Source organism: Dromiciops gliroides, chromosome 5 (genome assembly GCF_019393635.1).
Source record: "Dromiciops gliroides isolate mDroGli1 chromosome 5, mDroGli1.pri, whole genome shotgun sequence".
NCBI lineage: Eukaryota > Metazoa > Chordata > Mammalia > Microbiotheria > Microbiotheriidae > Dromiciops > Dromiciops gliroides.
This window is the reverse complement of record NC_057865.1, coordinates 303,161,241-303,231,582: the sequence shown is the minus strand read 5'-3', so window position 1 is coordinate 303,231,582 and position 70,342 is coordinate 303,161,241. Positions and strand designations below refer to the sequence as shown.

Sequence of the window (70,342 nt, the reverse complement as noted above, 5' to 3'; positions counted from 1 at the left end):
CAGGCTGGGCGAGGGAAGAACCTGATTCTCCTTAATTCATACCACCTGGGACTTCTTAAGCTTGGGATACTGCAGCCTGGAAACAGTGCCCCACTTTAAGGAGCTAAAAGTCTAGTAAAAGAAAGGCAAGATGAGCCGACAGAGAAAGGTGAGGAACAAGTATCTCATCTTGTTCCATTATCAGATACAAATTACCATGCTCAATATACCACTAATAAACTCCAAAGAAGAACAAGAGTAAAGGAAGCCATCAAAGAATTGTAGGATGGAAAAAGAAGATGGACTATCCCATGGCAAATAGGAGGGATGATGGGTAGGCTGAACCAGAGTGTTCCACTGGTACCCTAGCAATGTCTAGAAAAGTCAAGGAAGGTCAGATGATGTCATGCCTCCCTCTCTCCGTCATGGGGAGCTGAAATAAAAAATGATTGACCACTGAGCCAGGAAGAGCCACCCACTCAGGGTAACTAGGCCATCTAATGGTTTCTTTCTAGTCTGTGTGTGGGTAATCTATGAGACTCTTGAAGTTCTCATGGGGAAAAATTGGAAGGTTTCCTTCCCTACCACTGAAACTATGTCAGCCTCATAGCATCAAGAACACGTGCATTGTAAAAAAAAAAATGATGAAGGGGATGGTTTTGAAAAACTTGAGAAGATTTATATGAATTGATGCAGTCAGGTGAGTGGAATCAAGAGAACAATTTATGCGATAATGACAAGATTGTAAAGACAAACAACTTTGAAAGACTTAGGAACCCTGATCAGTAACATAATGACTAACCACAATTCTAGAGTAATCATGATGAATATACTACCCACATCCTGATAGAGAAGTGATGAACTCAAAGTAGAGATTGAGGTTTCTTTGGACATGGCTAATGCCTAGAGGACCCTAAGTGGCACAGTAAATAGAGTGCTGGGACTGGAATAAGGAATACCTGTGTTTAAGTTCTCCTTCAGACACTTACTAATTCTGTAACCCTGGGCAAATAACCTTGTCTTGAGTTTCCTCCACTGTAACATGGAGATAATAATAGCACCTACCTTCCAGGGTAGTTGTGAGGATCAAGTAAAATAATATTTATAAAGCTCCTGGCACATAGTAGGTCCTTAATAAATGCTTGTTTCCTTCCTTCCAAATTCATGAATGTTTTGTTTGACTATGCATGTTTGTAATGGGTAATTTGTTTTCTTGTTTTATTTGTTCGGGGAGGGGAGGAAGAGATGGAGGAGAGGGAATTGAGATCTAAATAAAAATTAAAATTTTATTAAAAAAAGATAATTTGTATTTGGGTGCATACATGTGTGGGGAGGAGGGTAAAGTTACAGGTTAGTGATTGAGGTGCAAAGAAAAGGAAAAGAATATCAATGTCACATTTTAAAAGTATGCATAAAACAAAAAGTTGACAAGGAAACAAACAGGGAAACTGTTACTATTTATTGTGTTAAACTATACACACATATCCACAACCAATTGGATATAACAGGTGTTTGGTTTCATGAACCATCCTCTTTCTGTTCTTCAGCTAAGGAGCTGCTAATGCTTATAAATAAGTTTATAATAAAAATGAAAGTATAAATAAAAAAAAATTAGGGCCATGGGTCAGATGACATCTTTGATTCCTTACAGTTCTAAATCTTTGACTTAAATTCTATTTTGTATCTAAGAACTTAACTCTGCTTGGGTTTAATCATTTGCTTTAATGTCTATTTAGCAACTCATCTTTGTCCAGTATTTTTCCTTTCTCCTATTGCTTTCTACATTTCCTTCCCTTTTGTGTAAGAAGCAGAAAGTCTTGTTTTGCCACAATTCAATTTCCTGAAACTCTTGGGTTCCACAAGTAATTTGTCTCAATTTTAGAAGATGACGCTGTTTGTATTTCTTCACCTGGACTGCTTTGAATGACGTTTGTTGGAAACTCAACTGGTTTATCTAATAAGTCAAGCCTTTTAAAGCTTCATTGTTGGCTCTAGGAAAGGGGACTCTATAGTTAGGATACTTCTAAAGGAACATGAATAGGCTCATACTCAGCAGTTTTCAAAAGGATGGTTTGAAAGAATTTGTCTATTTTATGACTTCCTAGCATGTTGGAAGGAGATAAGCTTTTGACATGGAAAAATTTCCTAAAATGTATTTTAATTTTTGATGTCAAATATTCTGTACTTTCAGTGAGAGGAATGTATGCCCTTTAATGGAACTCAGAATACAGGACCTCATTTTTTGTTACTTAGCAGTTTTAGTTTATAGACAACTCTGGGGCTGACGTAACACAAATAATGGGAGATGGGAATGGCATCTCCAGGAAGGTGATATAATTTGTTATTTTTAATGACTTAAATGAATTCAAAAGGTTTCAGGGGCCACTGTACCAATTGTAGGAAGAACTTTCTGTTCCTTGAGAAGCAAAAAAGAACCCTTCCAGTTTTAGCTACCAGAACTTCTAAAACAATACAGGGAAAGAAAGAAGAATAAATTTTTTTAAATGGGCTCTCTCTTTGGCCTGGCCTATCAACAGATGGAATTTAAGTTCCTGAAGTGATGGTAAGTATTTATTTTTCTTTCAAAAGATAAAAAGTTATTTTTCTCCTAGTAGCTTCAGGTTGCCTGTTTCTTCTTCCCACCCCCCGCCCGCCCCATCCAAGCCCACCAAGATCTTTCATAGCATCTGTCAGAGGCACGTTTGTCGCTTTCTTAGTAGATCCTGGTCTCACATTGTACATGTTTCCTTTTCCAAGTTTTATTCATGTGATATGATGCAATCAATGCTTTGTTGAATATGAAATAAATTCATTTTCATTTTGAGAAGGAGCCTGAAGGCAGGAGGTCAGCAAAGTGCCTTTATTTTCCCTAAAGCCATGATAAGAGAGAAATTGAAAATGAAATATCTATCTATCTCAAGTATAGGTTGTGACTCTCTTGGTCCAATAGAAGACATGAGTGCTAAGGGTATTTTCATTTCTTTTAAATGTTGTTTTTAGGTTTTGGAAGGCAGGAGACCTTCTGGCTATACAACTTTCTAGCTGTGTGACCACCAGTGAATCCCTTCACCTCTCTATTCGGTCTAAACCAATCCAGATCAACAATCACTGTATGTATACCTATCTATTGCCTTCAAGTGCTGGGATAGATGTAGGAAATAAAGGGAAATTGAAAAACAGTTCTGGCTTTCACAGAGTTTGCATTCTGGTGATATGGTCTATGGACAATATGTCTTATCCTCCTTGCATATAAAATGAGTGTTTAAGCTAGATAATTTTCAAAGTTGCTCTCAGATCTGGCAGTCTAAAATTCTGATCTATACTTTTCTAAATTTCAAAACACTTTCCTTTTAAAACAAATTTAATGTATTTTATGTGCAAATCTAATCAATCTCTGTTACTGCCCTCCAAATGAACAACCAAAAGTCCCTCTATTCAATACTTGTAAAATCATTGTATCATATTTAGAAATGCCTTAATTTGCTTGCTATAATTTTTTTTTTTTGGTGAGGCAATTGGGGTTAAGTGATTTGCCCAGGGTCACACAGCTAGTAAGTGTTAAGTGTCTGAGGTCGGATTTGAACTCAGGTCCTCTTGAATCCAGGGCCAGTGCTCTATCCACTGCGCCACCTAGTTGCCCCCCCCTTAATTTGCTTGAATCAATTGTTTCTATAAAGCAAGAGTTATGTATTAAATGGGAGTAATTTCATGAAAAGAACAAAATACATTATTAGTCTTACAGCTTTCTTGGGTGTATTATCTTTTGAAATAGTGTGTTATATGTATAAATGAATTTTAGTCTAGGTCACAAGCTTGACACAGTATCATTTTCTTTGTTGTCAGGAGCCTTAACCTAAATTATGTCAGATTTCCCAACATCTTTAAATCAGAACTATCACTGGAAACGCACACACACACACACACACACACACATATGATATTTTTTATCACATATACACACATGCTACACACATTTTCCCCAGGGCTTTTTTGTTTGAGATCAATAATCCTCTTGTACTGATTACTGCTGACTGTTAAGGTCATGCAAACTAGCATGTGAAATGAATAGCATTTGCTTAAATGGCTAGATTTGGGGAGCATGGGGGATTGGCGAAATCCTGTGCCTCAGAAACTCTTGCCAGTTTCAAAGATCTGCTCACTGAGTCAGCATGGTTTAGGTTGATTCAGCTTCTTTATTGGAAAGGATGACAGATTGGCCCTCCTTAAACCTATAGTAAGGGGAGGTATGTATGTGCGCGAGGAACTCAACCATTGATAATTTCCGTTATTGCTCTTCAGAGGTTCAGAAGTGATAAAGAATTTTAGAGAAGTTATAATCCCTTCCCTCATGGAATTCACATTTTGGTAGATTCATAGCCTAAAATGTTTTAGACCTTAGTGATATCTAGTCCAATGACTTTTTTCAAAAGAAAAGGAAACTGAAGTACTTTGATCTTAAAGTTTGGTATAATCTTTTCTCTTTGTGTTATAGATATATGACATGACCTGTTTCAGTTGTGTCTGACTCTTCATAAATACCAATACTGTCCATGGGGTTTTCTTGGCAAAGGTACTGGAGTATTTTGCCATTTCCTTCTCCAGTAGATTAAGGCAAACAGAGAGGGTAAGTGACTTGCTCAGAGTCACACACCTAATAAGTGTCAGAGGCCAAATTTGACCTTGGGTCTTCTTGACTCCAAGCCCAGTGCTCTATCCACTGAGTCTTCTAGCTTCATTTTATATGACATAACAAATATCTCTCAATTCCTTGATGTCCATCAGACATAATAACAAAAGCAGACTTGTAATGAAAGCCACTAGTGGGCATGAGTTGAAGCATGTACATATCTTTGTATGGAAAAAGACTTTAAGAAAAGTATAAATAAAAGAAGTGACTTGTTTAAAAGATTCCAATAGAACGTACAGAGAATATCTCATTATTGTCTTCATATCTACAGCACCTACCATGGTGCCTGACAGATAAGAGGTAGTTAATATGGATTTGTTGGAATACAGTTGGAAATTTTTAACTAAATATAAAAAACATAAATTGCATGTCTTGAATTCTGATTTTTTTTTCATTTTAATGAAGAGAGTTTGTAGAAATTCATTTTGTTTTGGCTGAGCAACAATGCGATTTATTAGAAAGAATGCTGGGCTTTGCATCAAAAGACATGGATTTAAGTCTCAGTGATGCCATTTACTAGCTGTGTGCCCTCTGGCCATTCAGTTCACTTTTCTCTCAGGCTCCAATTGTAAAATAGGGATGATAAAGCCTTTGCTACTTCCAGTGCAAACTATAAAGAGCCACGTAGATTGGCCCAATTGTGAGTGAACGTATTCTGAAGTTCTCTCCAGTCATGTTGCTATAGCTAAACATGGTAAGGCAATTAACATCTTTCCCAATTATGGGAGTAACTTCTTTCCATGGGTGGCTAATGTATTTTTGAATTTGTGGGTTCTATTTTTGGTTGTGAAATCATGCAGGGGAAAGAGACCTCGACATTGGACAAGTCCTTACTGTTCCTTTGAAAGGGCCTATATTTCAGAGAGGATAACAAGATATACAGTTATACATTTGGAAAATATGCAAAGAAGATGATCTAAGTGCCTTAGCTTAACCACCTTCAATGTCTGCCATTATTCTCAGGTAGAATCTATTTCTACTCCTCCCACCCCTCCCCGACATTTGCCCCAGACATCTTCTTTATAATGATCCTTCATGTACTCCTAAAATAGTTAACATTTATCAAGTTCCTGCAATAGCTAGAAGATGCCTTTAACAGTTTGCAAGGAACAATCTTTTCCCTTGGGGAGCCATTATCCTAGAAATTTCACAACTGGAGAAACATAGCAAATGAGGCTCTAGTTGAGCCACTAGAGTCAATTAATATATTTAAGTAGTCAGAAGAACTCAAACTTTCTCAATATACTTAGGTCTTTCAGTGTAGTGGAAAGAGCTGGAGCTGGGGTCTGGAAAGACTTGGGTTGAAATGCTGCCTTGGTGAATCACTTAATCTCCTTCAGTCTCAGTATACTCACCTGTAAAATGGGAGTAATCATACCTACAGTATTTCTCAAGGTCATTGTAAGGATCAAATAGGGTACAGTATATGAAATGCTCCTTAAACCTCAAAATGTTATATAAATAACATCCCCCTTCACCCACATAGAAAGTAAAATCCTTGTAGTAAGGGGCAATTTTAATTTTTGTCATCATATTTTGGTAGTGTTTGTGGGAGAGCTGGGCTTTTCTACATCCTTTCATAATACCATCTTTTTTGGGGGGAGGCAATAGGGGTTAAGTGACTTGCCCGGGGTCACACAGCTAGTAACTGTCAAGGGTCTGAGGCCGGATTTGAACTCAGGTACTCCTGAATCCAGGGCCAGTGCTTTATCCACTGTGCCACCTAGCCGCCCCCACAATGCCATCTTAAATAGAAGGCCTCTCCTGTTTGTTGGTTGACTATATTGCAATAGTGTTTAATTAACGTTTCTTGAATTTTGTATATTAAGCAAAATGAAACCATTTATCAAGTTAAGCAGAAGTTTGTAGGACATCAAACTAAATGATTCAAAGAGAAGAAAAGGACTATTTAGAGCTTTTATTATTCAGTTTAGCTTTGTATGTTGGACATATTAATTGGATCATTACCTGGTATTTACTTTATGTTGTACAGAAAAAACTAGTGAATGGCCTGGTTAGTCTAAGTCTGCAAACCATATACCATATTGATTTATTCACTAAATACATAAATGTATCCGTAATAAAAGAAGCTGCAAGAATTTGAATTGATATTCTGGATTAAGACTATTATTATTATTCTAAATATCTTGGTGTTCATATTTTTTCAGTTTTATGCTATTTAGGGGCAACAGGGACATCAAATTAGCGATCATAGAATAATTTTGTATCTACATACACTCAGGCTTGTCCTGTTAAAATTCCAAGCAAAACTAAATGGGATGGGGAGGGGTGGATAAAATATCATGACATTTGTTTTGGTTTTGGTTTTGGTTTTGGTTTTTTGGTGAGGCAATCGGGGTTAAGTAATTTGCCCAGGGTCACACAGCTAGTAAGTGTCAAGTGTCAGAGGCCAGATTTGAACTCAAGTCCTCCTGAATCCAGGGCTGGTGCTCTATCCACTACACCACCTAGCTGCCCCAATATTGTGACATTTTAGAAGAAAATTAAATCCTACAGTCTTCACTAAATTTATAGACTCATCATTCACCATAGTTCAGGCCAACTGGTCTCACAACCCTGCTATTTTTATCCCTATTTTGTAGATGAGAGGTTAAGTGACTTGCTCAGAGCCACACAGCTAGAAAGTGTCTGGGGCTAGATTGGAGCTCAAGTCTTCCTGACTCCAGGTCCAGTGCTCTATCAATTTTAAGGTCTCTACAATTGAATGCCTCTGTTTGGGCCTATGGGAATTATAGATTTCAAGCTTAAAAGAATCTTAGACAGATCATCTAGTTCAAACTCACTTATTTTACAGATGAGAACATTAAGACATACAGGTGAAATGCCAGCTCAGTTACCCAAGTAGCAAATAGATCCCTTCTAACTACTGAACCTAGACCCCTTCTGCCGCACCTGCTCCTAACCAAGAATAATCATTCTCAAATGATAGTAGCCCACAATTTCAAAAATACAAGCACAATCAAAGATAAAAATGAACACCCAGATCTTAGATAACAATTCATTTACACAATTTTTGTACTACCTCTGATCCTGTCTGAAAGCATGGGTAGATGTGGACCCAACTGTGCAAAAACAGCAACCCCTTCTAGCACACTCCCATCATATCATAGATGCAGATGCAAATCTATGCTTGCCTTATGAAACTTGGGAAATTTCTATGTCATAAAAATAAATGCAATGGCTTTTTCCAGTACTTTTGTATGATTTCCGTGTTTTGCAATGAGATCTGAGGTTTTCTCTGCTGGCAATTTGTATTTGTCATTTTTTCATTATTTTATATTTATGTTTTTGTGTCATAATACTTGTATCTCATAGTTTTTTAAATTGTAAAAAAAAAAAGGAGAAATAAAATTCTGGACACTGAGTCATCCTTCCTCTTATGGAGTAAACATTTAAAGTCATTGACTTTGAGTTCAGCTCATTCTTATAAGGCTGAATTCTCAGTCCTGTAAGCATCTCTCTTGAAAAAGGTTGTCACTGGGACTTCATGGGCTTTTCTTATGAAAAATTATCCCCTCTCTCCATACAAAGAAATACGGGGAGCCTTTTTCAGTGGAAATGCACACACACACACACATGTGTGTATTCACACATATACATATATCTAAAATGACTGAATAACATATATATTTTTATCTGTATATATTGCTGTGAGACAGATGATAGACCCCATTTCTTTACTTTCAATTCATTTATTAGTGATACAAATGTCAAATTAAGGGAAGGTTGGGAAAACTCCTCATTTGGAAACTCCCTTCTACAAATGGAAATCTCTGCATCTTGGCTAAGGATCACAAATTTAAAGCCAGAGGAAACCTTTTAAATCATGTCCAGCTGGGGCAGCTAGGTGGCGCAGTGGATAGAGCACCAGCCCTGGAGTCAGGAGTACCTGAGTTCAAATCCGGCCTCAGACACTTAACACTTACTAGCTGTGTGACCCTGGGCAAGTCACTTAACCCCAATTGCCTCACTTAAAAAAAAAATTAAATCATGTCCAGCTCCCTTATTTTATAGATGAGGAAAATGAATACCAGAAAGGTAGAGTGATGTAATAATAATAGTAATAGCCAGCGCGCGCGCGCACACACACACACACACACACACACACACACATATTGCTTTAAGAATTGCAAAATACTTTAATTTATTATCTCAGTTTATCCTCACAACAACCCTTTGAGGTACATACTGTCATGCTTATTTTACAGATGAGAAAACTGAGACAGGTTAAGTGACTTGCAGAGATCACGAGCTAATAAGTATTTGAGGTAGGATTTGAATTTGGGTCTTCCTGACTCCAGGTCCAGTGATCTGTCTCCTGTACCACTTAAGAGCTTTGTTCAAGATCACATGAGTAACCAAGTGTAAGAGTCAGAATTTGAATCCGGGTCCTTGGACTCCAAATCTAAATTCCATCCCCCTTCACCATGATACCTTCCTAGTCGGGCATGATATTCTCTAACTGAAACCAGGTTTACTTTCTTTCACAGGAGGCACTTGAAGTATTCTGTAGGTCTTCATTGTGAATTCTACCAGGTTGCCTGGAAGTCAGACACAGAATCATGACAGGTTACATAAACTAGTGTAACGATTGGAATGACGCCACCTGCTGGAGACTTACTGTAGAAGAGTTCCGCCCATGAAGCGAAGGTCTTTGAGGGCAAGACCAGGAGTCTTTTCTTTGGAAAAGGAAGTGACCCGGGCTAGTGGGAGGAGGAAGGAAGAGACTGGCGCTTGGTCTCAGGCTCTTTCCTCTGGACTCTGGTGGAGAGCGGAGCTAGAAATGTGCTCCCCCTTTAATAGATAGGGATCTAGGCCTTTCTCTCTCTCTTTACCAAATTCTTATTCTCCTTAATAAATGCTTAAAAGTCTAACTCTTGCTCAAGCTTGTAATTTATTGGCGACCACTCATTGGATATTTTAGACAGACTAGCTAGAATTTTAGCCCTTAACACTAGTAAGTGTTATAGGCTGGATTGGAACCCAGATCTTCCTAACTCTAAGTCTACTACTCTGTCCACAAGGCCAGGCTGCTCATATTAGTGAAGTGGTGATTGTTTGAAATTGTCCATGGACTCTGGAAAATGATGCGGAATTCCCCCAACCCTTTTTTATGTGGAAAATGTTTATCACTTATAATTTCTTTTTCCATTCAAAATTATTTGGTATTTGGAGTAAAACTCTAGGACCAGTGGGAAGTTTGTTAAGAAATGATGGTATAGGGGCAGCTAGGTGGCGCAGGGGATAGAGCACGGGCCCTGGAGTCAGGAGTACCTGAGTTCAAATCCAGCCTTGGACACTTAAATACTTAACTAGCTGTGTGACCCTGGGCAAGTCACTTAACCCCAATTGCCTCACTAAAAAAAAAAAAAAAAAAAGGAAAAAAAAAAGAAATGATGGTATAAAGCCCTAACTTGTTCATGTGGTATTGAAAAAATATATGCCATTTAAGTGAACTTTCAGGCAACTGAACCTCATCCCAACAAGCAAGACACTAAACTGTTGAAATTAAATTCCAACACTGCCACTTACAAGCTTTGTAATCTTGAGCAAGACACTTCTCCTTTGTAGGCCTCACTCTTATCTTCTGAAAAATGGAGGCAAGAGTACCACTAGCATCTAGAAGTTGGAGACTCACAGCAGTACACATGCTATTATTTTGTTGTCTCCAAAGAGGTGAAAGCACTGGAGTTAAGGGCATGGGATAAAATAGAAGCTCATCTGGGCTTCTAACTACCTCAGTGAGCTTGGCTAAGCCACTCTCTTTTCTAGGGCTCAGCCTCCTCTATAAACTGAAGGGGTTGTACCAAATAATTTTATTAGGTCCTGGTTTCTTCTAAATGCTAGCTAACTAGTTTTTTGTATTCTTAAACAATGAATTAGGAACATAATTTAGCTTTTTTTTATTTAGAGTTTTATTTTTTTCAAATTACATGTAAAAACAATTTTTAACATCAATTTTTAAAGCTTTGTGTTCTAAATTCCCTTCTTCCCTCACTCCCCACCCCCTTTAGGAACTTAAGTAATTCCATATAAGTAATGCAAAACATTTCCACATTAGTCAGATTATGAAAGAAAACAGACAAAAAAAACTTTAGAAGGAACTAACAAAAAATCATGCTTCAATCTGTATTCAGATACCATCAGTTCTTTCTCTGTAGATGGACTGCATTTTTCATAAGTTCTTCAGAGTCATTTTGGATCATTGTGTTGCTGAAAATAACTAAGTCATTCACAGCAGATCATCTTACAATATTGCTGTTATTTTGTATACAGTACATTTCACGTTACATCAGCTCATGTAAGTCTTTCCAGGTTTTTCTGATAGCATCCAGCTCATCATTTCTTATAGCACTATCTCTCATCCCACAATTTGTTCATCTATTCCCCAGTTAATGGGCATCTCCCCAATTTTGAATTAAACTTTTAAAAATCTTTTTGTTTTTGGTTTTTGGTTTGTTTTTGTTGTTGTTGTTTTGTTTGTTTTTTGCGGGGCAAGGAGGGTTAAGTGATTTGTCTAGGGTCACACATCTGGTAAGTGTCAAGTGTCTGAGAACAGATTTGAACTCGGGTCCTCCTGAATCCAGGGCCCATGCTTTATCCACTGCACCACCTAGCTGCCCCCTAAAATCTCTTTTTGGATACCAATTTAGTATTGCTAGGTCAGAGTATGCATGGTTGGCCATAGTTCCAAATTGCTGTACAGAATGTTTTAATCAGTTTACAACTTTACCAAGAGTGTATTAATGTCTCATTTTCCCCATACCACCCAGAACATTTGTCATTTCCCTCTGCGGTCCTATTATCCAATCCAATGGGTATGAGGTGGTACCCAAAATTGTTTTGACTTGAATCTCTCCAATCAATAGTCAATTAGAATATTTGATAGCTTTGATTATTTCATCTGAAAACTTCATGTCTTTTGATCATCTAACAATTGGGGAATGGTTCTTATTTAATAAATTTGATTCAGTTCCATATCTGCTTGAGAACTGAGGCCTATCAAACAAACTTGCTTCAAATTTTCACAGTTACTATTTCTAACTGTACTTCCTTCCATTCTATTCCCTCCCCCATGACATTTACTCTATTTTCTATCTTCTTTCATCCTATCCCTCCTCCAAAGTGTTTTGCTTTTGACTACCCCCTCCTGCAGTCTGCCCTCCATTCTTTCTTTGAGCCCATTTTGATGAGAGTAAGACTCCCTCCCCCATATATCCCCCATCTTCCCCTCCACTCCATAAGCTTTTTCTTGCTTCTTTTATGTGAGATACAGTACCTCATTCCACCTCTCCCTTTCCCTTTCTTCCAGTGCATTCTTCTCATCCCTTAATTTAATTTTTTTTTTTGGTGAGGCAATTGGGGTTAAGTGACTTGCCCAGGGTCACACAGCTAGTAAGTGTTAAGTGTCTGAGGCCGGATTTGAACTCAGGTCCTCCTGACTCCAGGGCCAGTGCTCTATCCACTGCGCCATCTAGCCGCCCCCCTTAATTTAATTTTTTAAAGATATCATCCAGGGGCAGCTAGGTGGCGCAGCGGATAAAGCACTGGCCTTGGACACCTAACTAGCTGTGTGACCCTGGGCAAGTCACTTAACCCTCATTGCCCTGCAAAAAGTTTAAAAAAATTTTAAATTAAAAAAAATATATCATCACTTCATATTCAACTAACACCTGTGCTCTCTAACTATACTTCATTCAGCTACCCTAATAATGATAAAGTTCCTATGAGTTACAAGTATCATCTTCCCATGTAGAAATCTAAACAGTTTAACCTTTTAATACCCCTTATGATTTCTTTTTTCCTGTTTGCCTTTTTATACTTCTCTAGGTCCTTATATTTGAAAGCCAAATTTTCTATTCAGCTCAGGTCTTTTCATCAAGAATACCTGAAAGTCCTCTCTTTCATTCAATTCCCATTTAACCCCCTGAAGGATTATACTCAGTTTTGCTGGGTAGGTGATTCTTGGTTGTAATCCCAGTTCCTTTCCCTTCTGGAATATCACATTCCAAGCCCTCCAATCCTTTTATGTAGAAATTGCTAGGTCTTGTTAACAAGACTGTGGCTCCACAATACTTGAATTGTTTCTTTCTGGGTGCTTGCAATATTTTCTCATTGACCTAGGAGTTCTGGAATTTGACCACAATATTTCCTAGAGGTTTTCATTTTGGGATCTCTTTCAGGAGGTGATCAATGGATTCTTTCGATTTCTATTTTATTCTATTTTATTAGGGCAATTTTCCCTGACACTCTTTTGGAAGATGATGTCCAGGCTCTTTTTTTAATCATGGATTTCAGGTAGTCTAATAATTTTCAAATTATTTCAAATTATCTCTCCTGCATCTATTTTCCAGGTCAGTTGTTTTTCCAATTGTCCTCTTTTTTTCATTCTTTCGGTTTTGCTTTATTGCGTCTTGATTTCTCATAAAGTCATTAACTTCAATTTGTACAATCCTAATTCTTAAGCAATTATTTTCTTCAGAGAGCTTTTGTACCTCCTTTTCCATTTGGCCAATTTGGCTTTTCGAGCTGTTGACTTTTTTTTCATGACTTTCCTGCATCACTCTCATTTCTCTTTCCATTTTTCTTTCTAACTCTCTTACTTTACCTTCAAAGTCCTTTTTGAGTACTTCCATAGCCTGAGACTAATTCATATTTTTCTTATAAGCTTTGGATGTAGGAGCTTTGACTTTGTTTTCTTTTGAATGTATATTTCAATCTTCCTTGTCACCATAGAAGCATTCTAGGGTCAGCATTTTTTTTCCTGTTTGCTCATTTTACCAGCGTATTTCTTGACTTTTAACTTCTTCTTAAAGTGGGGCACTGCTTCCAGGGTGGACAGTTCACTATCCTTGCCTCTATTTTTAGTGGCCTCAGCCCCTTGTGCTACCCTGGTCCTATTCCTACTTTTTAATTTCTGTTGACTTTTCTTTCATGTTTATTTGTAACTTTTTTGCTTTTGGCATTATTCCTGCCTCTAATAGTTTTTCTTCTCCCAGGATCACCATCCCTACCCTGGTTGTTGATATAAATATGCTATGGTTTGAGAAACCTTGTTATCTTCTTCTGAGGGTGTCTTTTGATCTTCCTTGTCACCGAAAAAACTTTTTAGGATCAGTATTTTTTGTGTTGGCTCATTTTACTAGCCTATTTCTTGACTTTTAACTCCTTCTGATCTAGGTTATACATGTGCAATCCATATTAGTCATATTGTATAAAAAAGAGATATCTACAGAGTCTGGGCATCCACTGATGAGGTATGCTGTCAAGAGGATTCCTGTTTAGGGATGGTTTGGATCGGATTCCTTTGAGCTTCTGTGATTCTGTTTTTCTGCTCCACACTATTCTGACTACTATGTGACCATGGGCGAGTCACTGCCCTTCTCTGAACCCATTTCTTCCACTTTAAGGGGCTGTTTGAACTAGTATGCAAATTTCTTTTCAGTTTTCAGTGGATTACCCAAAGTATCATTAAATTGAAGAATTAAAATGGGGGAAAAGGATGTCTGAGGTCAGCTGGTCTGACTGCTACTTGAATAAGAATATACTTTACAGAAACTTGGACAAAACCTTCAACCTGTTTCAAAACTTCTGGTAGAAAGGAACTAAACAACCCCTGAGATCCCTCAAATCTATTTTTTTCCAAGACACTCATGCTAAAAAATTTCCCCTACTTCTGTACTAGTTTTACCCTTATTCAAGAACTGAGACCCAGAACAAGTCCTATGACTTTCATTATTAGTGATTCCCTCCCCCCATAAACCATCTGTATTAACATGTATTAGGGAAATTACACGTGTGCTGATAAAGGAAATTAATTTAAAATATTCATTATTTTCAAGTGGTCAAGAAGGCCATTTGTCACTGTTAAAATTCACATATAGCACAGAAGACAACTGGGTCTTGGTGAAAAAAAAAAACAACAACTACCCATGAATCATCCATTCATTCCCTTAGTATAGTATATTAAAAGCAGCCATAGTATCAGGGTGTGTGGAGCAAGAAACAGAAACCTGGTAACAATGGGCAAACCTTCTTCTGATGATTAGACTGCTTCTGGTTCCTTTTCTTCTTTCCTCTGCCCATTTATGAATTAAATAACTAAAGAGCTCATACATCAGTTGTCAGAACAGTGTTCAACAAAAGCTAGAAGAGGGATTTGAAGATCAGTTCATGTTCAGGAGAAAAATTGTAAAGGAACTAAAAGCCCAGTATAGAAAAGTAGAGAGGATGTTCTGTTGTCTCTCGTTCCTTTAAGAGACAAACTTTCATTAGCTCCCTGAGGTTGAGCAAAGAAGTAAAAGTAAAACACAGCCTACAGTTAGATATACAGTGAAAATTTTCTTTTTTTTCCCTTCCTAGAATTCACTGAACTCTGGAATGAACTTAAGAATCTTCCTACTTTATTTTTATCGTTTATATTTCTACATCATTTTACATCTTACAAAATGCTTTCTTCCCAAAAGCCCTGTTGTCATTCCCATTTAGTAAGATATCAGTTTAGTGGAAGAGGACATCTAGATATTGATAAAAAGCCCTCTGTTTGAAATCATGGTACCTAGGTTTGAATCTCAGTCCTGGTACCTATTTCCTGAGTCACCGTGTAAAAATTACTTTGGATTACAAGGTCTGCACTGTTAGAATGCAGAAGTCAGACTGTTTAATCACTTAAATTTCCTTCCAGCTCTAAACCTTTTGAGAATATAAGGAAACTGAACCTCACGAAAGTTCTGTGAAGGTCATAAGCTTAAGTCAGTGATCAAGTGAGAACATGAACACAGGTCTTTGGATTCTGAGTATTTAATCTTTCCATTATACCATTGTTGCCTCTCTTTTAACATATATGTGTCGAACATGTGATTTCTACTTTTTTGGTTTTCTTTTTTGAGGTTTTTCCCTTTTGCTCTGATTCTTCTTTAGCAGCAGGCAGCAGCAACAGCAATGCAGAAATATATTTAATGTTATATAACCTATATCAGATTGCTTGCTGTCTTAGGGAGAGGGAAGGGAGAGGAGGAAATCCTATAAAAACAAATGTTGAAAACTATCTCTACATGTAACTAGAAAATAATAATAAAAAAGGCATTGGTTTCATTCATTACAGCTAAGTAGCAACGTGAGCCCCTAAGTCCTTTTAGATACATCTTATCCCTGAATACTATTGTGCTGTAAGAAACGCTGAGCAGGCAGATTTCAGAGAAACATGGAAGGACTTGCATGAATTGATGCTGAGTGAGATGAGCAGAACCAGGAGAACATTGTACACAAATCTAGATAATCTAGATTTTATGCCATGTTTTGGCCTGTGATGCCATGTCTTTGTGTCCTGGCGTGTCTTCGTGTCTTGGTGTGCCTTGGTGAGTCTTGTGTCTTGGAATGTATCATGTCTTGGCATGTCTGTGTTTGGGCGTGTTTCATGTTTGGGCCAGTCTTTGTGTCTTGGCATGTCTCGTGCCTTGGCGTGTCTCATGTCTGGGCATGGTTTCATGTTTGGGAGTGTCTCCGTGATTTGGCATGTTTTGTGTGTCTGGATGTGTCTCTGTGTTTGGACATGTCCCTGTGATTGGGCGTGTCTCTGTGTTTGGCCTTGTTTCATGTTTGAGCATGTGGAAATTTATTTTGACTTGGGGACTGTACATTTGGGCTGAGATTAGAAAGCCTTAGGCCCTCAGGGTCTCTTCTATGTGGGAGGTGTTGGTGCCCCTCCCCCTCTGCTTCAGCCGAGCCAAAAAGCCTCATGGGCTGTACAAGACGCCAGGTCAGACAGCTGGGGGAGGGATCCCAAGCTCCCTCCACCCTGAGGGGAGCTATCCGGGAGATACTGGGCTCGTCCAGGCGTGGCTCTGGCATAGCCCATGCCGAGGTCCCAGGTGCACAGCAGGAGCACAGGCCCCTGGAGCCCTGGGTGTGGTATGCATGGGAGGCTCGAGCGTACCCCCACCCCTCCAGCCACAGCCATGGCTGGCAGATTAGCTTGGTGTGTATGGGGGCACAAAAAGCCCTGAGATTTGAGTGGGGAGAAGAAAGATGTATCTAGACCTGGGAGTTAGATGGGAAGAGAGGCTGGTGGACAAGATTAAGGGGGGCTGACGAGATTCAGAGAGCAGAAAGGCTGGAGCACTAAGAGACAGGGGAAGGAGAAAAAGCTAAGAGCAAGAAGGGACAGAGGCCAATACAGAGCAGGGGGGCTGATGAGACAAAAAGAACAGAGAAGGACAGTGGAGCACTAGGAGAATGGAAGGAGAGGTCGGTGAGAGAGAAACACAGGGGTTCAGCGGTGGCAGTAAGGAGAGCAAAGTTAGAAGCAGGGGGATACACAAAGTGAAAGGGGCTCAGAGTTAGAATAAATGACCTGAGTAGTGAAAGTGGAACATACCCTAAGGCAAGAGGTGGCAATGGCCCTTACTGTATTCAAAAAGTTCTAGGCCCAAAAGGTGGGACGAGACCATAGGAACACAGTCAGGTTGGGCATTTTATTTCCCTGTATTCATAATTTTAAATAGTATCTCATAAATAAACTCTGCTTTGATTATTTAGTTAAGTGGCTTCTTAATCCTTTGCTTACCAACTTGGGGAGTGGAGCAGTGTGGTGGAACTTTATAAATGGCCCATGCTAAATTAATAGCAGTCAGATAGCCAGTTAGTCAAAAGTCCCCAGATTAGTCCTCCAGTCACTTTAAGCCCTCCAAATTAGCCCTAGTCATTTAAAATATTTTACATTTGAATGGCGACCCAGATGGGATTTACAGCCCAATTGTAATTTTTCTAAACTTATAATTTTTCTTATAATTATAATTTTTCATAAGTCCAGATATATAAAATTTTCAGACTAGATTAAATAGCTAATAATTAATTAATTTTTTTTACAGGTGTGTTTCCTGTTTGGGCGCCTTTCGTGATTGGGTGTGTCTCTGTTTGGGCATGTTTTGTGTCTTGGCGTGTCTTGTGTCTGGGCCTGTTTTCGTATCTGGGTGTGTCTTGTGTTTGGCCCTGTTTCCGTGTTTGGGTGTGTTTCTGTGTCAATGGGTGTCTTCATGTCTTGGCGTTCCTTCATGCCTTGGTGTGCATTGGCATGCCTTTGCATATCTTGTGTCTTGGTGTGTTTTCATGTATGGGCATGTTTTTGTGTTTGGCCATCTCACTTTGGGTGTGTCTCTGTGGGTGTGTTTAAGTGTTTGGGCGTGTTTTGTGTCTTGGCTTGTTTTCGTGTCTGGGTGTGTCTCTGGGCGTGTTTCTGTGGTTTGGTGTGTCTCCATGTCTGGGCGTGTTTCATGTTTCGGTGTGTTACATGTTTCGGAGTGTCTCTTGTTTGGGCGTGTCTTCATGTATTGGTGTGCGTTGGTGTGTCTCATGTCTTGCATTTGGGTGTGTCTCTGTGTTTGGGCATGTTTTGTGTCTTGGCATGTCTCCTGTCTGGGCGTGTTTTCCTATCTAGGTGTGTCTCGTGTTTAGATGTGTCTCTGTGTTCGGGCGTGTCTCCTGTTTGGGTGTGTCTCTGTGTTTGTGCATGTCTCTGTGTTTGGGCGTGTCTCTGTGTTTGGGTGTGTTTCCGTGTTTGGTCATGTCTCTGTGTTTGCGCGTGTTTTTATGTTTCGGTGTGTTTTTGTGTGTGGTGGCATATGGTTGTGTGTTTTGCCGTGTGATGGCTAGTCTTTGCACCGGATGACTATCCTCTCTGCCTCTTAGAATTCCTGGCTTCTTTCCAGACTCAGTTCAAATATTATCTTCTCCAAAGACCTTTCCTTGTTTTTTTCCCCTTTCCCCTCCCAGCTGCTAGCAATGTATCCTATATGTCTATTTTCCATCTGCCCTATATGTAGCACACATATTTAACATGTCTCATAATAATAATAGCTAACATTTATATAGCAATTACTACATGCCAGGCATTGTGCTAATCGCTTTACAATTATTATCTCATTTGAACCTAACAACAATCCTGAGAGGTAGGTACTATTCTTATCCTCATTTTATAGATGAGGAAATTGAGGCAAACAAATATTAAATGGCTTGCCCAGGGTCACACTAATGTCTAGTAAGTAACTAGCCTAGTAAGTGTCCTACTAGTCTAATAAGTGTCTGAGGGCAAATTTGAACTCAGAGTTTCCTGACTCTAAGACTTGGCACTCTATCCATTGTCCCACTATAACTCTTTCACTAGAATAGAAGCTTTTTCTTGATGTTTTGCTTTTTCTTGAATCTCTAGTACTTTGCACAGAGACTGGAAATGAGCAAGCATTTAATGTATACTTGTTGACTGACTGATTTCTCAACCATTTCATCCCCTGACATGAGGCCAAGTCAAAGAGCGTTTATTAATCACTTACTATGTATCAAAAACTTTTCTAAGACCAGGGAATAGGATGAAAGACCGAAACCCCAATAGTTCCCATATTATAATGGGAGAGGCGACATGTAAATAAACAGGTAGAGTCAATGTCCGGTGATCCCAGAGGAAAAGCCACTGGTCTGTAGGGAAAGTGGAGGGAGGGTATTATAGCTCCTATCAGCCAGATGTGGTGTCATATGAGAGAAACGTGGAGTAGATTGGCATAACAGGATCATAGAGTATGTGGAAAGGAATAAAGTGTAAGAAAAACTTCAACTTTAGACAGGAAGGGCCTAGGCTATTACAAGCTTTAAAAGCCAAACAGAGAACTATCTATTTGATGTTGGAGCTCATAAGAAGCCACTTGGGGATGGTCAAGTCTACATTTTATAAAAATAAATTTGAAAACTTGGGAGAAGATGTATTAAAATGAGGAGAAATTCAGAAAGCTTCTGTATATCATATACTTTGTTAACCCCTTACAATTCCCTGATAACTCAAGCATTCTTTAATCTCACACTCTAAAAATGAATACATAAGAACTCCTAGTTCTCCCTTTCTTTTGGCCTGACAATAGATCTTAAAGGTTAGGATGTGCAGAGGGAAGACTCAAAAGGCTGAACGATGAAGAAATTTCTGAGAGGAAACAGATTGTTTGGAGCTACAGTCACGAGGTACCAGGGTTCAATTCTTGGCATGAGGTTCATCAAGGTTAGGTAGTACCTTCAGTGTGATGTTGCTATTAAATATCAGAGGCAGGATTCGAATCCAGGTTTTTCTCATTCAAAATCAAGTACTCCATCCACTGTCCACCACCATACTACTTCTATGACCAGTATCAAAACAAAAAGACCCTTTCCTCCATTGAAAAGGAAATTGCTTGAGGACCATATTAGACTGAGATGCTAAAATGGCTAAATGATGTCCCCTTTGTCATTTCGGTTTACATACCCATTCTTCCCACTACCCGTCTGTCTATCAAAATCCTACCCACATTATTGTCACTTGAGATGGAACTGATCTATTCAGCTTACAAACTTTCAAAACAATTTTTGTACCAAACACAATGACATGTATTTCATATTTCCTGGTATATGGAAATTATGCATTCATTTGATATTGCCTTACCCTCCTCTACTGCCCCCAGTTACAGTATAAACTCTCCGACATATAGGTACTAGGCTTTATTCTCCATACTTAGAGCTCCTAACATCTATCACAGTTCTCTCTACATAGAAAATGTTCAATAAATATAAGTTTGCGACCTGAGCAAGTCACTTAACCCTCATTGCCCTGCAAGAAAGGAGGCAAAAAAGTATACCAGACCTTAATATTTAAGACCTCACCATGAAAAAATGAAAAGACAAACAGATCATGTATCTCTCATGGCCAAGGGTTGGGAAATGTGCTCTTAGCCAGACAAGTTGCTGCTGAGTCGTTTCCCTTGGGTCTGACTCCACAGGGCACATGACCCCATTTAGGGTTTTCTTGGCAAAGACACTGGAGGGGTTCACCATTTCCTTCTCCAGATCATTGTACAGATGAGAAACTGAGGCAAACAGGGTGAAGGGACTTGCCCAGGGTTAAATAACAGCTAGTAAGTGTCTAAGAAAAGACAATTACATTGTACAAACAGAAGCAATGCATCCAAAATTGGAAGGGAGGCAGAAAGCTGGGAAACAATTTTTGAGGCCAGTGCTTGTGATAAAGGCCTCATCTCTAAAATATATAGGGAATTAAATCAAGTTTATAAGAATCCCAGTCATTCCCCAATTGAGAAATGGTCAAAGGATATGAACAGGCAGTTTTCTGATGAAGAAACCTAAGCTATCTATTCCCATATGAAAAAATGCTCTAAATCTCTAATGATTAGAGAGATGCAAATTAAAACAACTCTGAGGTACCACCTGACACCTATCAGATTGGCTAAAATGACAAAAAAGGAAGATAATAAATGTTGGAGAGGCTGTGGGAAAATTGGAACACTAATGAATTGTTGGTGGAGCTGTGAGCTGATCCAACCATTCTGGAGAGCAATTTGGAATTATGCCCAAAGGGCGATAAACCTGTGCATACCCTTTGACCCAGCAATCCCACTTTTGGGTCTTTTGCCCAAAGAAATCATGGAAGGGGGAAAGGGACCCACATGTACAAAAATATTTATAGCTGCTCTTTACATGGTAGCAAGGAATTGGAAGTTGAGGGGGTGCCCATCCATTGGGGAATGGCTGGACAAGTTGTGGTATATGAATACAATGGAATACTATTGTGCTGTAAGAAATGATGAGCAGGAAGAGTTCAGAGAAACCTGGAGGGTCTTACGTGAGCTGATGATGAGTGAGATGAGCAGAACCAGAAGAACATTGTACACAGTATCATCAACATTGAGTGTTGACCTACTGTGACGGACTATATTCTTCTCACCAATGCAATGGTACAGAAGAGTTCCAGGGAACTCATGATAGAAGAGGATCTCCAAATCCAAGAAAAAAAAAAGATAGAAAGAACTGTGGAGTATAGATGCTGATTGAACCATATTATTTCTTTTGTTTTGGGTGCTGTTGGTTTTTTTTTCTATTTTGAGGTTTTGCATCACTGCTCTGATTCTTTCTCTTGTAACAGGATTAATGCAGAAATAGGATTAATGTTATTATGTGTATATATATGTGTGTGTGTGTATATATATATCTATATCTATATGTATATGTATAGAGATATATAGATATAACCTATATCAGATTACCTGCTGTCTAGGGGAGGGGGGGAGGGAGGGGAGGGAGGGGAGGGAGGGAGAAAAATCTGAAATTGTAAAGCATGTATAAACAAAAGTTGAGAACTATCTTTACATGTAACGGAAAAAATAAAATACCTCATATATTAAAAAAAAGACAATTACAAAAATAAAATTTAAAACTTAGATTACATGAAAATGAAAAAGTACTGCCCAGACAACATAAATTCAGTCAGGATAAGAAAGCAAGCGACTCAAGGGGGGTGGGGGGGCAGGGAACCTTGGCATGAAGTTTCTCTGATCAGTTTTGTAAAAATTCTCCAAATGACGAATAAAACACTTAAGTTTCATCTCATACTCTGCAAATTGTCAAAAATGGCAAAAAAAAAAAACAAAACAAAAAAAAAACAACCCTGCAAAAGTCCATGTTGGAGAGGTTGTGGGAGAAATAGTAGAAGATCATAAAGATCTGAGCTCAAATCCTACCTCAGACACTTTACTAGCTAGGTGACACTGAACTGTGAAGTAAAGATAAAAAGTGCACCTACCTCACAAGGCTATAGTAATGATTATCATCAGGGGATTGTGGGGAAGACAAAGATCATTCCATTTTGTCTGTGTTAAAATTCTTGGCCTTTGAACCTAATGTCTCCTTCGGTAGTTCCCTTCCCCTTATGGGAAAAGAAAACTCTCAGCCTTTCCAGGAAGGCCTTTTTCTTTATCCTCTCCAACAAGGGAAGTACTGCACCTTAAACAAATACTAATTCACTAATAGATGGATAAAGAAGATACTGTTTTCCTACAAACTGCAGGTCTAAAGGTATTTGAACACTTGGAGCTCCTCTTTTGAAAACAGGCACCATTTCTGTAGCATTTTCCCCCTTGAGGGCCCCACTTGGTCGTATACAAAATTGGAGGAGGTGATATGGTAGTGCCATGGTGGAGACAGTGCTGGGCTTAGACCCGAGTTCAAATCTTGCCTTAGACTATTACTAGCTGTGTGACCCTAGGCAAGTCACTTAACCCTATTTGACTCAGTTTCCTTATCTGTAAAATGGGCTGGAGAAGGAAATGCCAAACCATTTCGGTATCATTGCAAAGAAAACCCCAAAGTGAGAGACAGAGGACGGAGGACAGAGGATGAGAGCAGGACAGTGTTGTTATTACTGTATCCAATTCCATGCCTACTTTTGTAAAGACATGATCCGTTAGTCCTTACTAACCTTTATTGCCAGCTTCATAGACAATCCTCTGGGTCTACGGAGACGGCCTCAAATGATGATCTTGGTCAAGTTTGTGGCTGAGGTGCATGCCCCTGCCCTGGGGTTCTGTAGCTCCCAGGGGCCATTCTCTCTGGCTCTCTGGTCTTCTCAAAGCTGAGGAGGGCAGGCAGAAGGATGTCGGAGGGGATGAGTTCTTTTCTCCTTCCCTGTAGGCAGGAGGATTTCCAATAACCAGAAGCTGGAATTGACAAAGTCTGGCCACTCCAGGAAATTGATTGGCCCTGGAATGGAGAATAGGAATAGAATCTGTCAGCTGTGAGGAAATTGGGTTTGTCAAGGAGGAAGTAATTCGGGGCAGTCTTAGAAATGAAGATGGTTCCAACCTCTCTTCCTCCTTCTCTTCTGCCCCCCTCCATTCTCCCATCCTCCTAAGGAGCAGAAGGGGCTTGGGCTCCCACATGGGATGAGACCTTCCTGAGGCATAGCTCTCTCTCCAACTGGTACTCTGACTTCCCTGCATCTCCTCTCCCTGGCTCCCACAGACACAGAATCTGGATCAGAGACTGCTTGATCTAAGAGGGAGGGGAGCAAGGGAAGGCTGAGGATGGGAAGGGCTCTGGGATGGGGCTGCCACGAAGGGGCCTGGGGGCAGGGGAGCAGGGCAACAGGGGCTTTGGTGCCTGGGTCCAAGGGGGGAGGGGGAGGGGGAGGTCCTAGGGGCAGGCAGGCTAGACTCCTGAATCCCTCAAGGCTGTGATAAAATTGCATCTTGCTGTGGTCATGTGATCGCCCCTCCCCTTCTAATAAAGAAGTTTTAGCAGATGTGAGATATTACATTTCACTCTTTAATAACTAATTAATGTGTGAGGACAAACATTTTTCCTCTCTTCTACTTCCTTATCCGGAAACAAACCAGTATTGGAAATCTTTAAGAGAGATTTCTCCAGGACAAGATCAGGCAGTAAAAGACATGATAAGTTTGGGCTAATGGGTATAATCCTGCTGATTGTGTTTGCTCTGACACTCTTGGGGAAAGGCTGATTCTGCTTATTATCAAGGCAGATGATACGGAAACGGATGTCTCTTTGACCAAGTTTTGAGCTACCTATTACCCCAGATGATCCCAAAGCCTTCATTTAGTGTTTAGTGTTGCCAGCTCTCGTGAACACCTCCTCTTCGAAGGGCATATGTACTGTGACCCCAGCGCCATAAGCGGTCTTTGGACCAAGAGACACGGCCAAACGATCGTTTAATAAAACGGTTAATAAAACCGTTTAATAAAACGGTTAATGGTGACACAGGAAATAGGATCGCCACAGGGGACCTGTCTGTCCTGTCCAAAATGTTCCAAAGACCAAAGGAGCAGGACTTACCCATTGTATGAGGAAGGAACTGCATTTCACATCCTGGTAATGTGGTCCTGTAGGTGCTGCCAGGAGACCCGCCCAGCTCCAGAGCAGAAGGAAACCCAGAGGGGCACCTCGCTTTGGGGTGTCCATGGTCTAGCCCCAAGGTGGCACAGAAAGGAGCTGGTCTCTTCCCCAAAACCCTAAATGAGGGGATCTCAAATGCTCCCACCCACCCCGGGTTCACACAGCCCCAAGTTCCCAGGGGAGGGGGAGGAAGCTCCCTGCCTTTGCCCCTTCCACACCCCTCCCTTCACCATCCCAGAGACCTCTGAGGAATTGTGCCTCTCTACCCCTCCTCACTTTTCTCAGCTTGTTCTCAAGCCGCACTAAAGCATGATTGCCACCCCCTTACCCCTGCCCCCATTTCATTATTACATAAATTAAATATCCATTCACTTAGTGCTATACGCAGGAGGCTGAGGGCGAACACTGTGTGCCAGTGTGTAGGTCAAACTTTTATTCAAAGAGAGAGGTGTACACCTGAGAGACTCTGGTCTTACAATTTCCCAGAAGTCTCAGTCCCGCCTGCTTGGGGTGGGGGCGGGATGGACACTGCTGCTCACACCCCTCAGGGCTGGCACTAGTCCCTCTCTGTTCTCAGAGCTCTCCCAGGCCCTGCCCCCTCCTCTTGAGTCCTAGGGTCCCTTCTAGCCTCTTTCCTCCATGGAGCCAAGGAGGAAATGTTGGTCAGAGGAGCTTGTGTCTGAGTTCCGGCCTCCTGGGGGAAAGAAAAGGGGCTGGGGGGGGCAGGTTTTGCAAGATGTTTTTTGGCCACAACAGTCTTGGTGACAAAAGAAGTCTCTTCTCCTAGCGTTCGCGCGCACACACACACACACACACACTTTTTAAATGAATATCTTGGAGGCTTTTTATGATCCTATTGGTGATTTCATATCAGTTTCTTCATCAGCCTAAGAATTCTCTTCCCCAATATTCACTAGTAGGGCATGTCCTCTAAGCCAGCCACTCTGGAGATCACTTTATACTAGACCCTTGCAGACCCAAGATTTCCAGTGACTGTCCAGTTACATTAGGTGTTTGGCTCCTTTTAAAAAATATTTACTTTTATTTGTTTTGGAAAATATTTGCATTCTCAGAACCCTGCAGAATTTCTAAGATTCAGTCTAAGAAATGATTACCAAATTCACACAGCTTGCTTCAAATGCCTAAGCCTCAGTTTCCCTAAATAAGCACTGGAGCTGATTAGATTCTAAAGCCACTAAAGGCCCCCTCAGATTTTCTGCTTGGGCATTGTTACTGTTGTCACATAGATCTCACTACTCATACCACTCCATTTTGCTACTTAGGAGTCAGTTTTCCCCCTCTAGTTCCCATTATGGTTTTAGATATTTTAAAACATTTTTTTTTCATTTAGTTGTTTTGTTGGGCTCTTTGTGGGCCAATGAGGGTTAAGTGGCTTGCCCAGGGTAGCACAGCTAGTAAGTGTCAAGTGTCTGAAGCTGGATTTGAATTCAGGTCTCCCTGAATCCAAGGCTGGTGCTTTTATCCACTCCCCCACCTAGCTGTCCCTCATTTCATTTTTTGGGTTTTGGGGTTTTTTGTGGGGCAAGGAGGGTTAAGTGACTTGCCCAGGGTCACACTGCTAGTAAGTGTCAAGTGTCTGAGACAGGATTTGAACTCAGGTCTTCCTGAATCCAGGGCTGGTGCTTTATCCACTGTGCCACCTGGCTGCCCCCACCCCTCATTTAGTTGTTTTGGGGGTTTTTTGCGGGGCAATAGGGGTTAAGTGACTTGCCCAGGGTCACACAGCTAGCAAGTATCAAGTGTCTGAGTCTGGATTTGAACTCAGGTACTCTTGAATCCAGGACCGGTGCTTCATCCACTGTGCCACCTAGCTGTCCCGCCCCCCCCCCCACCTCATTTAGTTTTAAAGGGTTTGGATACTAAGTACACTGCAGGCCTTAAATTTAGTCTTAGACTTTTGGGGGGGAATAAACATTTTATTGTACAGTATTGGGTTCCAAATGTTATCCTTCTTTCCCTCCCGCCCCTCACACCTCCCAGAGGTGACAAGCAATGGGAATTGGGTTACGGATGATTATGTAAAACATGACCATATTTGTCACTTTGTACAAGCAAACATGATTAAAAGGGAAAAATTAAAGTGACAAATAGCATGCCTCAGTCTGTGTTCCATCGATATCAGGTGGATACTATGTTTCATCCACAGACCTATGGGATTGTCTTGGATCATTGTATTGTTGAGAATAGTGAAGTCATTCACAGTTCTGCCTCAAACCCTATTGCTGTCTCTGTGCACGATGTTCCCCTGGTTCTGCTCACTTCACTAGACATCATTTCGTACATGTCTTGCCAGGCCTTTCTGAAGTCATCCTGCTTGTCATTTCTTGTAGCACAATAGTATTTCATACCCATCATATGCCACACTTTGTTTAGCCATTCCCCAGTGGATGGGCATTCCTTTGATCTCCAATTCTTATCCAACACAAAAAGAGCTGCTAGAAATATTTTTCTACAAATAGATCTTTTCTCTCTTTTGGCTGATGTCTTTGGGATATAGACCTAGTGGTGGTATTGCTGGAACAAAGGGTAGGCACAGTTTTATAACCATTTGGCTAAATCTATTTTAAGGGAATTATTTTCCTCAGTAAATGTTTGTATTTCTCTTTCATGTTTCTCCTGCATTACTTTTATTTCTACCCCCAATTTTTCTTCTGCTGCTCTGTCAATTTTTAAAATCCTGTTTAAACTCTTCCAGGAATTTGTTTTGGTATTGAGACCAATTTACATTTTTCTTTGAAGCATCACCTTTAGCATTATTTTTTTAGTGAGGCAATTGGGGTTAAGTGACTTGCCCAGGGTCACACAGCTAATAAGTGTTAAGTGTCTGAGGCCGGATTTGAACTCAGGTACTCCTGACTACAGGGCTGGTGCTCTATCCACTGTGCCATCTAGCTGCCCTAGCATTTTTTTTTTTTTACTATTGACCTCCTCTATGTTTGTCTTGATTTTCCCTATCACCCTAGTAATTGTCAATAATCAAGCTTTTTTCTGCTCATTTTTGTGCCTTGATGCTTTTATTCAAGTTGTGCGCTATTCCTAAACTGTCTCAGGTTTTTGTGCTGTCGCTCTGGGTCTTACAGGTGCTTTTCACTGGGCTTCAGGGCTTAGCAGCTTGCTTTTTCTAGGTTGCTAAAGTTAACAAAGTCTTTGTGGTGGCTGGCCCTGGAGGAGTGATCTTGTTGTTCCGCCCCAGGGCTGGGCCCCTGCTGCTGTATTGCTCTGCTAGCAGGATCTTTCTGTGAGAAGTCCCTATAAGAGTAATTTGGTTCCAATATGCTGTGGAATGCCCTGCTGCTGGTTTACCCTGGAAGCCGTCTCTGGGTTAGGGTTAGGGATCTCTGGGCTGGGAGGTTGCAGGGGTGGGAAGTTGCTGTTGACCAGTTTTGAGCATGGCTTCACTACTGGTCAGCAGTGGGGTCAAAGCCTTCATGGTGGTCTGTACTAGTTGTGGGGCACCTGGTGAGGGTCCCTGCACTGCTGCCCAGACTCCTCACCTGCCCAGGGACCTGCTGGTTTGCAGGTGGATGAAGCTTTGCTGGTGAATAGCCCCAGGCTAAAAGCCCTGCCTCAGGCCCCCTGCTGTGAGCCCAGAAGCAGCAGCAGCTCCTGCTACCGCTGCCGCTCCTGCTCCTGGACCTCCCTTCCCTCCCTCCCAGGTAACACACACCTTTCCTGCCCAGCTGCTAGGCTGCTTCTCTGCTCCTGGAGAGATTCAAAGGGAGTTTTCTGTCTGTTTGCAGGGGAAATTTGGGAGAGCTTCTGGGGATTGCTTGCTCACTCGTCCATCTTGGCAGAGGAAATTTCTAGATGCTTTAAAAAAATATTTGGGGGGCAGCTAGGTGGCGCAGTGGATAGAGCACCGGCCCTGGAGTCAGGAGGACCTGAGTTCAAATCCGGCCTCAGACACTTAACACTTACTAGCTGTGTGACCCTGGGCAAGTCACTTAACCCCAATTGCCTCACTAAAATATATATATATATATTTGGTTACTTCATTTTTTTAAATGCTTGAATTTCAAGAATCATGAAGAAAGCCTTCTTAGATTAACCTTTGGACCTGTTTCCTGAACTCCCACAGGTCCTTTCCAATCCCTGAGCCTCAGTTTCTCTGATCAAGCCCTGGAGCTGCCTTGATTCTAAAACCACTGAAAGCCTGGTTTTACTACTTGGACCTTGTTACTGATGTCTCAACAGCCTCTTTAGCCCTCTTAAAGGAACAAATATTCTTATTTAGCACTAAATATTCTTGGATTATAAAGCCAGTGAAGGCCCAGTCAATTTTACTGCTTGGACCCTCTTCACCCACCTCAGCCTCGTTTTTCCAAATAATCACTATTGGGGCATGAACTCTAAGCCTAACGTGGTTTAAACAACCTTACCCTAGACCCTGGAGGTCCCAAGATCTCAGTTTCCCCTCCAGGATCATTAGGTGTTTGGAGGCTTCTCTAAAAATCAGCTTTTCTTTAAGTCCTTAAAGAAATATTCAAAAATACTTCAGTGACATGCTGGCAGTCGGATGGTTAAGATGTTGATTAGTCATAGAAGATCATCTTACAGGCTGGGTAGAGGCATATCCCTTAGTGCCAGCTTTGGAGTCTGGGGTTTCTAGGATTATTTTTTAAAATATCATACCAAGGTATGGATTAATAGAAAATATCAATTCAGACAGTGAGATTGATTTCACCTCCAGAGTGTTATAAGGAATGGTAGGGGCAGCTAGGTGGCTCGGTGGATAAAGCACCGGCCTTGGATTCAGGAGGACCTGAGTTCAAAGCCAGCCTCAGACACTTGACACTTAACTAGCTGTGTGACCCTAGGCAAGTCACTTAACCCTCATTGCCCTGCAAAAAACAAACAAAAAGAAAAATAAGGAATGGGGAAGGCATGAGAAATAAATAGGAATTTTCATAGTCCTTGCCTCCTCCTTCTTCAGGAAAGGTGGAAAGGAGGAATCAAACGTTAAAGAGGAACCCCACAAAATTAATACTAGGAACCAAGTGACCCTGGACCAGATGTTTGCCCATAGCTTTAATTAGGATAAGAAAAAGCCCTAGAAAAGAGATTGGGAAAGCAGCAGCGGCAGCAGAGACTGAGCTGCACGGCCAAGATGTGTGACTTCACGGAGGATGAGACTGCTGAGTTCAAAGAGGCCTTCTGGCTGTTTGACCGCACGGGGGATGGAAAGATCTTATACAGCCAGTGTGGGGACGTGATGCGGGCCTTGGGCCAGAACCCCACCAATGCTGAGGTGCTCAAGGTCTTAGGGAATCCCAAGAGTGATGAGATGAATGTGAAGGTGCTGGATTTTGAACACTTCCAGCCAATGCAGCAGACCGTAGCAAAGAATAAGGACCAGGGCACATATGAAGACTATGTAGAGGGGCTTCGGATGTTTGATAAGGAAGGGAATGGCACAGTCATGGGCGCTGAAATACGGCAGGTCCTCATCACTCTGGGTGAGAAGATGACCGAGGAAGAAGTGGAAGTGTTGGTGGCAGGGAATGAGAATAGCAACAGTTGTATCAACTATGAAGAACTAGTCCGGATGGTGCTGAATGGCTGACAGCAAAAGTCCCCTTTCCACAAAGAATCTCCTAACTTGCTCCCTGTGAAAATGATCCTCTCACCCCTGAAACAACTAAGTACATTGTCAGGGTTACCAACATCCTTCCTTCCAACCCCCACCATATGTCCTCTTTGGCCTACATGCTCTCTGCATTCACCAAATTAAACTTGCTAACTGCTCTTTAAAAGAGAGACAGAGACAGAGAGAGACAGAGAGACAGAGAGACAGAAAGACAGAGAGAGAGAGAGAGAGAGAGAGATTGGGACATCACCTTAAGAGATGTTGTTTGGACTCCCCTATGTGGGTAGAAAAAAAGATCTCCCAACTTTTGAGAGGAAGGATAGATAGATAGGGTAAGGGTTAAACTGAGACAACTCTCCCATACAATAATAACTGTCAATAGTAAAGCCTTGGGGCAGCCAGGTGGCACAGTGGATATAGCACTGGCCTTGGAGTCAGGAGAGCCTGAGTTCCAATCCAGCCTCAGACACTTGACACTTACTAGCTGTGTGACCCTGGGCAAGTCACTTAACCCCAATTGCCTTACACACACACACACACACACACACACACACACACACACACACACACACAATAGTGAAGCCTTTTGGCTGTTTTAGGGGCTTTCCCCTCATTTTGTGCCTTTTTGTGCCTTAATCTTTTTACTCCAGTTGTGCACTTTTCCTAAACTAAGGAAGGAGGGTTAGCAGTACCAAATCTTAAACTATATTATATAGCAGTAAATATCAAAATGATTTGGTGGGCAGCTAGGTGGCGCAGGAGATAGAGCACCGGCCCTGGAGTCAGGAGTACCTGAGTTCAAATCCGGCCTCACACACTTAACACTTACTAGCTGTGTGACCCTGGGCAAGTCACTTAACCTCAACTGCCTCACTAAAAAAAAAAATTTGGGGACTGGCTGAAAAATGGAAAGGTAGATCAATGGAATAGAGTAGACATACAATTTGCAGCAGCAAATTTGACAGATTGTAAAGACTTAAGATTTAGGGATAAAAATTCATTATTCGGTAAAAAGAAAGAAACGGTGGGAAAACCGGAAAGGTGTCTGGCAGAAACCGGGCACAGAGCAGTATCTTACATTTACCGAGATAAAGTCCAAATGGGTACGTGACCTGGATATAAATAAAGAGCTATTACAGCCAAACAGAACGTGCAGCTGTCAGCCTTCTGGGAGGGGAGCAGCTTGGGACCAGACCAGAGACGGGGAGCGGAGGACGACGGGAAACAGGGAATCCCGATGGCACTGAATGGAGAAGTTCTCGGACCCTGGCCATGGCGGGCGCGCAGCCCCTAAGCAGTGGGAATGTGCTGGGCCGCTCCCGAGGGATGACCCCGCTCGGACCCCCGGCTCCGCCGCTTGGTCCCTGCACTGCATCCCGGCGGGCTCCCCCTTCTAGGACCACGAGCGCCCCGACTACACGGCTGAGAGGGAGGAGGCCGGGGGAGCAGCGAGAGCCGGAGCGCCCACGGCCGCGGGAGGGGCCGGAGCGAGCCCGGGCTCATCACCCGCACCTGCGGCCCCGCAGCCACCTGCCCCGCGTGCCCTCCTTCGGGCCTCGCGGGAATGGGATGCGCTACGTGGCCAGCCCCGCCCGGCGCAACGGGATCTTCAGCGGGACCCCCGCCCCCCACAAACCCCCTGCGCCCCCCGCGGCACTGAGAGCCCCCGCCCCCGGCTCCCGGCGCCCCATGCAGGACCACGCCCCGCACCAACTCCGCGGCTAGGGATTACTCCGCGTCCCGGAACCACAAGGAAGTAGAGGCACGGTGGTCCGCTCCCCTGCCTGCTCACCTCCACTCCCCCACCGCCCCTGGTGCCCGCCAGAGGTGCTCGGTAGAGGTGCCCGCCAGACCTCCCCACGCAGGAATACGCCCCTCACCAACTCCGAGGCTGAGGACTACGCTCTGTCCAGGAACCCCAAAGTAGAGGCACGGTAGTCCCCCTCCGCTTCCCACCCCCAACGCCCCACGCACCCCACCCCTACCCTATCCTTCCCGCTGCCCGCCCGCGGTGCCCGCCAGAGGTGCCCACGCAGGAATACGCCCCTCACCAACTCTGAGGCTGAGGATTATGCTCCGTCCCGGAACCCCAAAGTAGAGGCACGGTAGTCCCCCTCCTCTTCCCACCCTTCCTCACCTCACCCCAAGAATTTTTAAATTCTTGTACCTCTACTGAATCTTTTGCAAAAAGCACGGCTGTCAACTTTTTTTTAACGTAAATCTGTAGAACTTTAAGCACAGTCCCATAAATCCGGGGGTTATACAAACTTCTCAATACAAAGGTGGTGTAGCAGGGGAGTGGGAGCAGATTCTGACGATTTGGGGTTCATGCGCAGAAATGAATGATTCTAACACATAGACACGTGTTTGTGTCTGGTGGTGGCCATCTCTGGGGTCAGGGTGGGGGGATGGAGGAAAAAAAGAAATTTACATGAAAACTTTGTAATAGAATTTAAAGGAATATCAAGCTATACATAATAGATCTCCAATTTTGGCTGCAGCGTCTTTTTTGCCTTACTAAATTATGGAAATACATGTTTTATTGCCTAAATTCAAAAGAAAGACAATTTAGAGAAAAGAAAAACAAACGACCTGTGAAGGGAAATGATGAAATGAAATGAAAGACATGGGGAGAACAGAACTTTTAGACCTCAGACTATATTATAAACCAGCAGTTATAAAAACTGGGGTATTAATAAAATGATAGAGAGATGAATCAATGGAATAGATTGCTCAAGGGAGATTCAGAAACAATAGAACTCAATAACCCAGTGTTTGATAAAGAGGATAACAAGCTACCTGGGGTAAAATTCCAGATTTGGTCACAACTGCTGAGAGAACCAGAAAGCAGTCAGGAAGGAAATTAGGCTTAGACGGCCATATTACACTGTACCCTATAAGACATTCTAAAAAGTATACAAGACCTTAGGGGGCAGCAAGGTGGTGCAGGGGATAAAACACCAGCTCTGGTTCAGGAGGACCAGAGTTCAAATCCTGCCTCAGACACTTGACTAGCTGTGTGACCCTGAGCAAGTCACTTAACCCTCATTGCCCCACAAAAAAAAAAGGAGGCAAAAAAGTATACCAGACCTTAATATTTAAGACCTCACCATGAAAAAATGAAAAGACAAACAGATCATGTATCTCTCATGGCCAAGGGTTGGGAAATGTGCTCTTAGCCAGACAAGTTGCTGTTGACTCGTTTCCCTTGGGTCTGACTCCACAGGGCACATGACCCCATTTAGGGTTTTCTTGGCAAAGACACTGGAGAGGTTCACCATTTCCTTCTCCAGATCATTGTACAGGTGAGAAACTGAGGCAAACAGGGTGAAGGGACTTGCCCAGGGTTAAATAACAGCCAGTAAGTGTCTAAGAAAAGACAATTACAAAAATAAAATTTAAAACTTAGATTACATGAAAATGAAAAAGTTCTGCCCAGACAACATAAATTCAGTCAGGATAAGAAAGCAAGCGACTCAAGGGGGGTGGGGGGGCAGGGAACCTTGGCATGAAGTTTCTCTGATCAGTTTTGTAAAAATTCTCCAAATGACGAATAAGAGAAAACACTTAAGTTTCATCTCATACTCTGCAAATTGTCAAAAATGGCAAAAAAAAAAATCTGCAAAAGTCCATGTTGGAGAGGTTGTGGGAGAAATAGTAGAAGATCATAAAGTTCTGAGCTCAAATCCTACCTCAGACACTTTACTAGCTAGGTGACACTGAACTGTGAAGTAAAGATAAAAAGTGCACCTACCTCACAAGGCTATAGTAATGATTATCATCAGGGGATTGTGGGGAAGACAAAGATCATTCCATTTTGTCTGTGTTAAAATTCTTGGCCTTTGAACCTAATGTCTCCTTCGGTAGTTCCCTTCCCCTTATGGGAAAAGAAAACTCTCAGCCTTTCCAGGAAGGCCTTTTTCTTTATCCTCTCCAACAAGGGAAGTACTGCACCTTAAACAAATACTAATTCACTAATAGATGGATAAAGAAGATACTGTTTTCCTACAAACTGCAGGTCTAAAGGTATTTGAACACTTGGAGCTCCTCTTTTGAAAACAGGCACCATTTCTGTAGCATTTTCCCCCTTGAGGGCCCCACTTGGTCTTATACAAAATTGGAGGAGGTGATATGGTAGTGCCATGGTGGAGACAGTGCTGGGCTTAGACCCGAGTTCAAATCTTGCCTTAGACTATTACTAGCTGTGTGACCCTAGGCAAGTCAGAAGTGCACTCAAAGCCTCCCTGGTGCCTGGTAAGGGTCCTGCACTGCTGCCCAGACTGTTCACCTGCCCAGGGAGCTGCTGGTTTGCAGGTGGGTGGAGCCTTGCAGGTGAATTGCCCAGGCTAAAAGCCCTGCCTCAGGCCCCCTGCTGTGAGCCCAGAAGCTGCTGTGGCTGCTGCTGTTCCTGGACCTCACCTCCCTCTCTCCCAGGTAACACACACCTTTCCTGCCCAGCTGCTAGGCTGCTTCCCTGCTCCTGGAGGGATTCAGCAGCAGTTTTATGTCGGTTTGAAGGGGAAATTTGGGAGAGCGTCTAGGGGTTGCTTCCTCACTTTCTCCATTTTGGCCATTTTGACACAGGAAGTTTCTCTGTGTTTTGTTTGTGGGGGGCGGGTATTAGTTTTCTTAATAATTTTGAAATGGTTGAATTTCAAGAATCATGAAGAAGGCCTTCTAAAATTAACCTTTGGACCTCTTTCATGAACTCCCACAGGTCCTTTCAATTCCCTGAGCCTCAGTTTCTCTAATGAAGCCCTGAATCCGGTTGGATTCTAAAACCACTGAAGACCCAGGCAGTTTTCCTATTTGGACCCTTTACTGAGGTAACATCATTTTCCTCAATATTTATGACTAGGGCACATACTCCAAGTCTAGAGCCCATTAGGTGATATCACACTGTTCCCTTTCACGTCCCTAGATCTCAGTTTTGCCTCCAATCCAATTAGGTGTTTGGATGCTTTTTCTTTTCTTTCTTTTTTTTTTGTGGGGCAATGAGGGTTAAGTGACTTGCCTAGGGTCACACAGCTCGTATGTGTCAAGTGTCTGAGGCTGGTTTTGAACTCAGGTTCTCCTGAATCCAGGGCCAGTGGTTTATCCACTGCACCACCTAGCTGCCCCCTTGGATGCTTTTTCAAAAATTTACTCTTTACTTTAAATAAAATTATTTATGAAAACCTTGAAGGCCTTCTAAGAGTCTGTCTTGGACTTGTTACCCTAAGCACTGGAGCTGCTTATATTTTTTCTTTTTTTTAGGGGGACAATGTGGATTAAGTGACTTGCCCAGGGTCACACAGCTAAGTAAGTGTCAAGTGTCTGAGGCCGGATTTGAACCCAGGTACTCCTGCATCCAGGGCCGGTGCTTTATCCACTGTGCCACCTAGCTGCCCCCTGGAGCTGCTAATATTCTTTTTTTTTTTTTAAGTGAGGCAATTGGGGTTAAGTGACTTGCCCAGGGTCACACAGCTAGTAAGTGTCAAGTGTCAAGTGAGGGCCACACAGCTAAGTAAGTGTCAAGTGAGGCCGGATTTGAACTCAGGTACTCCTGACTCCAGGGCCGGTGCTCTATCCACTGCACTACCTAGCTGCCCTGCTGCTTATATTCTAAAGCCACTGAAGGCTGGAGTCACTTATACTTCTTGGATCCCCTTAGTGATGTCACATTGGTCTCTCATGACCCTTGGCCTCATTTTCCTCAAGTGTTACTAGTAAGGAATGGACCCTAAGACTAGAATCCTGTAGCTGAACTCAAAATAGTCCCTTGTGTTGCCAAGGTCTCAGTTTCCTCTACAGTACTATTATGGGTTTTGTTGATTTAATTTTTTTCTTTTCCTTTTCTTAAAGTGCTTGGATATTAAGGACACTGAAGACCTTCTCAGAATTAGTCATGGACTTGTAAAGTGAAGTCGCAGAGGTCACTTCAAACTCCTAAGCCGCACTCTCCTTAGGTCTCAGTTACCCCTCCGCTGGAAGCCTAGTAAGTTTTACTACTTGGACCCATTTGGTGATGTCACATGATTCTTTGTCAACCTCATTTTTCACAATATTCACTAGAAGGGCAAGTATTCTAAGCTTAGAATCCTTTCAGTGAACTCACACTAGTCCCTTGGTCTTCTTAGGTGTCAATTTACCCTTCGGTTTTATAAGGGTTTGGGATGTTTTCATGTGGTTTTTTTTTTATTATTTAAAAGGGTTTTGATACTAAGGACACTGAATGCCTTGTTAATTTTAGTTTTGGAGTTGATTAGTGAATTCACACAGATCACTTCAAATTCCTAAATCTCGCTTTTCCTAAATAAGCACTGGAGCTGCTTGGATTTTTAAGCCACTGAAAGCACAGTCAGTTTTACTACTTGGACCCTGTCATTGATGTCACATCAGCCTCTTCACCTCTCCCAGCCTCATTTTTCCCAGTAGTCACTAGTAGGGCATCTACTCTAAGTCTGACACCCTGTAAATTACCTTACACTAGACCCTTGAGGTCCCAAGATATCAGTTTCTCTTCTAGTACCAATAGGAGTTTAGCCCCTTTTGAAAAGAATTTACTTTTATATAATTCTTTAAATGTTTAAATTCTGAGGACCCCAAATGCCTTCTAAGATTCAGGCTTGACCTGTTCAGTGAAACCACAAAGTTCCCTTCAAATCCCTAAAGTTTCCTCTTTTGTTTTCTTTTTTTTTTTTTTGTGGGACAATGAGGGTTAAGTGACTTGCCCAGGGTCACACAGCTACTCAGTGTCAAGTGTCTAATCACGGATTTAAACTCAGGTCTTCTTGAATCCAGTGCCAGTGCTTTATCCAGGAAGGATATATTTTTAAAGAATTCTACACTGTTCTTACCTTCTTCTCTGTCACCATTTTGGATTAAGGGTCTTCTCTTTCAGACCCCTCAACAGATCCTGGACTCTCCATCTCATCTGGCTCATCATGAAAGGTCACCCTTCCCCTAAAGATAAGTCTTCCCCAGGTTGGCAGGAGTTCTGTGAATCTGCGGCTCGAGAAGTGGCCCTGGACTGTGCCCGACGCTTTCACCTCTACTGGGCTTGCCATCTCCAATACTCTGGGGATGAGGCAGCCTTCTCCCAACACTTTGCTCAGCTCTTCTTGCAGCACTTTGAGGTGGAGGTGGCCCGGACCTCAGGTTCCCTTTTATCATCTGGTCGGATGCGCCTTAGTCCTGGTGAGGAAACCCCATCAAGTGGTCCTTCCCTGCAGAGCTGTGGGAACAGTGAGCCTCTGACTGTGTGGGGTCGTTCTCGATCCTCTGAAGACCTGGCTGGCTCTCTCCCTCCCCTGATGGCTTCAAACAACTCAAAACCGGAGCTGAAGAAACGCTTCTCCCTGAGCTCATTTGGCCGCTCAGTCCGAGAGATCTTCCAATGGCGGGGAGCTGGTGAACCCCCCTCTGCAGTAGGACCTTTGGAGAGCTCTGCCTCTGGGCCACCTGGCCTGGGTGGGGGTGGTAGCACCTGTGAGGGGCCAACTAGGCGTGGGGCATCCCCTGGGGAAAGCTTTGAGATGGTGATAATAAGTAGGGGAGGGGGACCCTTGGAGACCTCAGCCTCTGGGCCACCTGTCCTGGATGAAAACAGCAACTCCCACTCCTCCAGTGAGGATGGTAGCATCACTGAGGGGCCAACTACTGGTGGGGCATCCCCTGGAGAAAGTGTTGAGATGGTGATAATAAGTAGGGGAGGGGGGCCCTTGGAGACCTCAGCCTCTGGGCCACCTGTCCTGGATGAAAACAGCAACTCCCACTCCTCCGGTGAGGATGGTAGCATCACTGAGGGGCCAACTACTGGTGGGGCATCACCTGGAGAAAGCTTTGAGATGGAAACACAAATTATGGGAGGGGGACCCTTGGAGATGTCTGCCTCTGGGCCACCTGTCCTGGATGAAAACAACAACTCCCACTCCTCTGGTGGAGGGGTTAGCACCAGTGAGGGGCCAACTACTGGTGGGGCATTTCCTGCGGAAAGCTTTGAGATGGAGACACTAAGTAGGGGAGGGGGACCCTCGGAGATGTCCGCTTCCAGGCCACCTGTACTGGGTGGTGGTGCTAGCACCGGTGAGGGGCCAACTAGTGGTGGGGCATCCCCTGGAAAAAGCGTTGAGATGGAGACACTAAGTAGGGGAGGGGGACTCTCGGAGACATCTGCTTCCAGGCCACCTGTACTGGGTGGTGGTGCTAGCACCGGTGAGAGGCCAGATATCTGTGGGGCATCCCCTGGAGCAAGCTTTGAGATTGTGATACTAAATAGGGAAGGGGAACCCTTGAGGGATTGTTCAGGGACAGTGCACAGACAGGACCTCTCCTTGAGATCTAGTGAGAGCAGTGAGGACCTGCCTCAGGGAGCCTGTGGGGGCCTCTCAGATCTTCCCTCAGCTTCTGTCTCCCCCAGCTCTACCTCCATTGCTGCCTTCCATTATGAGTCAATGGAACCAATACCCCCCGAGGTGCCTCCCCGGGTCCCTATGAAAAAGGAGCCTCCAGTGGGGAAAACTTACCCCCCACCAGCCCCTTTTGCTCAAGACACCACAGGTTCGGGGTTCTTGTCTCGGGAGGAGTCAGGTGGAGATGAAAGCGACGACCTCCTTTCAGAGTACCCTTGGTTCCATGGGGACCTCCCTCGACTCCAAGCTGACCAGCTAGTGCTGGAAGGAGGTGTTGGCAGCCAAGGTGTCTACCTCGTACGTAAGAGCCAGACAAAGAGGGGACTGTATGTCCTCACATTAAACTTCCAGGGCAAGGCCAAGCACCTCATCATGTCCCTGAACAAGTTTGGTTGTTGCAGGGTGCTGGACCTCTTTTTCGAAACAGTCTCTAGTATGCTGGTACATTTCCGGGTCCACCCTATTCCCCTGAAGACTGACCCCTGCATCAAAGTTACCCTCACCAGCTATGTTATGACCACCCGGCGGCTAAAAGGCAGGGAACAGGGAGGGGTATTGCCCAAGAGGGTGGCATTTGCTCCAGAGTCATCAATAACCCGTACTCCTTCCTATAGGAAGCAATACTTATCCAGGTCCCCCTTTCTCTCTGACCCTGAGCCAGGACCCAGGATGCACCCTCCCCAGAGAGGTACAATTGCTCCCCTTGCCCCTGATTGTCTAGGGGATGGGCCTGTTGTTAGAAGAAAGACCAGAGCCCAGCCAGAACAAGGCAGAGTTAGAAGTAGAGGACAATACAGACCATGGGTTGAGGAGAGTCCCAACCTAAACTACACAGAGGAGACAAAGATAGTATTTCCTTAGCTCTTTTGTCAGTCTCTTCTGGGTGAGTAACTGGGTTTCCTTTTTGGAAGTTGGTTGGAAAGGGAAGGAAGCACTGCCTTTCCTCTTTGTGGAAGAAGTTAGCAACTGAAAATTCTAGGTAGGCCGTGGGACTGCTCATAAGGGTTCATCTATTGCTTTTGCTGTTAACTTATTGTGCCTGTCACACTTGAACTGTAGTTACCGTTTTTAAAAAAAGGTGAACATTCTGTTATTCTGTTATACTTTGCACTTTTTTCTTACATTTCTTTTTAAAAAAATGGTGCCCACCACAAGACAGTTTTCTTTGCTCTAGAATATTTATGTTATAAAGAAAAAGAGATTCTTCAGTTCAGAAATATTCAAATGTTATGTATATGACGGTAAAAAGAAAAATAATCTGGAATAAAGGTTTTTGTAAAGATTTATCAGTTTAGTGTTGAATCGTGCCCTCTCACATTTCTCAGCTTGTCTCCAAGCCTCATTAAAATGTAATTACCAGGGGCAGCTAGGTGGCACAGTGGATAGAGCACAGGACCTGGATTCAGGAGGACCTGAGTTCAAATCAGGCCTCAGACACTTGACACTAGCTGTGTGACCCTGGGAAAGTCAGGTAACCCTCATTGTCCCTCCAAAAAAAAGTGATTGCTACACCCTTCCTGCCACCCCCATTTCATTATTGCATGAATTAAATATCCATTCATTTAGCCCTGTGCACAGGAGGCTTGGGGGAACAGTGTGTGCAGCTAATGAGCCAAATAGATCAAACTCAGGAGAATGAGAGAGGTGTACGCCCAAGAGACTATGGTCTTCCAATATGGCAGAAGCCTCAGACCTGCCTGCTTGGGAGTGTGCTACCCTCTCCCCTTCAGCCCACCACTCAGGGCTGACACTCCTCCTTCTCCCTTCTCAAACTCCTCCCAGGCCCCGTCCCCTCCTCGAGTCCTTGTCATGGCATTCAGTTCTGCATCAAACCCTATTGCTGTCTCCGTGCACAACGTTCTCCTGGTTCTGCTCACTTCAAAAGACATCATTTCATACGTGTCTTGCCTTTCTGAAGTCATACTGCTTGTCATTTCTTATAGCACAATAGTATTCCATCCCCATCATATACCACACTTTTTTTTGCCATTCCCCAATGGATGGGCATTCCTTTGATCTCCAATTCTTAGCCACCACAAAAAGAGCTGCTAGAAATATTTTTCTACAAATAGGTCTTTGGTCTCTTTAGGTTGATGTCTTTGGGATATAGACCTAGTGGTGGTATTGCTGGAACAAAGGGTAGGTGCAGTTTTATAATCATTTGGCTAAATCTGTTTTAAGGGAGTTATTTTCCTCAGTAAATGTTTGTATTTCTCTTTCAGGTTTCTCCTACATTACTTTTATTTCTGTCTCCAATTTTTCTTCTGCTGCTCTAACTTGCTTTTGAAAATCCCGTTTAAACTCTTCCAGGAATTCGTTTTGGGTCTCAGACCAATTTACATTTTTTCTGTGAGGCTTCACTTTAGCATTTTTTTTTACTATTGACCTTCTCTGTGTTTATGTCTTGATTTTCCCTATCACCCTACTAATTGTCAATAGCTTTTTTCTGCACATTTTTGTGCCTTGATGTTTTTATTCGAGTTGTACACTATTCCTAGACTGTCTCAGGTTTTTGTGCTTTCACACCGGGTCTTACAGGTGCTTTTCACTAGGCTTCAGGCCTTAGCAGCTTGCTTTTCCTAGGTTGCTAAACCTAAAAAACAAAGTCTTTGTGGTGGCTGGCCCTGGAGGAGTGATCTTGTTGTTGTTCTGCCCCAAGGCTGGGCCCCTGCTGCTGGGTTGCTCTGCTAGCAGGGTCTTTCTGTGAACAGACCCTGGAAGGGTAATTTTGTTCCAATATGCTGTGGAATGCCCTGCTCCTGGTTTACCCTGGAACTTGACACTAGCTGTGTGACCCTGGGCAAGCCACTTAACCCTCATTGCCCCCCCCAAAAAAAAACCCAAAGAGAGTGAAAACTGAGGCTTAGAAACCGAGGGTTGAAGAGGCTGTTGAGACATCAGTAACAAGGTTCAAGAAGTAAAACCAGGCTTTCAGTGGTTTTAGAATCAAGGCAGTTCAAATTCGGTCCTCCTTAATCCAGGGCCGGTGATTTATCCACTGTGCCACCTAGCTGCCCCTCAGTTTTCTCTTAAAGGATCAAATAGTCTTTTTCTTTCTTTTTTTTTTTAGTACTAGATATTCCTGTATTATAAAGCCAGTGAAGGCCCAGTCAATTTTACTACTTGGACCCTGTTCACCCACCTCAGCCTCGTTTTTCCAAATAATCACTATTGGGGCATGAACTCTAAGCCTAACATGGTTTAAACAACCTTACCCTAGACCCTGGAGGTCCCAAGATCTCAGTTTCCCCTCCAGGATCATTAGGTGTTTGGAGGCTTCTCTAAAAATCAGCTTTTCTTTAAGTCCTTAAAGACATATTCAAAAAGACTTCAGTGACATGCTGGCAGTCAGATGGTTAAACTGTTGATTAGTCATAGTAGATCATCTTACAGGCTGGGTAGAGGCATATCCTTTAGTGTTAGCTATGGAGTCTGGGGTTTCTAGGATTATTTTTCAAAATATCATACCAAGGTATGGATTAATAGAAAATATCAATTCAGACTGTGAGACTGATCTCACATCCAGGGTATTCTTTTTTTTTTTTTTAATGTATGAGGTATTTTATTTTTTCCGTTACATGTAAAGATAGTTCTCAACTTTTGTTTATACATGCTTTACAATTTCAGATTTTTCTCCCTCCCTCCCCTCCCTCCCCCCTCCCCTAGACAGCAGGTAATCTGATATAGGTTATATCTATATATCTCTATACATATACATATAGATATAGATATATATACACACACACATATATATATATATACACATAATAACATTAATCCTATTTCTGCATTAATCCTGTTACAAGAGAAAGAATCAGAGCAGTGATGCAAAACTTCAAAATAGAAAAAAAAAACCAACAGCACCCAAAACAAAAGAAATAATATGGTTCAATCAGCATCTATACTCCACAGTTCTTTCTTTTTTTTTTTTCTTGGATTTGGAGTTCCTCTTCTATCATGAGTTCCCTGGAACTCTTCTGTACCATTGCATTGGTGAGAAGAATATAGTCCGTCACAGTAGATCAACACTCAATGTTGATGATACTGTGTACAATGTTCTTCTGGTTCTGCTCATCTCACTCATCATCAGCTCACGTAAGACCCTCCAGGTTTCTCTGAACTCTTCCTGCTCATCATTTCTTACAGCACAATAGTATTCCATTGTATTCATATACCACAACTTGTCCAGCCATTCCCCAATGGATGGGAACCCCCTCAACTTCCAATTCCTTGCTACCACGTAAAGAGCAGCTATAAATATTTTTGTACATGTGGGTCCCTATCCCCCTTCCATGATTTCTTTGGGCAAAAGACCTAAAAGTGGGATTGCTGGGTCAAAGGGTATGCACAGGTTTATCGCCCTTTGGGCATAATTCCAAATTGCTCTCCAGAATGGTTGGATCAGCTCACAGCTCCACCAACAATGCATTAGTGTTCCAATTTTCCCACAGCCTCTCCAACATTTATTATCTTCCTTTTTTGTCATTTTAGCCAATCTGATAGGTGTCAGGTGGTACCTCAGAGTTGTTTTAATTTGCATCTCTCTAATCATTAGAGATTTAGAGCATTTTTTCATATGGGAATAGATAGCTTTGGTTTCTTCATCAGAAAACTGCCTGTTCATATCCTTTGACCATTTCTCAATTGGGGAATGACTGGGATTCTTATAAACTTGATTTAATTCCCTATATATTTTAGAGATGAGGCCTTTATCAGAAGCACTGGCCTCAAAAATTGTTTCCCAGCTTTCTGCCTCCCTTCCAATTTTGGATGCATTGCTTCTGTTTGTAACATCCAGGGTATTCTAAGGAATGATGAAGGCATGAGAAATAAATAGGAATTTTCATAGTCCTTGGTCTCCACCTTCTTCAGGAAAGGTGGAAAGGATAAAGCAAACCTTAAAGCGGAGCCCCACCAAATTAATACTAGAAACTGAATGACCCTGGACCAGATGTTTACCCATAGCTTTCATTAGGATAAGGACAAGCCCAAGAAAAGACATTGGGACATCACCTTATGAGATGTTCTTTGGACTACCCTATCTGGGTAGGGGAAAAGATCTCCCAACTTTTGGGAGGAAGCATAGATAGATCGATATATAGATATAAATATAGATATAGATACAGATATATATTAAGGGGCAGTGAGGGTTAAGTGACTTGCCCAGGGTCACACACTTAGTAATTGCCAAGTGTCTGAGGCTGGATTTGAACTCAGGTCCTCCTGAATCCAGGGCCTGTGCCCTGTTAACAGTGCCACATTGTGCCACATAGCTGAACTGAAGGGTATATTGTTAAATAATTATATGCTGGTACTACCCTCTTCTCTGTCCCAATTTAGGATTAAGGGTCTTTTCCTTCAGACCCCTCCTCTGGAATTCAAAGTCCCCAAAAGCCAACCAGCTGACGGGGTCCTCAACAGATCCTGGACTCTCCATCTCATCTGGCTCATCATGAATGGTGCCCCTTCCCTTGAAGATGGCGCTGCCCCTTCTCCTCACCCTCTCCCATCACCACCACCTTCCCCAGGTTGGGAGGAGTTCTGTGAATCCCAGGCTCGGGAAGCGGCCCTGGACTGTGCCCGACGCTTCCACCTCTACTGGGCTTCCCATCCCCAATACGCTGGGGATGAGGCAGCCTTCTCCCGACGTTTTGCTCTGCTCTTCTTGCAGCGCTTTGAGGCAGAGGTGGCCCGGACCTCGGGTTCCCTTTCATCATCTGGTCGGATGCGCCTTAGTCCTGGTGAAGAAACCCCATCAAGTGGTCCTTCCCTGCAGAGCTGTGGGAACAGTGAGCCTCTGACTGTGTGGGGTCATTCTCAATCCTCTGAAGACCTGGCTGGCTCTCTCCCTTCCTCGATGGCTTCAAATTCGTCAAAGCCTCAGGTGAAGAAACGCTTCTCCCTGCGCTCATTTGGCCGCTCAGTCCGAGGGATCTTCCAGTGGCGGGGAGCGGGTGACCCCCCCTCTGCTGTAGGACATTTGGACACCTCTGCTTCAGGGCTATCTGGCCTGGGTGGGGGTGGTAGCGCCAGTGAGGGGCCAGCTAGGCGTGGGGCATCCCCTGAGGAAAGCTTTGAGATGCAGACACGAAGGAGGGCAGGGGGACCCTTAAAGGATGGGGCAGAGACAGAGCACAGACAGGAGCTGCCCTTGGCACCTAGGGAGAGCCACGTGGACCTGCCTCAGGGGGCCTGTGGGGGCCTCTCAGACCATCCCTCAGCTTCTGTCTCCCCCAGCTCTGCCTCCACTGCTGCCTCCCATTATGACTCAATGGCAGTGATACCCTGCAAGGTGCCTCACCGATTCCCTATTAAAAAGGGGCCCCCAGTGGGGAAAAGTTACCCCCCACCAGCCCCTAATGCTCCAGACACCACAGGTTCCTTCCTGTCTCAGGAGGAGGCAGATGGAGGTGATAGGGATGACCTCCTCTCAGAGTACCCTTGGTTCCATGGTACCATCCCTAGACTCCAAGCTGCTGAGCTAGTGCTTGAAGGGGGTGCTGCCAGCCAGGGTGTCTACCTGGTACGTAAAAGCAACATGAGGATAGGGCAGTATGTCCTCACATTCAACTTCGAGGGCAGAGTCAAGCACCGTCTTCTTACCCTGAATGACAATGGTCAGTGCCGGGTGCTACACCTCTTGTTCTCCACAGTCTGTGACATGCTGGCATATTTCAGTGTCCACCCTATTCCCCTGGAGTCTGAGCCCTTCAGCCACGTTACCCTCACCCAATATGTTGAGGCCCCACGGTGGCCAAGAGGCAGGGAAGGGGCAGAGGGAGTGCCCAGGAAGATGGGGTCCACTCAGGAGCCATCAATAACTCCTTCCTATACGGAGGAATACACCCACATATCCAGGTCCCCCTTTCTCTCTGGCCCTGGGTCAGGACCCAGGATGCACCCTCCCCAGAGAGGTACAATTAGTCCCCTTGCCCCTGATTGTCTAGGGGATGGGCCTGTTGTTAGAAGAGGGACCAGAGCCCAGCCAGAACAAGGCAGAGTTAGAAGTGGAGGACAATACAGACCATGGGTTGAGGAGAGTCCCAACCTAAACTACACAGAGGAGACAAAGACAATATTTCCTTAGCTCTTTTGTCAGTCTCCTCTGGGTGAGTAACTGGGTTTCCTTTTTGGAAGTTGGTGTGAAAGGAAAGGAAACACTGTCATCCTATTTCTTTCCTCTTTGTAGAAGAAGTTAGCAACTGAAAAATCTAGGTAGGGCTGTGGGACCGCTCATAAGGGTTCATCTCTTGCTTTTGCTGTAACTTATTGTACCTGTCACACTTGAACTGTAGTTACAGTTTAAGACAAAAAAAAAAAGGTGAACGGGGCAGCTGGTGGCACAGTGGATAGAGCACCAGCCTTGTTTTCAGGACCTGAGTTCCAATCTGGCCTCAGACCCTTGACACTTTCTAGCTGTGTGACCCTGGGCAAGTCACTTAATCCCAATTGCCTCACCCCCCCCCAAAAAAAGTGAACATTCTGTTATTCTGTTATACTTTGCACTTTTTTTCTTACATTTCTTTTTTTAAAATGTTGCCCACCACTACAAGACAGTTTTCCATGTCTTAAAATATTTATGTTATAAAATAGATTCTTCTGTTCAGAAATATTCAAATGTTATGTACGTGACGGTAAAAAGAAAAATAATCTGGAATAAAGGTTTTGTAAAGATTTATCAGTTTAGTGTGGAATTGTGCCCTATCTCCCCCTCCTCTCCCCAAGCCTCATTAAAGAGTGATTGCCACACCCCATTTCATTATTGTATGAATTAACTATCCATTCACTTAGTGCTGTGCCCAGGAGGCTCAGAGGGAACAGTGTGTTCACCTAATGAGCCAAGTAGGTCAAACTCATTAGAAGGAAAGAGAGAGGTGTATGCCCCAGAGATTCTGGTCTTCCGATCTGGCAGAAGCCTCAGACCTGCCTGCTTGGGAGTGTGCTACCCTCTCCCCTTCAGCCCACCACTCAGGGCTGACACTCTCCCTCTCCCTTCTCAAACCCCTCCCAGGCCCTGTCCCCTCCTCGAGTCCTACTCAAGTCATTCACGCTTCTGCATCAAACCCTATTGTATTGCTGTCTCTGTGCACATTGTTCTCCTGGTTCTGCTCAGTTCACTATAGATCATTTTGTACATGTCTTTCCAGGCCTTTCTGAAGTCATCCTGCTTGTCATTTCCTATAGCACAAGAGTATTCCATCCCCATCATATACCACACTTTGTTTAGCCATTCCCTAGTGGATGGGCATTCCTTTGATCTCCAATTCTTAGCCACCACAAAAAGAGCTGCTAGAAATATTTTTCTACAAATAGATCTTTTTTCTCTTTTGGCTGATGTCTTTGGGATATAGACCTAGCAGTGGTATTGCTGGAACAAAGGGTAGGCACAGTTTTATAACCATTTGGCTAAATCTATTTTAAGGGAGTTATTTTCCTCAGTAAATGTTTGCATTTCTCTTTCAGGTTTCTCCTACGTTACTTTTATTTCTTTCCCCAATTTTTCTTCTGCTGCTCTAACTTGCTTTTTAGCTGTTTAAGGTCTTTGGGCCTGAGACTAATTTACATTTTTATTTGAAGCTTCACCTTTAGCATTTTTTTTTTACTATTGACCTCCTCTATGTTTATGTCTTGATTTTCCCTATCACCCTAGTAATTGTCAATCGTCAAGCTTTTTTCTGCTCATTTTTGTTTTTATTCGAGGTGTGGGCTATTCCTAAACTCTCTCAGGTTTTTGTGCTGTCACTCTGGGTCTTACAGGTGCTTTTCACTGGGCTTCAGGGCTTAGCTTGCTTTTTCTAGGTTGCTGAAGTTAACAAAGTCTTTGTGGTAGCTGGCCCTGGAGGAGTGATCTTGCTGTTGTTCTGCCCCGGGGCTGGGCCCCTGCTGCTGGGTTGCTCTGCTAGCAGGGTCTTTCTGTGAGCAGGCCCTAGAAGGGTAAATTTCTTCCAATATGCTGTGGAATCCCCTGTGGCTGGTTTACACTGGAAACCGTCCCTGGGCTGGGAAGTTGCTGTTGACTAGTTTTGAGCAGGGCTTCACTACTGGTCAGTGGTAGGGTCAAAGCCACCATGGTGGTTTGTACTAGTTGTGGCCCGCCTGGTGAGGGTCCCTGCACTGCTGCCCAGACTCCTCACCTGCCCAGGGAGCTGCTGGTTTGCAGGTGGGTGGAGCCTTGCTGGTGAATTGCCCAGGCTAAAAGCCCTGCCTCAGGCCCCCTGCTGTGAGCCCAGAAGCTGCTGCTGCTCCTGGACCTCCCTTCCCTCCCTCCCAGGTAACACACACCTTTCCTGCCCAGCTGCTAGGCTGCTTCCCTGCTCCTGGAGGGATTCAGAGGTAGTTTTATGTCCACTTGGAGGGGAAATCTGGGAGAGCCTCTGGGGGTTGCTTGCTCACTCTTCCATCTTGGTAGAGCAAATTTCTGGGTGCTTTTTAAAAATATTAAAAATGCTTGAATTTCAAGAATCATGAAGAAGGCCTTCTAAGATTAACCTTTGGACCTGTTTCCTGAACTCCCACAGGTCCTTTCCAATCCCTGAGCCTCAGTTTCTCTGATCAAGCCCTGGAGCTGCCTTGATTCTAAAACCACTGAAAGCCAGGTTTTACTACTTGGACCTTGTTACTGATGTCTCAACAGCCTCTTTAACCCTCAGTTTCTAAACCTCAGTTTCCTCTTAAAGGAAAGAATATTCTTTTTTTTTTTTAGCACTAGATATTCTTGGATTATAAAGCCAGTGAAGGCCCAGTCAATTTTACTGCTTGGACCTTCTTCACCCACCTCAGCCTCGTTTTTCCAAATAATCACTATTGGGGCATGAACTCTAAGCCTAATGTGGTTTAAACAACCTTACCCTAGACCCTGGAGGTCCCAAGATCTCAGATTCCCCTCCAGGATCACTAGGTGTTTGGAGGCTTCTCTAAAAATCAGCTTTTCTTTAAGTCCTTAAAGACATATTCAAATAGACTTCAATGACATGCTGGCAGTCAGATGGTTAAACTGTGGATTAGTCATTGAAGATCATCTTACAGGCTGGGTAGAGGCATATCCCTTAGTGCCAGCTATGGAGTCTGGGGTTTCTAGGATTATTTTTCAAAATATCATACCAAGGTATGAATTAATAGAAAATATCAATTCAGACAGTGAGACTGATTTCACCTCCAGAGTGTTATAAGGAATGATGAAGGCATGAGAAGTAAATAGGAATTTTCATAGTCCTTGGTCTCCACCTTCTTCAGGAAAGGTGGAAAGGATCAATCGAACCTTAAAGAGGAGCCCCACAAAATTAATACTAGGAACCAAGTGACCCTGGACCAGATGTTTACCCATAGCTTTAATTAGGATAAGGACAAGCCCTAGAAAAGAGATTGGGACATCACCTCTTGAGATGTTGTTTGGACTCCCCCATCTGGGTAGAGAAAAAGATCTCCCAGCTTTTGAGAGGAAGGATAGATATATAGGGTAAGGGTTAAACTGGGGCAATTCTCCCATACAATAGTAACTGTCAATAGTGACGCCTTGGGGCAGCCAGGTTGCACAGTGTATGCAGCACTGGCCCTGGAGTCAGGAGAGCCCGAGTTCCAACCCAGCCTGAGAAACTTGACACTTACTAGCTGTGTGACCCTGGACAAGTCATTTAACCCCAACTGCCTCACACACACATAAAAAAATAGTGAAGACTTTTGGCTGTTTGGGGGGTTTTCCACTCATTTTGTGCCTTAATCTTTTTACTCCAGTTGTGCTCTTTTCCTAAACTGTCTCAGGAAGGAGGGTTAGCAGTACCATATCTTAAACTATATTATATAGCAGTAAATATCAAAATGATTTGGGACTAACTGAAAAATGGAAAGAGATCAATGAAAGGGAGTAGACAATTTGCAGCAGCAAATACAGTACATTTGTATTTGACAGTGCAAAGACATAGGATTTGGGGATAAAAATTCATTATTTGGTAAAAAGAAAGAAAGGGTGGAAAAAACGGAAAGGTGTCTGGCAGAAACCGGGCATAGAGCAGTATCTTACAACATTTACCGAGATAAAGTCCAAATGGGTACGTGACCTGGGTATAAATAAAGAGCTAATACAGCCAAACAGAACTTGCAGCTGTCAGCCTTCTGGGAGGGGAGCAGTTTGGGACCAGACCAGAGACGGGGAGTGGAGGACGACGGGAAACGGGGAATCCCGATGGTACTGAATGGAGAAGTTCTCGGACCCTGGCCATGGTGGGCACGCAGCCACTAAGCAGTGGGAACGGGCCGGGCGCTCTCAAGGGATGAATGACCCCGCTCTCTCCCCGCCCAGCCTTCCCCGGAGCCTGGATCGGCCCCGCTGCTCGGACCCCCGGTTCCGCCGCTCGGACCCCCGCACCGCATGCCGGCGGGCTCCCCCTTCTAGGACCATGAGCACACGACTACACGCCCAAGAGCCGAGGGCAGCGACAGCCTGAGCGCCCACGGCCGCGGGAGGGGCCGGAGCGAGCCCGGGCTCATCACCCGCACCTGCGGCTCCGCAGCCACCTGCCCCGCGTGCCCTCCTTCGGGCCTCGCGGGAGTGGGATGCGCTACGTGGCCAGCCCCGCCCGGCGCAACGGGATCTTCAGCGGGACCCCCGCCCCCCCCTCCGCTCCCGATAGCCCCCCCCCCCGCCGCCGCCGCCCTCTCTTCGCCCCCCACTCTTCCCCCCACCACCAATCCCCACCCCTCCGCTCCCGGCGCCTCATGCAGGACCACGCCCCGCACCAACTCCGCCGCTAGGAATTACTCCGCGTCCAGGAACCACAAGGAAGTGGAGGCACGGTGGTCCCCTCCGCTGCCCACCTCCACCCCCCCACCGCCCCTGGTGCCCGGCAGACCTCCCCACGCAGGAATACGCCCCTCACCAACTCTGAGGCTGAGGACTATGCTCCGTCCCGGAACCCCAAAGTAGAGGCACGGTAGTCCCCCTCCTCTTCCCACCCTTCCTCACCTCACCCCAAGAATTTTTAAATTCTTGTACCTCTACTGAATCTTTTACAAAAAGCACGGCTGTCAACTTTTTTTTAACGTAAATCTGTAGAACTTTAAGCACAGTCCCATAAATCCGGGGGTTATACAAACTTCTCAATACAAAGGTGGTGTAGCAGGGGAGTGGGAGCAGATTCTGACGATTTGGGGTTCATGCGCAGAAATGAATGATTCTAACACATAGACACGTGTTTGTGTCTGGTGGTGGCCATCTCTGGGGTCAGGGTGGGAGGATGGGGAAAAAAAGAAATTTACATGAAAACTTTGTGATAGAATTTAAAGGAATATCAAGCTATACATAATAGATCTCCAATTTTGGCTGCAGCGTCTTTTTTGCCTTACTAAATTATGGAAATACATGCTTTATTGCCTAAATTCAAAAGAAAGACAATTTAGAGAAAAGAAAAACAAAAAAACCTGTAATGTGAAGGGAAATGATGAAAAGACATGAAGGACATGGGGAGAACAGAACTTTTAGACATCAAACTATATTATAAACCAGCAGACATAAAAACGGGTATGAATGAAATGATAGGGGCAGCTATGTGGCACAGTGGCTAGAGCACCGGCCCTGGAGTCAGGAGAACCTGAGTTCAACTCCGGCCTCAGGCACTTGACACTTACTAGCTGTGTGATCCTGGACAAGTCACTTAACCCCAACTGCCTCACAAAAAAAAAATAGTGAAACCTTTTGGCCGTTTTGGGGTTTTCCCCCTCATTTTGTGCCTTTTAGTGCCTTGATGTTCTTACTCCAGTTGTGCGCTTTTCCTAAACTCTCTCAGGTTTTTGTGCTGAGGCTCGGGGTCTTAAAGGTGCTTTTCACTGGGCTTCAGGGCTTAGCAGCTTGCTTTTTCTAGGTTGCTAAAGTTAACAAAGTCTTTGTGGTGGCTGGCCCTGGAGGAGTGATCTTGCTGTTGTTCTGCCCCGGGGCTGGGCCCCTGCTGTTCCGTTGCTCTGTTAGCAGGGTCTTTCTATTAGCAGGCCCTGGGGGAGTAATTTTGTTTCCAATCGGCCCAATTGTGCTATGGTAACCAATGCTCTGCTAGCAGGCCCTCAAAGGTCATTTTGTTGTAATATGCTGGGGGGTGGGGTCCCCTGTTGCTAGTTTGCCCTGGAAACAGTCTCTCTGCTGGAAGGTCAGGGGGGTGGGAACTTGTTGTTTACCCCTTTGGGGCAGGGCTTCACTACTGGTCAGCAGAGCAGTCAATGCCTCCCTGGTGCCTGGTGAGGGTCCCCAAACTGCTGCCCAGACTGCTCACCTGCTCAGGGAGCTGCTGCCTTGCAGGTTGGTGGAGCCTAGCAGGTGAATTGCCCATGCCAAAAGTCTTGCCTCAGGCCCCCTGCTGTGAGCCCAGAAGCTGCTGCTCCTGGACCTCACTTCCCTCCCTCCCAGGTAACACACACCTTTCCTGCCCAGCTGCTAGGCTGCTTCCCTGCTCCTGGAGAGATTCAGAGGCAGTTTTAAGTCACTTTGGAGGGGAAATACGGGAGAGCCTCTGGGGGTTGCTTGCTCACTCTGCCATCTTGGCAGAGGAAGTTTCTGGGTGCTTTTTTAAAATATTAGGTTGCTTCATTTTTTAAAATGCTTGAATTTCTAGAATCATGAACAAGGCTTCCTAAGATTAACCTTTGAACCTGTTTCCTGAACTCCCACAGGTCCTTTCCAATCCCTGAGCCTCAGTTTCTCTAATCAAGCCCTGGAGCTGCCTTGAACCTAAAACCACTGAAAGCCTGGTTTTACTACATTGTAAGTGATGTCTCAACAGCCTCTCCAACCCTCTCTGCCTCATTCTCAACAATATTCACTGCTGGGGCATGAACTCTAAGCCTTGAATTTTTAAACAACCTTACCCTAGACCCTGGAGGTCCCAAGATCTCAGATTCCCCTCCAGGATCATTAGGTGTTTGGAGGCTTCTCTAAAAATCAGCTTTTCTTTAAGGACTTAAAGAAATATTCAAATAGACTTCAGTGACATGCTGGCAGTCAGATGGTTAAACTGTTGATTAGTCATAGTAGATCATCTTACAGGCTGGGTAGAGGCCTAACCCTTAGTGTCAGCTATGGAGTCTGGGGTTTCTAGGATTATTTTTTAAAATATTGGATGGGGACGTGCAGAGGCTCACTGGGCTCAAGCCGCCCGCTGCTCGCTGCCGCCGGCTCCCTCCTCCGAGCTCGGATGCCCGCCAGAGCCGACGCCAAGATCTACATCAATCACTAATATATGAACCCCGCCCACGTGGGCTGGAATGGCTCCCCCTTTGCCAGGGCGCCTGCCCCCCTCTACCCTATACGCGGGGGCCCGAGCATGTACCCTTTGCTACCTAGTCATCCCTGGTTCGTGTGTAGTTGGAAATAATAGAGATCATAGGTGTTAAAAAACAAATCATACCAAGGCATGCGTTAATAGAAAATATCAATTCAGACATTGGGACTGATTTCACCTCCAGAGCATTCTAAGGAATGAGGAAGGCAGTAGAAATAAATAGGAATTTTCATAGTCCTTGGTCTCCTCCTTCTTCAGGAAAGGTGGAAAGGATCAATCAAACTTTAAAGAGGAGCCCCACAAAATTAATACTAGAAACCAAGTGACCTTGGACCAGATGTTTGCCCATAGCTTTAATTAGGATAAGGACAAACCCGAGGAAAGATATTGGGGGGGAGGCATCTAGGTGTCGAAGTGGATAAAGCAAGGGCCCTGGATTCAGGAGGACCTGATTTCAAATCCAGCCTCAGACACTTGACTAGGTATGTAACCCTGGGCAAGTCACTTAACCCTCATTGTCACACAAATAATTTTTTTAAAAAGAAAGAAAGAAAATTATGTGTGTAGATATATATATATATATGTATGTGTGTGTCATATATATATATATACATACACACACACACACACACACACACACACACACACACACACACACACACGGTGGGGTGAGGCAGTAGGGCTTAAGTGACTTGGCCAGGTTCACATAGCTAGTAATTGCCAAGTGTCTGAGGACAGATTTGAATCCAGGGCCAGTGCCCTGTTAACAGTGGATACACATAGCTGAACTGAAGGGTATATTGTTAAATAATTATATACTGGTACTACCCTCTTCTCTGTCCCAATTTAGGATTAAGGGTCTTTTCCTTCAGACCCCTCCTCTGGAATTCAAAGTCCCCAAAAGCCAACCAGCTGACGGGGTCCTCAACAGATCCTGGACTCTCCATCTCATCTGGCTCATCATGAATGGTGCCCCTTCCCCTGAGGATGGCGCTGCCCCTTCTCCTCACCCTCTCCCATCACCACCACCTTCCCCAGGTTGGCAGGAGTTCTGTGAATTTGCGGCTTGGGAAGCGGCCCTGGACTGTGCCCGACGCTTCCACCTCTACTGGGCTTCCCATCCCCAATACTCTGGGGATGAGGCAGCCTTCTCCCTACGTTTTGCTCTGCTCTTCTTGCAGCGCTTTGAGGCAGAGGTGGCCCGGACCTCGGGTTCCCTTTCATCATCTGGTCGGATGCGCCTTAGTCCTGGTGAGGAAACCCCATCAAGTGGCCCTTCCCTGCAGAGCTGTGGGAACAGTGAGCCTCTGACTGTGTGGGGTCATTCTCGATCCTCTGAAGACCTGGCTGGCTCTCTCCCTTCCTCGATGGCTTCAAATTCATCAAAGCCTCAGGTGAAGAAACGCTTCTCCCTGCGCTCATTTGGCCGCTCAGTCCGAGGGATCTTCCAGTGGCGGGGAGCGGGTGACCCCCCTTCTGCTGTAGGACATTTGGACACCTCTGCCTCAGGGCTATCTGGCCTGGGTGAGGGGGGTAGCACCAGTGAGGGGCCAGCTAGGCGTGGGGCATCCCCTGGGGAAAGCTTTGAGATGCAGACACTAAGGACGACAGGAGGATCCTTAAAGGATGGGGCAGGGACAGAGCACAGACAGGAGCTGCCCTTGGCACCTAGGGAGAGCCACGTGGACCTGCCTCAGGGGGCCTGTGGGGGCCTCTCAGACTATCCCTCAGCTTCTGTCTCCCCCAGCTCTGCCTTCACTGCTGCCTCCCATTATGACTCAATGGCAGTGATACCCTGCAAGGTGCCTCACCGATTCCCTATTAAAAAGGGGCCCCCAGTGGGGAAAAGTTACCCCCCACCAGCCCCTGATGCTCGAGACACCCAAAGTTCCTTGCTGCCTCAGGGAGAGTCAGATGGAGGTGATAGGGACAACCTCCTTTCAGCGTACCCTTGGTTCCATGGGAACCTCCCTAAACTCAAAGCTGCCCTGCTAGTGCTTGAAGGGGGTGCTGACAGCCAAGGTGTCTACCTGGTACATAAAAGCAACAAGAGGATAGGGAAGTATGTCCTCACATTCAACTTCGAGGGCAGAGTCAAGCACCGTCTTCTTACCCTGAATGACAATGGTCAGTGCTGGGTGATGCAACACTTGTTCCCAACAGTCTGTGACATGCTGGCATATTTCAGTTTCAACCCTATTCCCGTGGAGTCTGAGCCTTTCAACCATGTTACCCTCACCAGCTATATTGAGGCACCCTGGTGGTCAAGAGGCAGGGAACGGGCAGAGGGAGTGCCCAGGAGGATGGGGTCCACTCCAGAGCTATTGATAACAAGTACTCCTTCCTATACGGAGGAATACAACCACATGTCCAAGTTTCCCTTTGTCTCTGGCCCTTGGCCAGGACCCAGGATGGACCCTCCCCAGAGAGGTGCAATTGCTCCCCTTGCCCCTGATTGTCTTGGGGATGGGCCTGTTGTTAGAAGAAAGACCAGAGCCCAGCCAGAACAAGGCAGAGTGAGAAGTAGAGGACGATACAAACAATGGGATGAGTAGAGTACAAACCTAACCTACACGGAGGAGACAAAGACAATATTGCCTTAGCTCTTTTGTCAGTCTCCTCTGGGTGAGTAACTTGGTTCCATTTTTGGAAGTTGGTTTGAAAGGAAAGGAAGCACTGTCATCCTATTCCTTTTCTCTTTGTGGAAGAAGTTAGCAACTGAAAAATCTAGGTAGGGCTGTGGGACCGCTCATAAGGGTTCATCTATTGCTGTTGCTGTAACTTCTTGTGCCCGTCACACTTGAACTATAGTTACTGTTTAAACAAATGGTGAACTACTGTTATACTGTTATATTTTGCACTTTTTTCTTAATCATTCTATGTTGTGTGTATGTGTTGCTTACGTTTCTTTTTTTAAAAAATGTTGCCCACCATTACAAGACAGTTTTCCTTGCTCTAAAATATTTGTTATAAAAAAAGGATATTCTTCCTTTCAGAAATATTCAAATGTTATGTATATGATGGTAAAAAGGAAAATAATCTGGAATAAAGATTTTTGTAAAGTTTTTCAGTTAAAATGCCTTCTAAATGCCTTCTAAAATTCAGACTTTGATATGTTTAGTGAACTTACAAAGTTCCCTTCCAATGCCTAAGCCTCAGTTTCTTCTAAAACCACTAGAGATTCTTGGATTTTAAAGTCACTGAAAGCCCAGTTAATTTTATTACTTGGACAATGTTCATCCATCTCAGCTTCATGTTTCCAAATAATCACCAGCTGAGCATGTACTCTAAGCCTAGCATGGTCGAAATGACCTTACACTGGACCCTTGAGGTCCCAAGATTTCAGTTTCCCCTCCAGTACCATTTGGTGTTTAGATGCTTTATCAAAAACCTCCTTTTTGTCATTTTTTTTAAAAAGTATTCAAATAGGGTTAGACTTCAGTTAAATGCCAGCAGTAGAATGGTTAAAATCTTGATTAGTCATAAGAGATCCTATCCCTTAGTGTCAGCTACGGCATCTAGGGTTTCTAGGATTATTTTTTTAACTATCATACCCAGGTATGCATTACTAGAAAATATAACGTTAGACATTGGTACTCATTTCACCTCCAGTATTACAAGGAATTGGACCACCCTATGTCCAGAGCAGAAGGAAGCCCAAAGGGGCTCCTCACTTTGGGGTGTCCATGATCTAGCCCCAAGGTGGCACAGAAAGGAGCTGGTCTCTTCTCCAAAACCCTAAATAAGGGGATCTCAAATACCCCGACCCACCCAGGGTTCAAGCTGCCGCAATTTCCCAGGGAGGGGGAGGAAGCTCTCTGCCTTTGCCCCTTCCACACCCCTCCCTTCACCATCCCAGAGCCCTCTGAGGAATTGTGCCTCTCTACCCCTCCTCACTTTTCTCAGCTTGTTCCCAAGCCTCACTAAAGCATGATTGCCACCCCCTTACCCCTGCCCCCATTTCATTATTACGTAAATTAAATATCCATTCGCTTAGTGCTATAAGCAGGAGGCTGAGGGGGAACACTGTGTGCCGGTGTGTAGGTCAAACATTCATTAAGAGAGGTGTACACCTGAGTGACTCTGGTCTTCCAATTTCCCAGAAGCCTCAGTCCTGCCTGCTTGGGTGGGGGGGACCATGGACACTGCTGCTCTCCCCCCTCCAACCCACCCCTCAGGGCTGGCACTCCTCCCAGGCTCTGCCCCCTCCTCTTGAGTCCTAGGGTCCCTTCTACTCTCTGTCCTCCATGGAGCCAGGGAGAAAATGTTGGTCAGAGAAGGTTATGTCTGAGTTCCAGCCTCCTGGGTGAAAGAAAAGGGGCTGGGGGGAGGGGGGGAGCGGGCGGGAGACGCAGCTAGGTGGCATAGTGGATAAAGCACTGGCCCTGTAGTCAGGAGGGCCTGAGTTCAAATCCAGCCTGAGACACTTGACATTTACTAGCTGTGTGACCCTGGGCAAGTCATTTAAACCTCATTGCCCCGAAAAAAAAAGAAAAGGAGGGAGGGAGGGAGGGAGGGAGGGAGGCAAGGAGGGGGGCAAGCTAGGGTAGGTTGCAAGATGTTTTTTGGCCACAGCAGTTTTGGTGATGAAAAAAAGTATCTTCTCCTAACACACACACACACACACACACACACACACTTTTTAAATGGATATCTTGGAGGCTTTTTATGACCCTATTGGTGATTTCAAATCAATCACCCTAAGAATTCTCTTCCCCAATATTCACTAGTAGGGCATGTCCTCTAAGCCGGCCACTCTGGAGATCACTTTATAATAACTAGACCCTTGCAGACCCAAGATTTCCAGTTACCTTCCAGTTACGTTAGGTGTTTGGCTCCTTTTTAAAATATTTGCTTTAAGGAGCTACTTAAAAATCCAGAGGGGGAGGGGGGGAGGTACACAGTTCTGCTTTATGTGTAAATTATGTAATCCTTTAAAAAAAAAAAAACAACTTTTTGTATCTTCCGCCTTAATACTTGTTCCTTTTTTTTTTGTCAGCCATAATGAGTGGCCCCCTAAATTCCCTCCCTGCCCCCAACATAGATGTGAATGAAGACTTCACAGTCTCCCCGCAAGTTTTGAGATTGGTGCCAGTACTTGGGGGGAGGGGAGGAGAGCTTTACCTGTACACTGACTTAAGACCAGTTCAAATACAAGTGCACACGTTAAAGAAAAAAAATAAAAGAAAATAAAAGAAAAAAAATAAAATATTTGCTTTGATTGATTTTTGAAAATGTTTGCATTCTACAAACCCTGCAGGCCCTCTAAGCTTCAGTCTTAGAAATGATTACTGAAAAATAAAATGATTACTGAATTCACACAGCTGGCTTCAAATGCCTTAGTTTTAAAGAGTTTGGATACTAAGTACACTGAAGGCCTTAGATTTGGTCTTAGACTTTTGTTTGGTAATAAACATTTTTATTTGTACTTTTGGGTTCCAATATTTATCCTTCTTTCCTTCCCTCCCCTCGCCCCTCCCTGAGGTGGCAAGCAATCAGGCATAGGTTATATATGTATGGTTATGTAAAACATGACCATATTTGACACTTTGTACAAGCAGACTTGAGTCAAAGGAAAAAAAATGAAAGAAAGTGGAAAAGAGCATGCTTCAGTCTATTCCATCAATATCAGTTCTTTCTTTGGAGTGGGTAGTATACTTCATCAATAGTCCTTTGGGATTGTCTTGGATCACTGTATTGTTGAGAACAGTCAAGTCATTCACGGTGCTGCATCAAACCTTATTGCTGTCTCTGTGCACAATGTTCTCTTGGTTCTGCTCACTTCACTAGACATCATTTCATACATGACTTTCCAGGCCTTTCTGAAGTCAATCTGCTTGTCATTTCTTATAGCACATCCCCCTCATATGCCACAGTTTGTTTAGCTGTTCCTCAGTGGATGGGAATTCCTTTGATTTCCAATTCTTAGCCACCACAAAAAGAGCAGTTATAACAATTTTTGTACAAATACATCTTTTTCTCTCTTGGCAGATATCTTTGTGATATAAACCTAGCAGTGGTACTGCTGAATCAAAGGGTATGCACAGTTTTGTAGCCATTTGGCTAAATCTGGTTTTTGGGAGTTATTTTCCTCAGGAAATTTTTGTATTTCTTTTTCATGTTTCTCCTGCATTACTTTTATTTCTTTCCCCAGTTTTTCTTCTGCTGCTCTAAGTTGATTTTCAAAATCCCTTTTAAGCTCTTACAGGAATTATTTTTGGACCTGAGACCAATTTACATTTTTCTTTGAAGCTTCACCTCTAGCAATTTTTTTTTTACTATTGTCCTCCTCTGTGTTTATGCCTTGATTTTCCCTATCAATAGTCAGGCTTTTTTTGCTCATTTTTGTGCCTTCTTTTGTGACTTGATATTTTTATTCAAGTAGGGCACTATTCCTAAACTGTCCCTGGTTTTTGTGCTGAGGCTCTGGGTCTTTCTAGGTTTTCACTGTGCTTCAGGGCTGAAAGGTAAATGAATATTAGAAGATTATCCAGGGGGTGGCTAGGTGGTGCAGTGGATAAAGCACCTGCCCTGGATTCAGGAGTACCTGAGTTCAAATCCAGCCTCAGACACTTGACACTTACTAGCTGTGTGACCCTGGGCAAGTCACTTAACCCCCATTGGCCTGCAGAAGAAGAAGAAGAAGAAGAAGAAGAAGAAGAAGAAGAAGAAGAAGAAGAAGAAGAAGAAGAAGATTATCCAGGTATAGGCCTAGCTCACAAAACTGTTTGCCCCCTCTATGAACTCCCAGATGTTTTCTGCTAACTCTAGCTATAGCTTAACATGGGAAATTTCCCATTTTGACCGAGAGTGGGAACGTGAAGGAGGATACCCTGCTGGGATCCTGGCCAGGTCCCTTCTAAGCATATCTTCCTGATTAACTGCCTAAGGTTCCCAGGAACTAGCCATTCCTAGGGACTATAAACAATTCCAGGGGTAGTCCTGGGGGGTTGACTCTCCCTCAGGAGTATATCCTGAGAAACTAAATGTTTATTCCAACTTCTCTGGCAGTGATTCGGCGTGAACTCACTTGGTGTCAGTCATAAAATTAGCTCATCATGGGGCAGCTAAGTGGCTCACTGCATAGAGCACCGGCCCTGGAGTCAGGAGTACCTGAGTTCCAAACCAGCCTCCTACACTTGACACTTACTAGCTGTGTGACCCTGGGCAAGTCACTTAACCCCATTTGCCTCACACACACACAAAAAAATTAGCTCATCATACAAGCCACCATTGGTGGCTTCAAGCCACTTTTGTTTAAGGTACTACATAACTCAAAGTAAGTCCCCCTGCCCCCTCTTTGGAGTCTCACCCATGGAGAGGACGCTCTTCCTGGGATATTCCCAATCGGGACTCTGGGAGGCTGTACCGGGACCCCCAGCCAATTGGACCCAGGAGTTGGTGCTTCCCCGATTTGGTGATGTATTTCTCTCTCTCTCTCTCTCTCTCTCTCTCTCTCTCTCTCTCTCTCTCTCTCTCTCTCTCTCTCTCTCTCTCTCTCTCTCTCTGTCTTTCTCTCTTTTTAGTGAGGCAATTGGGATTAAGGGACTTGCCCAGGCTCACACAGCTAGCAAGTGTTAAGTGTCTGAGGCCACATTGGAACTCAGGTACTCCTGACTCCAGGGCTGGTGCTCTATCCACTGCGTCACCTAGCTGCCCCTGTATTTCTCTTTAAATCTCTACATAGTGGTCGCTTTTGCTATAATAGTTACATTGTTAGGCTGCTTACTTTATTGGTGTTGCCAAACTAATATCTCTTTTCCTGTACTATAATACTCATTAAATTGAATTTTCTTCACCTGGTGTTGGAGTGTCATTATGTAGGAGCGAATCCGAACATTATCTTTAACATTACAAGGGCTTAGCAGCTTGCTTTTTCTAGGTTGCTAAAGTTAACAAAGTCTTTCTAGTGGCCGGCCCTGAAGGAGGGATAGTGCTGTTGTTCTGCCCCAAGGCTGGGCCCCTGCTGCTGGATTGCTCTGTTAGCAGGGTTTTTCTATTAGCAGGCCCTGGGGGTGGGGGGGAGTAATTTTGTTTCCAGTCTGCCCAATTTTGCTATGGTGATCAGTGCTCTGTTAGCAGGCCCTGGAAAGGTCATTTTGTTGTAATATGCTGGGGGGTGGGGTCCCCTGTTGCTAGTTTGCCCTGGAAAAGGTCTCTCTGCTGGACGGTCACAGGGGTGGGAACTTGCGGTTTACCAGTTTTCAGCTGGGCTTCACTACTGGTCAGCAGGGCACCTCCCTGGTGCCTGGTGAGGGTCCCCAAACTGCTGCCCAGACTGCTCACCTGCCCAGGGAGCTGCTGGTTTGCAGGGGGGTGGAGCCTTGCAGGTGAATTGCCCAGGCTAAAAGCCTTGCCTCAGGCCCCCTGCTGTGAGTCCAGAAGCTGCTGCTGTTGCTGTTCCTACTCCTGGACCTCACCTCCCTCCCTCCCAGGTAAGACAGACCTTTCCTGCCCAGCTGGTGGGCTGCTTCCCTACCCCTGGAGGGATTCAGAGGCAGTTTTAAGTCACTTTGGAGGGGAAATTTGGGAGAACCTCTGGGGGTTACTTCCTCACTTCCTCATTTTTGGCCATTTTGGCACTGGAAGTTTCTCCGTTTTTTGTTTGTTTGTTGGGGGAGGGGTGTCATGTTTTTTAATTAGTTTTCTTAATTGTTTTAAATGGTGGAATTTAAAGACACAGTTAACCTAAACAAGCACTGGAGCTGCTTGCATCTAAAGCCACGGGAGGCCCAGTCAATTTTACTACTGGGACTCTGTTACTGATGTATGGGACAATTGCCTCAGTTTACCCAAATAATTCGAGGAGACCACCAAGTCAAGCAGAGGGGACAAGGGGGAAGAAGGGAGAGATGATATCAGGAGCTGGTCCCAGGAGCTAGGGCTTGGGAATGCAAGCAGGGAGAGGTAGCATCAGGGTGGGTCTGCACTAACAGGAGACAGCTCTCCTGCTTGGCCACAGAACAAGGGGGAGGGCTGTGTGTTTTAGCAACAGGATGGAATATGGACAGATTGGTCTAACCATAAAAGGGACTGGGAGTTGGGAACTTTCCAGACCCCAGCCTCAGAGTCAGAACTGACTCAATCCCCCTTCCTCTTTTTTTTTTTTTTTTTTAGTGAGGCAATTGGGGTTAAGTGACTTGCCCAGGGTCACACAGCTAGTAAGTGTTAAGTGTCTGAGGTCAGATTTGAACTCAGGTCGTCCTGAATCCAGGGCCGGTGCTCTATCCACTGCACCACCTAGCTGCCCTTCCCTTGCTCTTTTACTCAGAGAGCACACACTGTACTTGAGTCACTGGCTTGCTTCCTTTTCCCAATGATTGGCAGCCTGCTGGTTTAAGTCCAGATCATCACTGGTCTCTCCTTTCTGAAGTTTCAGGATCGGGGTCTTTTCTCCTTTCTCTGTGAACCGTTGGGTCAGTGTCAGCTGCATCAGTTGGATTGTACATTGTGCCGAGTCTATAAAGCAAGGGACTGAACAGGAAGTATGAGAAGGACCCTAAAATTCACTATTACCATGGAGCTCACCCTAGACTAGGGACCAGTAAACAAAGAGTCTAACCAACTTATCCAAGCCCTTGTATCCACTCCTGAATTTCTAGCCACTTCCTCAGATAGGGCCATGGGCCCTTTCAATGCTTGGGTAATGGACCCAACTGGGGCTCTATTATTAGGGATAAATATACAACGGTCGCCACATAACATCACACAGACTCCTCCTGGCTCTGCTGGGAGCATGTCTAACACCTTTCTGTTTTCCCAGGCCACCCAGCTGATAGCATCCAGTTGTTGGGACATGCCTCTCATGGCATCTCTTGTATAATTTATAAACCTCTGTTGGTTGTAATAAATGTAATTTAGCCAAGCCACATTTTTATTTATAGTCACCCACCAGAACAGGGATTCAAGTCAGATTTTTGACCTCAAGTAAGTCCTTTTTCTTTACCATCCTCCCTCTCATGTTCGCATCAAGTGTCTGAGGGCAGATTTGAACTCAGGTCTTCCTGAAATCAGGGCGAGTACTTTATCCACTGTGCCACCTAGCTGCTGCCAGGAAGGATATATTTTTACAGATTTCTACACTGTTCTTATCCTCTTCTCTGTCCCAATTTAGGGTTAAGGGTCTTCTTCCTCAGACCCTCAACAGATCCTGGACTCTCCATCTCATCTGGCTCATCATGAATGGTGCCCCTTCCCCTGAGGATGGCGCTGCCCCTTCTCCTCACCCTCTCCCATCACCACCACCTTCCCCAGGTTGGCAGGAGTTCTGTGAATCCCAGGCTCGGGAAGCAGCCCTGGACTGTGCCCGACGCTTCTGCCTCTACTGGGCTTCCCATCCCCAATACTCTGGGGATGAGGCAACCTTCTCCCGACGTTTTGCTCTGCTCTTCTTGCAGCATTTTGAGGCAGAGGTGGCCCAGACCTCAGGTTCCCTTTTATCATCTGGTCGGATGCTCCTTAGTCTTGGTGAGGAAACCCCATCAAGTGGTCCTTCCCTGCAGAGCTGTGGGAACAGTGAGCCTCTGACTGTGTGGGGTCGTTCTCGATCCTCTGAAGACCAGGCTGGCCCTCTCCCTTCCTCGATGGCTTCAAACTCTTCAAAGCCTCAGGTGAAGAAACGCTTCTCCCTGCGCTCATTTGGCCGCTCAGTCCAAGGGATCTTCCAGTGGCGGGGAGCGGGTGACCCCCCCTCTGCAGTTGGACCTTTGGAGAGCTCTGCCTCAGGGCCACCTGACCTGGGTGAAAACAGCAACTCCCACTCCTCTGATGGGGGTGATAGCATCAGTGAGGGGCCAACTAGTGGTGGGGCACCTGGAGAAAGCTTTGAGATGGAGACAATAAGTAGGGGAGGGGAACCCTTGGAGACCTCAGCCTCTGGGCTCCCTGTCCTGGGTGAGGGTGGTAGTGCCAGTGAGGAGTCAACTAGCCGTGGGGCAGAGGGGCCCTTCAAGGTTGGGACAAGGACAGAGCACAGACAGGAGCTGCCCTTGGCACCTAGGGAGAGCCACGTGGACCTGCCTCAGGGGGCCTGTGGGGGCCTCTCAGACCATCCCTCAGCTTCTGTCTCCCCCAGCTCTGCCTCCACTGCTGCCTCCTATTATTACTCAACTGAACTGATACCCCCTGAGGTGTCTTCCCGATTCCCCATTAAAAAGGGGCCCCCAGTGGGGAAAACTAACCTCCCACCAACCCCTTATGCTCCAGACACCACAGGCTCCTTCCTGTCTCAGGAGGAGGCAGATGGAGGTGATAGGGACGACCTCCTCTCAGAGTACCCTTGGTTCCATGGAACCATCCCTAGACTCCAAGCTGCTGAGCTAGTACTTGAAGGGGGTGCTGCCAGCCGAGGTGTCTACCTGGTACGTAAAAGCAACAAGAAGATAGGGAAGTATGTCCTCACATTCAACTTTGAGGGCAGGGTCAAACACCGTCTTCTTACCCTGAATGACAGTGGTCAGTGCCAGGTGCGGCACCTCTTCTTCTCCACAGTCTGTGACATGCTGGCATATTTCAGTGTCCACCCTATTCCTGTGGAGTCTGAGCCCTTCAGCCACGTTACCCTTACCAGCTATGTTAAGGCACCACAGTGGCCAAAAGGCAGGGAACGGGCAGAGGGAGTGCCCAGGAGGATGGGGTCCACTCAGGAGCCATCAATAACTCCTTCCTATATGGAGGAATACACCCACATATCCAGGTCCCCCTTTCTCTCTGGCCCTGGGCCAGGACCCAGGATGGACCCTCCCCAGAGAGGTACAACTGCTCCCCTTGCCCTTGATTGTCTAGGGGTGGACCTGCTGTTAGAAAAAAGGCCAGAGCCCACCATGCACAAAGTAGAGTTAGAAGTAGAGGACAATACAGAAATTGGGATGAGCAAAGTCCTAACCTAAACTACACAGAGGAGACAAAGACAATATTTCCTTAGCTCTTTTGTCAGTCTCCTCTGGGTGAGTAACGTGGTTTCATTTTTGGAAGTTGGTGTGAAAACGAAGGAAGCACTGTCATCCTATTTCTTTCCTCTTTGTGGAAGAAGTTAGCAACTGAAAAATCTAGGTAGGGCTGTGGGACCACTCATAAGGGTTCATCTATTGCTTTTGCTGTAACTTATTGTACCTGTCACACTTTATAGTTAGTGGTTTTTTTTAAAAGATGAACATTCTGTTATAATGTTATACTTTGCGCTTTTTTCTTACATTTCTTTTTTAAAATGTTGCCCACCACTACAAGACCGTTTTCCTTGCTCTAAAATATTTATGTTATCAAGAAAAGACATTCTTCTGTTCACAAATATTCAAATGTTATGTATCTGACAGTAAAAAGGAAAATAATCTGGAATAAAGGTAAAGATTTATCAGTTTAGTGTGGAATTGTGTCCTCTCTAACCCCCCCCTCCCTTTTCTCAGCTCGTCCCCAAGCCTCATTAAAGAGCAATTGCCACACCCTTCCTGCTGCCCCCATTTCATTATTTCATGAATTAACTATCCATTCCCTTAGTGCTGTGCACAGGAGTCTCAGGGGGAACAGTGTGTGCTCCTAATGAACCAAGTAGGTCAAACTCATTAGAATGAAAGAGAGAGGGGCAGCTAGGTGGCTCAGTGGATGGAGCACCAGCCCTGGATTAAGGAGGACCTGAATTCAAATCCAGCCTCAGACACTTAACACTTACTAGCTGTGTGACCCTGGGCAAGTCACTTAACCCCAATTGCCTCACCAAAAAAAAAATAAGAAGAATGAAAGAGAGAGGTGTATGCACAACAGACTCTGGTCTTCCAATTTGGCAGAAGCCTCAGACCTGCCTGCTTGGGAATGTGGAGGGGTGGGGTGGGCATGGACACTGCCCCCCTCTCCCCTTCAGCGTACCACTCAGGGCTGACACTCCTCCCTCTCCCTTCTCAAACCCCTCCCAGGCTCCATCCCCTCCTCTTGAGTCCTAGTCAAGTCATTCACAGTTCTGCATCAAACCCTATTGCTGTCTCTGTGCACAACATTCTCCTGGTTCTGCTCACTTCACTATACATCATTTAGTACATGTCTTGCCAGGCCTTTCTGAAGTCATCCTGCTTGTCATTTCCTATAGCACAATAGTATTCCATCCCCATCATATACCACACTTTGTTTAGCCATTCCCCAATGTGTGGGCATTCCTTTGATTTTGAATTCTTAGCCCCCACAAAAAGAGCTGCTAGATGATATGAAGGTATACTTAGAGAATCCTAGAGAATCAACTCGAAAATTACTTGAAATAATTAACAACTTCAGTAAAGTAGCAGGCCATAAAATAAATCCACATAAATCATCAGCATTTCTATATATGACCAATAATGTCCAGCAACAAGACATAGAAAGAGAAATTCCATTTAAAGTAACGGTAGATAATATAAATTACTTGGGAGTCGGGGCCGGCTAGGTGGCACAGTGGATAAAGCACTGACCTTAGATTCAAGAGGACCTGAGTTCAAATTCAGCCTCAGACATTTGACACTTGCTGTGTGACCCTGGGCAAATCACTTAACCCTAATTCCCCCGCAAAAACAAAAAACAAAACACAAAAAAATAGCAGCTATAAATATGTGGCACAGTAGATAGAGCCCTGGCCCTGGAGTTAGGAGTACCTGAGTTCAAATCCAGCCTCAGACACTTAACACTTACTAGCTGTGTGACCCTGGGCAAGTCACTTAACCCCAATTGCCTCATTAAAAAAATATATTGGGGAGTCTACTTGCCAAGACAAACCCAGGAACTCTATGCACACAAATACAAAACACTTTTCACACAAATCAGATAAAAAAAAATTGGAAAGATATCAATTGCTCGTGGATAGGCCAAGCTAATATAACAAAAATTACAATTCTACCTAAATTAATTTACTTATTCAGTGCCATACCAATCAGAACACCTAAGAATTATTTTATAGAGCCAGAAAAAATAATAACAAAATTCATCTGGAAAAACAAAAAGTCAAGAATATCCAGGGAAATAATGAAAAAAAATGCACAGGAAGGTGGGTTAGTGGTACCAAACCTGGAGCTTTACTATAAAGCGGCAGTCATCAAAACTATCTGGTACTGGCTAGGAGATAGAGTGGAGGATCAATGGAATAGGCTAGGCAGAGGAGACACAATAGTAAATGACACTAGTAATGTAGTGTTTGATATACCCAAAGACTCCAGCTTCTGGGATAGGAATTCAGTATTTGACAAAAACTGCTAGGAAAACTGGAAGATAGTATGGCAGAAATTAGGCATAGACCAACATCTTACACCTTGTACTAAAATAAGGTCAAAATGGGTACACGATTTAGACATAAGAGGTGATACCATAGGTAAATTAGGAGAGGAAGGAATAGTCTACCTTTCAGATCTTTGGAAAGGAGAACAGTTTATGACCAAACAAGAGATAGAGAATATTATGAAATGCAAAATGGATGATTTTGATTACATTAAATTAAAAAGGTTTTGTGCAAACAGAAGAAATACATCCAAAATTAGAAGGGAGGCAGAAATCTGGGAAACAATTTTTATGGCCAGTACTTCTGATAAAGGCCTCATCTCTAAAATATATAGGGAACTAAATCAAATTTATAAGAATCCAAGTCATTCCCCAATTGAGAAATGGTCAAAGGATATGAATAGACAGTTTTCTAATGAAGAAATCAAAGCTATCTATTCCCATATGAAAAAATGCTCTAAATCACTATTGATTAGAGAGGTGCAAATTCAAACAACTCTGAGGTACCACCTGACACCTATCAGATTGGCTAATATGACAAAAAAGGAAAATAATCAATGTTGAAGAAGCTGTGGAAAAATTGGAACACTAATGCATTGTTGGAGGAGCTGTGAACTGATCCAACCATTCTGGAGAGCAATTTGGAATTATGCCCAAAGGGCGATAAAGCTGTGGATACCCTTTGACCCAGCAATACAACTTTTGGGTCTTTTTCCCAAAGAGATTATAAAAAAGGGAAAAGGACCCACATGTGCAGAAATATTTATAGCTGCTCTTTTTGTGGTGGCAAGGAAGTGGAAGTTGAGGGGATGCCCATCCATTGGGGAATGGCTGGACAAGTTGTGGTATATGAATGTAATGGAATTCTATTGTGCTGTAAGAAACGATGAGCAGGAGGAGTTCAGAGAAACCTGGAGGGTCTTGCGTGGGCTGATGATGAGTGAGATGAGCAGAACCAGAAGAACATTGTACACGGTATCATCAACATTGTGTGTTGATCTACTGTGATGGACTAGATTCTTCTCACCAATGCAGTGGAACAGGAGAGTTCCAGGGGACTCATGATGGAAGGTGATCTCCAAATCCAGAAAAAAAAAAGAACTGTGGAGTATGGATTCTGATTGAACAATACTATTTCTTTTGTTTGGGGGCTGTTGTTCTTCTATTTTGAGGTTTTTCCTTATTGCTCTGATTCTTCTCTTATAACATGACTAATGTAGAAATACGTTTAATGTTATTTTATATATATAGATATGTATATGTATGTATGTGTGTGTGTGTGTGTGTGTGTATATATATAAAACACCTATATCTGATTACCTGCTGGGAGGGAGGGGAGGGAGGGAGAAATTTTTTAAATTGGAAATCTTATATAAACAAATGTTTAAAAATATCTTTACATGTAACTGGAAAAAATAAAATGCTTTTATCAAAAAAAGAAAAGGTATTAAAAGGCATTGAAAACTTTAAAAAAAGAGCTACTATATAATATTTTCATTTTTGGCATCAGTATTTGGGATATAAACCTTGGGGTGGTACTGCTAGAGCCAAGGGTATGCACAATTTTATAGCCATTTAGCTAACTCTTTTTTTGAGGGAGTTATTTCCCTCAGTAAATATTTGTATTTCTTTTTTATTGTTCTCTTACACTACTTTTATTTATTACCCCAGTTTTTCTTTCACTTCTCTAATTTGCTTTTTAAAGTCCTTTTAAGCTCTTCAAGGAATTTTGTTTTGTTTTGTTTTGTTGGGCAATGAGGGTTAAGTGACTTACCCAGGGTCACACTGCTAGTAAGTGTCAAGTGTCTGAGGCTGAATTTGAATGCAGGTCCTCCTGAATCTAGGATCGGTGCTCTATCTACTGCACCACCTAGCTGCCCTCTCCAGGAATTCTTTTTGGGCCTGAGACCAATTAACATTGGTCTTTGAATCTTCACCTGTAGCCATTTGGTTACTGTTATCCTCTATGTTTATGCCTTTGATTTTTCCTATTATCATAGTGTGTGGGAAATGAAATGGTGGACTTGGGTCAGTTCAAACGCTGAGGCTGGGGTCTGGAAACTTCCCATCCCCCAGTTCCTGTTATTTTTATACTATTCTGTCCATATTCTGTGGCCAAAGAGGAGAGCTGTTTCCTGTTAGCGCAGACCCACCCTGATATTACCTCTCCCTGCTTGCATTCCTAAGCTCTAGCTCCTGGTACCTTCTCTCTCTTCTTCCCCCTTGTCCCCTCTTTACATGGGTGGAGTGATTTCACCCTTTCCCCTTCCCTCCATCTCTCAAACCCAGCTGAGCATGCCTCCATACCATGATCGTGAGCTAATCACGCAAATTTGGGTGAGACAGAATTGGATGTTGGAGTGTGAGCTCACCCTGTGCACGAGGGGACGGCCCCCTCAAACATCCATAAAACCCCAACTCATGAGCTCATCAGTGTGCTCCTCATTCCTTGCATGAGGTCACCCATTTTCCTCAGAATGAAATAAATCTGTCTCTGCTTGACCTGGTAGTCTCCTCAAATTATTTGGGTAAACTGAGGCAACTGTCCCATATAATAGTAACCATCAATAGTGAATACTTTTTGTTGTTTGGGGGGGTTTTGCTCATTTTGTGCCTTATTTTGTGCTTTGATGTTTTTACTCCAGTTGTGCGCTTTTCCTAAACTCTCAGGTTTTTGTGCTGATGCTCTGGGTCTTAAAGGTGCTTTTCACTAGGCTTCAGGGCTTAGGAGCTTGCTTTTTCTAGGTTGCTAAAGTTAACAAAGTCTTTGTGATGGCTGGCCCTGGAGGAGTTATCTTGCTGTTGTACTGCCCCAGGGCTGGGCCCCTCCTGCTGGGTTGTTCTGTTAGCAGGGTCTTTCTATTAGCAGGCCCTGGAAGGGCAATTTTGTTTCCAATCTGCCCAATTGTGCTATGGTAACCAATGCTCTGCTAGCAGGCCCTGGAAAGGTCATTTTGTTGTAATATGCTGGGGGTTGGGGTCACCTGTTGCTAGTTTGCCCTGGAAACAGTCTCTCTGCTGGAAGGTCGGGGGGTGGGAACTTGCTGTTTATCACTTTGGGGAACTTGTTGTTTACCTCTTTGAGGCAGTGCTTTACTACTGGTCAGCAAGGCACTCAAAGCCTGCCTGGTGCCTGGTGAGGGTCCCCAAACTGCTGCCCAGACTACTCACCTGCCCAGGGAGCTGCTGCTTTGCAGGTTGGTGGAGCCTTGCAGGTTGGTGGAGCCTTGCAGGTGAATTGCCCAGACTAAAAGCCCTGCCTCAGGCCCCCTGCTGTGAGTCCAGAAGCTGCTGCTCCTGCTCCTGCTCCTGCTCCTGCTCCTGGACCTCACTTCCCTCCCTCCCAGGTAAGACACACCTTTACTGCCCAGCTGCTAGGCTGCTTCCCTGTCCCTGGAGGGATTCAGAGGCAGTTTTAAATCAGTTTGGAGGGGAAATTTGGTAGAGCCTC

The 70,342-nt window shown here is 44.2% G+C and overlaps 5 protein-coding genes across 5 annotated transcripts; all 5 read left to right on the top strand.

The window, feature by feature from the left end:
• Positions 1-28,026: 28,026 nt before the first annotated feature.
• Positions 28,027-29,987, top strand: LOC122729458 (myosin light polypeptide 6-like). Its single transcript, XM_043968350.1, has 2 exons — positions 28,027-28,080; positions 29,502-29,987. The coding sequence occupies exon 2, from the start codon at positions 29,532-29,534 to the stop codon at positions 29,985-29,987; it is 456 nt and encodes a 151-aa protein (XP_043824285.1). The 5' UTR covers positions 28,027-28,080; positions 29,502-29,531.
• Positions 29,988-31,283: 1,296 nt separating this feature from the next.
• On the top strand, positions 31,284-39,230 carry LOC122729087 (SH2B adapter protein 1-like). The gene is made up of 4 exons (XM_043967747.1): positions 31,284-31,731; positions 31,837-31,945; positions 36,895-38,956; positions 39,126-39,230. Exons 1-4 carry the CDS (start codon positions 31,284-31,286, stop codon positions 39,228-39,230), a joined length of 2,724 nt encoding a protein of 907 aa, XP_043823682.1.
• Positions 39,231-43,832: 4,602 nt separating this feature from the next.
• On the top strand, positions 43,833-50,324 carry LOC122729086 (SH2B adapter protein 1-like). Its single transcript, XM_043967746.1, has 3 exons — positions 43,833-45,154; positions 49,475-49,586; positions 49,794-50,324. The coding sequence occupies exons 1-3, from the start codon at positions 43,857-43,859 to the stop codon at positions 50,322-50,324; spliced, it is 1,941 nt and encodes a 646-aa protein (XP_043823681.1). The 5' UTR covers positions 43,833-43,856.
• A 3,279-nt stretch (positions 50,325-53,603) lies between these two features.
• On the top strand, positions 53,604-62,441 carry LOC122729085 (SH2B adapter protein 1-like). The gene is made up of 3 exons (XM_043967745.1): positions 53,604-55,181; positions 60,805-60,995; positions 62,429-62,441. Exons 1-3 carry the CDS (start codon positions 53,628-53,630, stop codon positions 62,439-62,441), a joined length of 1,758 nt encoding a protein of 585 aa, XP_043823680.1. The 5' UTR covers positions 53,604-53,627.
• Positions 62,442-62,825: 384 nt separating this feature from the next.
• On the top strand, positions 62,826-64,553 carry LOC122729084 (SH2B adapter protein 1-like). Its single transcript, XM_043967744.1, has one exon. It carries the CDS (start codon positions 62,844-62,846, stop codon positions 64,551-64,553), a length of 1,710 nt encoding a protein of 569 aa, XP_043823679.1. The 5' UTR covers positions 62,826-62,843.
• The last annotated feature ends 5,789 nt before the right edge of the window (positions 64,554-70,342 follow it).

Bases quoted from the DNA above. Each gene is read 5' to 3' on its own strand.
- LOC122729458 (XM_043968350.1), top strand. From the start codon at position 29,532: ATGTGTGACTTCACGGAGGATGAGACTGCTGAGTTCAAAGAGGCCTTC.
- LOC122729087 (XM_043967747.1), top strand. From the start codon at position 31,284: ATGGCGGGCGCGCAGCCCCTAAGCAGTGGGAATGTGCTGGGCCGCTCC. The intron at 31,732-31,836 runs GCTAGGGATTAC...GGTGCCCGCCAG, and splicing joins CGCCCCGCACCAACTCCGCG to AGGTGCTCGGTAGAGGTGCC. The intron at 38,957-39,125 runs GTATTGCCCAAG...CTGATTGTCTAG, and splicing joins AAGGCAGGGAACAGGGAGGG to GGGATGGGCCTGTTGTTAGA.
- LOC122729086 (XM_043967746.1), top strand. From the start codon at position 43,857: ATGAATGGTGCCCCTTCCCTTGAAGATGGCGCTGCCCCTTCTCCTCAC. The intron at 45,155-49,474 runs GTGGCCAAGAGG...GTATAAATAAAG, and splicing joins CAATATGTTGAGGCCCCACG to AGCTAATACAGCCAAACAGA. The intron at 49,587-49,793 runs GTACTGAATGGA...TCCCCCTTCTAG, and splicing joins GGAAACGGGGAATCCCGATG to GACCATGAGCACACGACTAC.
- LOC122729085 (XM_043967745.1), top strand. From the start codon at position 53,628: ATGAATGGTGCCCCTTCCCCTGAGGATGGCGCTGCCCCTTCTCCTCAC. The intron at 55,182-60,804 runs GTGAGAAGTAGA...CCCTGTTGCTAG, and splicing joins CCCAGCCAGAACAAGGCAGA to TTTGCCCTGGAAAAGGTCTC.
- LOC122729084 (XM_043967744.1), top strand. From the start codon at position 62,844: ATGAATGGTGCCCCTTCCCCTGAGGATGGCGCTGCCCCTTCTCCTCAC.